Below are 70,680 nucleotides of genomic sequence, written 5' to 3'. Positions count from 1 at the left end.
AGAAGAGTACGTATTTCTTAATTAATATTGAGTTTCTTTTTGTATGCTATTCACACATTCATTTTTATTTTTCATACATTCTTTGTTATTTATGTCATTTAATATTTTTCAATTCATTCGATCCGATGACTGAAAATTAAGAAGGGTGGATAGGAACTAGTGTGGGAATATCACACCCATTTTTATTTTTATTTTTTTTGAAAAATCATGCCGTACAAGGGGGATTTTTATTAAATAAACAAAGAAAGCCACACATAACTAAACCTATTGATACAAAAGTTCATTTCATATAAAATGAAAAGAATGTGTATAATATTCCTCGTCAATAGCCAATTGGTTTTATGGTGAAATCTCAACTTTTTTCGTGATATCAGAGCAGATTGTCTTATGTGTAAAGCCTAATGGCCTCACGTGTTTCACGTCACCCGACTTATGTTGCTTATGTTTTTTATTTGAAAATTCCCCACACGTGAGGGGACGTGTTGAGAGTATTAATCCCACATCGGAGAAAGAAGGGACCTTGTATGTGTTTATAAGTAATTGAGTTACTTCTCATATTATCAATTAGTTTGATAGTGGAATCTCAACTGTCCTCAAATTTTGAATCATTGTTTCAACTTTCTTCAAATATGAATCATTGTTTGCTATTAGAGTAATGTTACGAGTACTAAATTTATAGACAAAATTTGTAAACTAGTTTTGTAAACTAAATGACATGGAAGTTAATGATTGGATTATTACTTAAGCATTGATAAATGTGCTCGTTTTCTATTAGTGACACATTATTTAGTTTACAAATTTTGTCTACAAATTTAGTCTTTGTACCCCCTAGTATTATTTTTTCTATTATGCCCTGTAATTCACTCACAATTATTGTGCTATCTATAGTTAATCAAAAAGTAAAAATGCACATGAAATGGAAGTTTATAAAAATAAAGGACCAACAGCAACAGGTACATGAACTCTCGTGATAATTAAAAGCCTAAAATGGCACCAAAAAGAGACCTAAAAACACTACGTAAACATGTGCAAAAATCACATGCACTAAACACATAGAAAATGACCGATATACGTACATTGCACATGCTGCTCATCCCCTCCTCTCCTAATGCGCTTTTCCATCTGTAAATGAACAAGATTTCAGTGAGACCAAAAACGCAAAGTCTTTGCTTCATCTGAATTTGGTAAAAGTGCATGAGTGACACACCAATTTTAGTTTTATTTTCCTTTTAGGCTTACAAGATTGGTTTCCATCAAAAGATACAATTTCTTGTGCAATCTATGGCCTCATTTGGCTTGCCATATTGCACACCAAACTGTACTTTTAGAAAGAATTCGGTGTTTGACGCCTTATGTATAATTTTAATATCGGTATTAATTAGGAGACATATGTGTCGTCATATCATAGTGTCTTTTAGTAGAATTTTTCCAAAGCCCTAGTTATTATTTAGCCTTTTTCAGTGTTTATAGGTCCCCCTATATTAGTTACTTGTTATTGTCAAGATCATGGCCCATGATATGCAAGTAATCTATGCCCGTGACATGGCAAAAAATATGTGCCGACTTGGAGCCTACACTTATCATTATATAAATCAACAATATTGTATTCTAAGTTGCACCAAGTTTTTAAAGCTCCTCTTCTCATGCTTTTTTCTATTGTTCTTCAATTTGTCCATTTTTCTTCAGCTCCCTTTTTATATTATACATATATGGCCTCTGCTATTTCAGAAAGCAAGCAGTTTGTTCTTGGGACAGATGAGTTCGAAGATTTTGAGGTCACAGAAGTTGATGGAGCCCTTCTCTGGGATTTGCTTGAAGAGTTGGAGAAGGAGGAGGAGAAGAATGACAAACTAGGGTTTGTAGTGCAATCACCAGTGGGTGCTGATGAGGCCAATAATGTGACGACAGATGGGCAGATTTCATTGGAGCAGCATGGGATTGAAATCTGCATCCCTGATTCAAAGTGGGAAGATATAGACATGGTAGAGACTGACCCATCGTATGAAATGGGAGCTTGGTTCAGAGATGATGACATGGTGGGGATGGTTGATTTTGGTTCTAGTATTGGAGATTATCCACAATTGCAGCACAATGAAATAACTTACCATTGCTTGTGGGAAGGATAGTTGAATATATATACATGGATGTAGGGGGAACTAATCAGAAATGAAAAAGCATTGATATTATATGTATGGACCACCAAATTAACCAGTCCATGTATGCCAAGCCTGGTTAATATATGCATGTCACCAGTTATTAGATTAGTTTACCGCCATCTTTAAATAAGTATAGCGACCCAATGGTATTGTTGTCCAATTAATCCACTTGATTCTAAGGATACCTAATATTAATTTCTTGATATGGGAGGTTTTTTTTTTTTTTTTTTTATTTTAAAAAAAAACGTCTATATAAATAAAACTGGTTACAAAAGTTGAATGAAAAAATAAAATCTCGAGTGTACCTTCATTTTTGTCAATTTTATCTATGATTAAGATTTGTATCTGGTCTATAAAGTGTGTATTTCCTCTTTCTTCTCCCTTTTTATGTCAAGAAATCATAACTTATGTCCCTTTACAGCTGTGAGCTGGACGAAAACATAATAGGGGTCAAGTATGTTTCTTCCCATAATATGCACAGTTGAAGCAATCCTTTGCTTGTGAGCTTTGCGGAGGACTTTGGTCTGGGGATTAGTAGAAGGAGAGAGAAAGAAAGTCTTAGAGGCTTGGGGTTTAAGTTTAATAAAGAGGATGATGAGGACAACATCATACCATACCCAAATGACGGTGATCGGTTGCTTACCACAGAACAAAGTAATTTTTGTAATATGCACAATATTGATAAATATTAATGTGTATTGGTGAATATCCATGATAATGGTGTCTGCTATCGAGAATTTGAAAGGGTGGGAACTGGGAAGAACAAACCCATCAGTATTCTAGATAGTGGATTTTATGTTGGGGCGGGTAAGTGCATGCATATACGAGGGATAGAGAGAAAAATGAGGTCTGGCCTAAAATAGAAAAGAGTTTGGATTGACAATGCTGTTATGGTCCCTTAGTGGCTCCGCTCATGATTCTAGATAGAGGCGGAGCCATGAAAAGACCAGGATGGTCTCAGCCCCATCCCGACATTTTTCACGCATAGAAGTTTAGTGTCATACTTATGATTTTCAAGATTTTTCCGTAAGCTCAAGACCCCAATCTGACGTTTTTACTTTAATTTTGTTCGTCCGTTTGAGGTTGATGGCTCCTACGGAGTTGAGGCAATCCATTGCTTATGAGCTTTGAGGAGGACTTTGGCCTGGGGATCAGTGGAAGGAAAGAGAAAGAAAGTCAGAGAGGCTTGAGATTTAAGTTTAACAAAGAGGATGATGAGGTCAACATCATACCATACCCAAACGATGGTAATCAGTTGCTCACCACACGACAGAGTAATTTTTGTAAAATCAGGAAAGTGTTTTAGATTGATACTTTTGTGCCCCTTCTAAACTAAAATCCTGACTCCGCCACTGATTCTAGAGCCCCGATTTGACTCACCAAGAAAAAATAACTCTATTAGCACTACGGTATACTAGTCTGTTATCTACGCTTAGTAAGTCACAGGTTTAAAGGTTTTTCAACACCCATAAAATCTCAGGTTCAATACATAATTTCACTAGCTTATTGTCTGACTTATCGTTGTTTGAAATATGAAAAAAATCAAAACAGTATAAATTCGGGGAATCCATCCAATGAGGATATCTATTAGTTTCGACTGCATGAGTTTAGTAACCGAACACAATTATTATTAAGATTATGCACCGTTTAGTTGGGTAAATCCTAACTACCGCATCTGTAAGGAAACAACAGTGAATTCAATAGATACGTATGAATATTGTGTGCAAAAATACATTTAAATTGGTCAAGTAGCATGTCTTTCACGCCATATTTCCCAAGATTTTGAGCACTTTTTCATCATTTATATGAACTATCAAAGATATTGGTATGTAAGTATTCATCAATATTTCCGTGGATACCTCATACAAATATTTTCTTACTGCCTGTGGGGTGAAGAAAGAACATTTAAAGCATAGTTGTGATTCGTCGGTCTTCTTCTCTAGTGTATGAAAATATATAACTAGTTAATCACGACCCCTGCCTGAGTATTCGGGCTGGAAACAAATCTATCAGGTGAATTCTGAGTTTGAGTTACACTACTGGTGGTATTTGTGTGCGGGTGAACTTTGAATTTGAGATGAGATTATTTGTTGTGGTATGCTTACGCTCAAGGTCTGATCTTGTCAAGATGCGGAGTTTTGTAAGTCGGCCTTGTTTGATCCAACAGAAAACTTGGCTATGAAAAACCCTATTGTATCAAGCGAGGACGATGGATCAAACCTCTGAACGAGTTCTTCCTCCCCGGGTCTCAGCCACTCCCTGTGAGGTCAATCAGATCAACTGGTTAGTTAAGGTTTGGGAAGGAGTTTAAACAATTACATAGGACTGAGAAATGAACTCACTCAGTATATCCATCGGGAAATTCAAAACGGCCAACAAGACCAGGTCCTCCAATCCTTGGGTGCTGAAAATCAAAGTAAATAGGAAATGAAAAATTAGCTGGCTGAGATATAGTTAATTCCTCATTGTTAAGGAACTAAATTGCATAGACCTCCAAGAAACTATCTGAACCAAACCTGCGGTGCCAAGGAGAGGAATTTATATGTATCCAAAGCATATCGAACAACGGCTTCATTCTCTCCAGGATTTATGGTACATCTGCAGGCGAGAACAATGTAGAAAGTTCAGTTCAATGGTAGGACGATGCCTGTACAAGAATTTAGTTTCTTCTATGGACACTAAATGTACTGAATATGCCATTGACATGTTGCTGTTTAAATTTTTTGCTAAGGGTTAAAAGCAAAAGGTTAGACTTTCATTTGTATATGACCAACTTGACTGAAGCTGCATAAGCAATCAAAGCCACAAATTGTTAAGCAAATTGAATGACTACTCTGGAGAGATTTTGTTTCATATCATGTAAAATCCATAAACGAGAAAGAGATAAGACCAGAGAAATAAAGGGAAGTGAAGGCAATGAACATGGTGATACAGTTTAAAAAGATGGCACTGGTGATGTAACCATCTTTTTCTTGAAAATGAACCAACGATGTAACTTATGATCGAAGTCAAGAAACCTTGCATACTTGAATACTTATCATGTAATGCTCAATAACACTATGAACAAGAGGAGGCGTATCTACTAACGTTGAATACACAAGAACTCCACCCGGGCGAACCAACTGAACAGCCTGATCAAGCATTCTTCTTTGATATGTCGCATGCTTTCTCATGGATTCAATTGTTTCCTGGAATAAGCAACCAACTTAATCAAAACTTAAAAATGTTAATGAACCTACTTTTAAACAAAACATCTTGTAGATACATCCATAAGACATCAACAAGACAACAAGGCATTAAAAGTACAAAGACCAATGAACAAACAAAAAAACTACTCCTGTAAACATGTATTAAAAGTAGAACAATATTTGATAGGATTATGGTACCTCTCCAGCAAATAGTCGTGGTCTTAAACCAAGGGCAGAGCAGGGTGCATCAAGAAGAACTCGATCAAAGCTCTTAGGAGCAAATCCTTTTGACTTCTCAACCCTACCACCCACGCTCTGATTTCTTCCAGGACCATTCCGTTTTCTTCGCATTTCCTTCCTGATGGCAGCTTTGCTAGTGTATGTTGTCTCATTCGCTTTTTCATTGCTAACTAAAACATTGATTTGATTAGATTCAACTCTAGTTTCCAAAGAAGCCTTTACCATGCACATAATAAAATCAAAATGACAACTGTAGCATCAGTATGAAAAAGAACAATAACATGTAGAAGATATCATAGAATCCACAAGGTCACAAATTATTGCAAGTATATTTAATGACCTTGTTCACAAATTAAAAACATTATGAACATACATACTGATTCCAACAAGTTCCTGTTCCTAACTATCAGAACCAGAAGTCAGTGCAGAACCATGAAAATTGTTCTCGTGTACACATATGAGAAAAGTTTACCTACCACTTTTCTTGAAATCCGTCTCAGCATTCAACCTTTCAAAAGTAATCAATTTAGAATTCTCCAATTCTGACTTTATCAAGTCAGAACCTTGAACGTTTCCACCATGATGATCCTTAATGCAAGAGTGATTAGAAAAATCATTGGACTCGTTTGTTGTACAAACAGATTTTAGAGCGTCTAGTTTATATGGGGTTATACAACTCAGGCCCATTTCAGCAGCCAATTTGTGAATACCCTGCACCTGCAAAAGTATTGCGAGTGTAAGTAGCACAAGAAACCGGAAGCCTTAAAGCTAAAAAACCAAGAAGGGGGAATATTCATTATGGGACATTAAAATTCCAAGATCAGTGGAATTATCTTTCCACAATTTGATATAAATAAGGAACCCAGAATCTAACCACCTATGAGAACCACAGCAATTCTGTTGGACAGACCTTATATAAAGAACTAAAATCCACAACATGACTTAAATAGGATACCGAAATCATAAACCAAGGCAAAGGGAGACACTGTTTCTTCTACCACATCTCAGGTTAGGAAATTTACCTTATTGTGAGATCTATCAGCGGCAACAATTTCTCCTTCATCCTTCATAAGAAGTGCAATTGCAGTTGTCTTCCCTCCCGGTGCAGCACACATGTCTAATATGCGCTCACCTTTTTGAGGATCTAAGAAACACAAGAGAAATAACAAAATCACCGATTAAAAACTTTCATTAAATATTCCAAAAATGATAGCAGTAAAGCAACAGCCAGCTAATTCCTATGGAAGTAAGCATCCATCACAAATATAATACATCATATAAATAATATAAATAAAGGAAAACCATGACACAGATCACTACTTTGTGCAGAAACCCAAAAGATTATGTAGTTATTCTGGTTTTGGCACACTGTGACAAAATCCTAAAGAACCAATGATAATTAGGAAACAGTAACATATGTAGATTGCTTTAGGTAATCATAACAATGTGATAGGTACCTAGTGCGTGAGCAGCAACAATGCTTGGCAGATTTTGAAGAAATATTTCCCCCTCAAGCACGTCTGGAAGCCATGAAAAAAGACATTGGAATTATAGCCGATTGAAAAACCAAGAATACACACCATATCAGAGAGAACAAGCAATTGCTCATCAATTAGGTAAAAAACAAAAAGACAGACCATAGATAAAAGAAAAATCAAAGTTCCCTCATTAATGACCCATGTCAACTACTAAGGAGAATATCCTTCAATCTATAAAGTAAAAATCTATAACTAGATTATCAATGCAATACTATATGAAACAAAAATGGAGCAAAAAGCATGAATTAAAGCTCATTGAAACACTTAATATGCTAGAGGAAGAGCCATGCAACAGCTTCAGACAGCATGAAATACATTAGCAGAGAGCTAGGCTTCTACTCTCGTATGAACCATACCATGTAACGAAGGGAGATTAAATACTCTGTCACTCATATCCACAGCAAGCCCTTCCATAACACGGAAAATCCCAGCCCTTGACAGCATTGCTTTTCCTTGGCCGATATACAGTCCACTTCGTTCAATATGATAAGGATCTAAAACATCATTTAAAAGTAACATCTATTAACCCAGAGTCACTTAAACAAACTCACAACCCTTGTAACCTATTCTTCAATCCCCATACATGAACAAATACACTATTTACCTGTCTCTGAACCTTGCAGCACAGTCCCTCGGGTGATCCCAACGACCCATCCACCATCGGCACCAGGCTGCTCAACTGCCACTGAAACCGCCACAACATCCCCTTTCTCGACATGAGCAGTGCAACCCAATACACCAGGAACATACACCTACATATCAAAAACCCCAAAAACATCCTCTTTCAGCTACAACTGAATAAGCAAACCAAATTCAAAGCAAAAGGAACCGAAAAAATGCTAACCTGGGCACCTCGAAGAACTGCCTCGGCGCATTTCCGGCTCACAAGAACCTCTTTCGGAAGCTTCCCATCTGCAGCACAGCCATAATCAATGGCGTGAGGACCCGAACCCCTCACAAACAGCACATAGTCCATCCCTTCCACTTCACACTTGGAAATGTCAGCTCCATTTTCTTTCAGAACCGCCTTCAGCTTCTCAATGGCGGCATCCGGCGTCGACTTCAGCGTGTTCACGCGTATACAGGAGTAGCAAGACGGCCGCCTGAGCAAACCCAATGAACAAAAAGACAGAAAATATAAGAAAAATGAAATGCACCACTGCAATTGTAGAGAGAGAGAAAGAGAGAGAGGTACGTTAGGGCTTGGGAGATGCGGGAGAAATGGTGGGGTCCGTATGCGTTGGAGAAGTAGCTTTCGAGGTCGGCGTTCCAGCGGAGAGTTGGGTTGTAAGAGTAGCGCTCTGGTAAATCTTCCATGGCTTTATGGTGCTTGGTGAAGAGGGAGGCGATGGTTTTGAGCAAGTTCCGAGCTTTCTTCTTCATTCAAGGAGGCGGAAGCAGCAGCACCACCACCATTTTTGAATGAGTTGCTGAAGCTCGGGGTTTCCGGCAATCGGACTTTGGGGTTTTTGGTGGGAAACTGGGCCGGGATAAACCTCTTCTGCAAGCGAGAGTTTTGGGCTTTGGGTTGTTTGGGCCTGTCTGGCGCCGAAAGCGAAGGTTGTGAGGGCTGGACAATGTGGCACCACTATGAAGATGAGTGTTGTCATTGTATTACGATGTGAGTTCAAACTCTGTCAACTCTCTAATCTAACATCTAATCTAACAAATATATTGTTTGACCCAAAAAAAAAAAAAAAAAAAAAAAAAAAAAAAAAAAAAAAAAAAAAAAACTTTACAAAAAGAAAAGATGGGCACTTGTAGCACAAAGTTGCAATACTTTGACACATTTCTGTAGGGGTGGATTCAATTCCCAAAAATCCCAAACCAAACCAAAAAAATACCGATTTTTCCAAAATTTCGGTATGGGAATCGGGATTGTCTTCCCAATATTTCGGTATTCCCATACCGAAACAAAAATATATATTTTTAATTATTATATATATATATATATATTTACATAGATAATAATATATATATATATTTTTTTTTTTAATTATAGTTAGAGTTAATTTGAACCGTTGGATTGTTTCAAATTAATCTATGTCGTCCATCCATTCCTTGTTAGGCTTTCAACTTTCTCCCCATCGAGGACTCCACTCCAGTTTCGAACTTTCATTTCATTTCTCAGTTCTCACTCACTCAAACTCAGTCTTTCAGCTCAGTCTCACTCAAATCCAACTCCGGCCAGCCATTCACCGGCCCACCACCACACGGATCATCCACCGTTGTCTCTCTCTGACGGTGGACCTTTCCTTCACGACACAGAGCTACAGCCACCACTGGTCTCTCTCTCGCTATTCTCTCTCTCAAGAGCCTCTGACTCTCTCACGTGATTCTCTCTTTCAGATTCAGACATAGGTAAATAAATATGGGAATTAATTTAGGGTTTGTGAAATTTAATTTACGAATTCTACATTAGGGTTTGTAATTTTAGGTTTTTTGAAATTAAATTTTTGAATTCTAGATTAGGGTTTGTTTGGTTTCACATATCAGATTCTATTTAATTGATCTAATGGTTTAGGTTCTTGGGTTTTTGCAGATTGGTGAAGGCCCAAGGAATTGGGCTCTTTTGCTTTGCTACTGCAGCTTCTGTGCTGGAGTTTTATTTACCAATAGGTAAATATCTCAGAAGAGTTCTATTTAATTGTATGCTCTCTTGAATTGTATGCTCCTTTGATTTAATTGTTGTTGCTTTTAAAAGTGTAATGTGGGACATATTTGTATTCAAGTCTTGGAAGTATTTAGTCTTTAAGGAATCTAAGCTGTTGGAGCTTTGGTATATTTACATTAGTCATTGGTTGACCTTTGTAATAGGTTGTGGCTTATTATCTGGTTTAATACTCTCTCGATGCAAACTGTTTCTTTCTTTTGAAGCCTTCGTTCTTCAACTTATTTAGTTGAATTGCTTTCTTAAGTGAAGTTCATTATTATATCTCACTAAATGCAATCACTGCATGTCTGACCAGTTCAAGGATTGAGTGAATGAGTCCATTTTTCCTTACCTTTTTTCCTTATCTGTTTTGGATTTATGCAACGCAAGGATTTTGGTTTGATTTTATTTCTACACATAATGATTTGATGATCACTTTATAGCCCAGCCAAGTTATTAAATTTATAGCCAGCCAAATTTTGATCACTGCACATTGCACAGCCAAGATATGCAGTGCAGATTGGCTATTCTGCACACTGCACAGCCAAATATTATAGCCCAAAAGTCCAAAATCTTAAAAGCTCAAAAATATTTCGGGATTCCAAAAATTTGGTTTAGGATCAGTCTTGAAATTTAGAATACCAAAAATTTTTGTTTGGGAATCGGGACTAAGGTTTTAGTTCGGTATCCATACCGAACCATCCCTAGTTTACACTACTAAATTAGTTTAGGTCCATTTGGGACATCTGATAAATTTGGAATGATGCTAAATTAATTTTGTCTCCTAAACAATTGAGTGGAAAATCAAAACTAAGACTTTGAAAATATAAAGATATGATTTTAATTACTTGAGCTACAAGTTCAATACGAGTGAGAAACCTCACACTTAAACATCATGTGCAATATTAACCAAGTGCAAGGTTCTAAAAAAACGTTAGGCGCTAGTTGGGCGGCGGGCAGGGGCCTAGCGCCTAGGCGGCTAGGCGGACACCTACGCAGCCTAGATGGATTTATGTAAATTTATTATATATCTTGTAAATATGTGTTTATTTACACCTAAAAAACTATATTTCTATGAATAATAAAAGAATAATAAAATGCAAAAATAAAAGTAGAAGACTACACAAAGTATATACATCCAAAAAGACATAACCCAAAAAAGACCTTGTATGTTTAGCTATTTACAAAGAAAACCCTAACCTAAAGATGATAAAGGATTCGACAACAACTTCTAGATATATTGTTTAATTTATTATATATTCTCAATCCATTATTTTACTAAACAAGTCTTTTTCTTTGTTCATTGAACCATTTCTGACACCCAACTCTCATCTTCTTTTTTCTTTATGCTGTCAATTCCAAAGTCTCCATACATTATCTTCACTTCTCCATCAAACCGCATATCCCTTGGTTTAAACAACCCAGTTACCTTCTTTATGCAGTGTCGTCCTGTCATCAAGCAAACAAGCCCTCATCTTCATCAAACCGCAGATCCCGACCAACCCAACCCAAAAATCAACTAAATTGTGTGGGTTAGTGTAGTTGTGATCCCCGACGGCGATGGTTTCAAGAAGTTCCAGACGGCTCTCCCTATCTTCTTTCAACAACAAAATTGCAGATCTCTTTGTCCTTCCGCAACAGATCACTCTCTTGTCGTCAGTACAAAGAGTTTTATTTTTATTTTTGTTACAAAACCAAGTGGCCACCTAGCCCACGTTGCCTGCCCATCGGCCGCCTAGACACCGGTTAGTAGCCCTTCTGATTTGTTGAACGATTTCATAATAATCGCGGCGGAGACTAGCCATCCAGCGCCTAAGCGGCCGCCTAACCCGCATTTTAGAATACTGACCAAGTGTAATAGTAGTTTGGGTATACAACAATTGAATTCTAGGTTTCTTTTTGTTTCAAAATAGTGTTGTAAGTATATTTCGATATGGTCTTCTTATCCTAAATAGAATCACTAAGCAAATTGTTCATTATAAGCCTTGTAGGGTGGTTAATATTGATTGATAGATTTTTTTTTTTTTTCAAGAAGCGATAGAGGTGCACTCCATCAATCATCAAAAATAACTATAAGATTGTTATTGGAGTACATTACTCCAGTGACCAATAAACAAAAGATGCAACAAAGTTATATTGATCTACCACAATAAACAATAGATGCAACAAAGTTATGCTCTAGTGACCAACAAACACACAATCGCCAAGTGCACAATCACCACTAGTACTGTTATGCCACAATAAATGATATACGCAACAGTGTCAACCACACTAGTCATCGTTGAATAGCAAGGCCACCTAATGTCATGTTAGTAGAGTGAGGCCACATCAATTCATTGTTGGCATATTTTATTTGTTTAGAGAATTAATTATTTAGTTTAATGTGTTAGTGGAGTCTTCACGACAGCTGACAAACGAGGAAATGTAGAATTCAAGGGAATATATTTAGTCACTGTCTTCACGTGATGGTGATTGTAATATCCCACATCATCCAGGAAAATGGATGTTGTAAGCCTTATATGTATATTCTCATATCTACCTAGCACGAGACCTTTTGGGAACTCACTAGCTTCGGGTTTTATCGGAACTCCGAAATTAAGAGAGTTCGTGCGAGAGCAATCCCAGGATGGGTGACTCACCAGGAAGTTCTTGTGTGAGTTCCCAGAAACAACCCGTGAGGGTGTAGTCGGGGCCCAAAATGGACAATATCGTGCTACGGTGGAGTTGAGCCCGGGATGTGGTGGGGGCTCAGGGCAGGATGTGATAATGATGCTTACTCTATTTATCATTATTGTATGAACTTAAGTTTCGAAATCTGTATAGTGGATTGATACAAATCTCAAAATTTAAACTAATGCAATGGTAAGAAATGAATGTATTTTGCTCACCACTCTCAAGTGGTAGTAATGTCACCATCTTATCATTGTATGCATTTAAATTTTGAGATTGTATATATTCATTACACAAATTTTGAAATTTAAATTTATCTAATGGTGATAAATAAGGCAGTAAACATCACCATCACTTGAGAACAATGAGCAAAATTATTTTCGATAATAAATAAGATAGTGAATATTACCATCACTTAAAAATGTCGAAAATCCATGCATCAAAACAAATCTCAAATGTCCCGACGATTCCAATAAGCTCAATATGAATTAACTGAATCACAAGATGACTCAATCAGCACACCCTTCAACCAGATAAAGGTTCATTAGATTTTTTTTTTTTTTTTTAAAGATATTATTTACAGGATACAAAAGGAAGTTAAATCTTACAATGGGTCGTGTAGTTCAAATTTATCTTTGAAGATAATCAAATGTAAGAGCCCTCAGTTACAGCGGCAGAAGATACAATGATCCAATGATTAGAAATTTAGAAACCTCGAATGTCGTGTCCACTAGCCGAGTAGGACACAGCACAGCTCGGTCATCACTCGCAAGCTGTCTCTTTCATCTCCCTTAGGCCTCATCTGATTTGGCGGGCACAAACAATCGTAATGCTTGCTGATCTCACCGCCCCGCCCCGCCCCCCGCCCCCACACACAATAAGCAAATTGCTCAATCGATTTCATCGCTGCGTCCACCAGCTAACAACACAAATAAAGCAAAACAAGGCAAATGCTTCGAATCGGCGTCCTCAGATTTGTCGCTCTCCCTCGTTCTTCTTCCTTTTTCTTCAGTAGCTCTTCTCCCAAATTCCTCAATCCTCCTACGATTCGCGCCAAGTTCGCTTCCCATTCCCGAACGATGGCTTATACGACGTCGTCGGGTTCTTCCTCCAAGCTCCTCTTCCGGCAGCTCTTCGAGAAGGAGTCCTCCACCTACACTTACTTGCTCGCCGACGTCTCTCACCCCGACAAACCCGCTCTGGTCAGCTTTTTTCTATTAAGTGTTTAATTATTTAAGTAGTGATTTTGGTTTTAATTATGATTAGGATGATGATGAATCGATGATGCAAATTTTGGGTCTTTAATTCGTTGGTTGAATTTGCAGTTGATTGACCCGGTGGACAAGACGGTGGATAGGGATATCTTACTTGTCAAAGAGTTGGGGTTGAAGTTGATCTACGTCATGAACACTCATGTTCATGCTGATCACGTGACCGGTACCGGTCTTATCAAGGTTCCAACTTTCGATTTTTTTCTAGAAATTTTTTTTACTCTTTTTGTTAATGTTGCTGAATTTGTATTATTCATGAATGACGAAATGAAGAATTGCTTTCGAATGATGCTATTTGGGGAAAAAGTTGCGTTCTTTGATGGAATTCTGTAATCAATGATTTACCAATGTGTGGTTGCCTTTTTATTGATATGCAAATATTTGTTGTGGCAGACTAAGCTTCCTGGTGTGAAATCTGTCATTTCGAAGGCGAGCAAATCAAAAGCAGACCTTCTGATAGAATCCGGCGATAAATTATATTTTGGCGATCTGTTTTTGGAGGTATGCCAACACTTGGGTTTATTTTCCCTTATGTTTGAAGTTTCTTGCACAATGTAACATGCAAATCGGAATGTTCTGATGGTTTCTGGAGGAGTAATATGACAAAAATTAGTGAAAAAGTCTGAGTATCATTTGAGGTGTAAGTAGAGTGGGGATAGTTCAAAATGTGTCTCTTTGCTTCCCAGTGGTTATTATATATGAATACCTGACAACTATACTACAGTGTAGTTTTTCTTCTCTAGAGTTGATGATTCTGTCTTCAGTTATTGTGTGAGATCAACGTTTCTATCAAATAGAATGTTGAACAATTACTAAGAAGATTGGATGACAATGTGCTAACTGCTACGTGGAGGTAAAAAACTTGATTGATTAATTTGGAGTGTTCGGCCTAAACCTGTAGCAGTTCGGAATCTCATAATGAGGTTTGAATACTGAAAACCAGCTTTTCTCAAACTAAATGCTTTTGGGCTGACAAAGTAGAAGAAATCCTGCAGTATGTTAGAATGGCACTTCATAAATGTTAAAATTTCAGTATAGTGCTCGGCTTATGTGTACTGGTATAGGTTGTGATCTAGTGCATCCCTTATTCCCTCTTATAGTGAAAAAACTGACCAAAAGAACTAACCTACTGTAACATATTTTGTTGTCTATGCACCAATTTTGAACCTAGTTTTGTGCAGATTCTCTACGTTGGGATGTCTGTGGCTGGGTATGAATGTGTTGTGCATGTGTTTGCATGTATGCTTGTATATGTATGCATATGTATCTTATGTTCGTATGTTGTGGTCTGCTGCATCCAATTTCTGGTCTAATGGCAAGATAGGTCGGCACAAAGAAACAACCTGCTGGAACAAAATCTGTCTTGTACTTACCGATTATTGACTTGTTACTTTTCTGTGGTTTTGTCTGGTATTCACTGATGGTGTGTGTGTGCGCACGCGTGCACACTTTGTATCCGACCATTTGACATGTTCTTTTGTACGTTTATATTTACGTTTCAGGTTAGAGCTACTCCTGGGCATACATTAGGTTGTGTTACCTATGTTACAGGAGATGGGCCTGATCAACCCCAACCAAGGATGGCTTTTACTGGAGATGCAGTACTCATTCGTGGATGTGGGAGAACTGATTTTCAGGTATGTCTATAGTATCATAAACTTCTAAAAAAATTTAAGATGTCTGTGACAGTTCCGCTGCTCTTTATCAAATGAAAGGAAAACGAAAAAGTAGTGGCAGTGTGCCAGTGGAAGTTAACTTGTTTTTTAAAACGGGATTGTGAAGGGCATTTGTCAAGTTTGTTGTTTTGATTTCTCTAATCTGCTTGCAGGGTGGCAGTTCACAACAACTCTACAAGTCAGTTCATTCACAGGCAAGCACATGACAAGATAGTATACTTTGGCTTTCAGTACCATGAGAAATGAATGAGGTTGATTCATGACATTATATATTGAGAAAACGCTAATACTTTTGTTCTTACAAATCCAGATTTTCACATTGCCAAAGGATACACGTATCTATCCTGCTCATGATTACAAGGGATTCACTGTAAGGAACCATCTACTGTTTATTTCTTCTGTACCAAGTGAACCTATGCAGCTACTTATGCCGCATGTTTGCTTGAGATGCAGGTTAGTACTGTGGGGGAGGAGATGCTCTATAATCCCCGGCTCACAAAAGATGAGGTATATAGTTGTTTTTCGCCAAAATCTTATGCCCCTTGCAGTTGCTAAATTTTGATTTTCGTCAAAAAGATGTTGCTACTACTATCTGGTTAACGAGCAGATAATGATTTTCCTTTTTACTGTAATGAATTTGATTGTTGATTCTTTTTTATTTATCTGCATATCCTGGGTCAATATTTAGCCAGGATGTCTTAGCATAATATTCACGAGGGGAGATATTAATGTGACGGAGCTTCTGCCTAAAAGAAATCGCTTAGTTTTAGTAAGAATGGTTGATACTAATGTTGCTCAGATATTGTAAGAAGAATTTTGGAAAAAATTATAGGGTAATGAGAAAAACTTTTTCTACCGTGTGAAGATTATTTGCTGAATAAGTAGCATCCGGTGTAGGGAAGTTTGCATGTTTTTAACTATATGCGCATTATTAAAATTTCACTTTTATCTTTCATTGATGACAAGGATATGTTTGATGCTTTTTACCTTTGTAATAACTTTTTATTTTTGAACTGTTTTGTGCAGGAGGAGTTTCAAAGTATCATGGAAAGTAAGTAAACGTATTTAGCATCTAAGCTTGTAGCCGTTTACCGAACCGTTTTAGGTTAATTAAGACAAATTTTATGTTTTTTGACAGATCTAAAACTGGCATATCCAAAAATGATTGACATAGCTGTACCTGCAAATATGGTTTGTGGATTGCAAGACTTGTCTGAAAGACCTGCCGAGCCCGTGGCCAACTAGATACAGTTGCTGCTATGATTTGTACTTCGGACAAGAACTTCTAAAAGGAGCTGGCGCGTTACCACATAACTCGGTGAAATTCTACAACTACCAGACTTATATTGCCGAAAAGGCAGCTCTATATCCTATGAGGTAATGTCAGGGAGACTAAATTTGGAGACTAAATCTTCTAATTAAATACTGTGTCACCAATAAGAATAAGCACGTTTATCAACGTTTAAGTAATAAACCAATCATCAACTTCCATGTCTCTTAGTTTTCAAAACTTTCTTTACAAATTTAGTCTCCCTAGCATTACCCTATCCTATGATACCTCTCGTGTTCGTTTCAAGAGATAATTGTATGAGTTATTTTGTTGTGCAGAAAAATAATAAGAAAACGGAACGAAAAAGGAAAAAAATGTGTGGATGAATGAAAGAGCCAGCTACCTGCTGCTGTTGCATTGGATTTACTACGTTAAACCTTTTACTATTTTTTTACTATTTTCCATGCAACATCTTCTGCATAACATCTTTGTTGTTGAAGTTCTACCTTTCGGCAGTTTTGAAATCTAGATTTCATTCAAATTTGCTCAGAAACTGAATACTTGGACCTCTCAGAGACCAGAGAACATCCATCCATAATTTCTGTTTTATAGTATCTTTATCTACCTCAATTACCTCATCCATTTGGACATCGTTTGGACTTTTGACTTTTTAATCCATGCTTTCATTTAGGCATTTGGATAAGGGATTTCGAAGGCAACTAGAACAAGTTATTGAGAATTGGACAACATAATGTTAGATAGGGGATCGGGAATGCTCCCATGAGTATTACAAAGGCATGTGAGAGCGATGTGCAAATCCCTACTTTAAATGTGTCATTTGCAATTTCTTCCCACATGTCTTTGTAATGCTCATGGAGGGCATTCATAATCCTCTCTATTAAACATTTTGGGTCATTTCTCGATAACTCGGTCTGAATCTGTCTAGGACCTGAAAATTCTTTATCCAAACATGGTCAAATAGCTTCAGTTTTACCCAAGAGCTCATTTCCATCCTTCTAAATGTTTTACGGTAGTTATTTTGAACTCATGTTTTAGTCGTATATGCTTCAAATTGGATACTTTGGATATTTTTTAATGAATTAGATAGGAAATGAGGTTTCTAATTTCACCCCGAATAAAAATTTAAAATCAAATTTTCTTTCTATTTGGAATTGTGAACACGAAAAATTCCTGAAAACAAGAGACAAGAATAACGTGTACAAAGTAATATTTTTGTGTTTAATGATTTTAGGGTTACGATCTCTCAAATTTGGTCCTCTGATTCTATCTTCGTAGGGGGTAGGTTTGTGGATGAGTTGTTTATCCAAAGAGTCGTCGGGGCTTGATCTAAGGATGAACAGTTGATGAATGAATCTTCAAGGGGCGTTGGGCTTGATCTTGAAGAATGGGTATATGGGTTTGTTGAGGTTGTTGATCCAAAGGGCCGACTTGATCTTAGGATGAACGGATGATGAATGATGAACACTTTCTTCAAGGGGCTGTCGGGGCTTGATCTTGAGTTGGTGGGAGTTCTTCAAAGGCCGTTGGGGCTTGATCTTGAAGGAGGATTTGACGAAGAACGAAGAGTGCTTTCTTGATCCTTCGGGATTTTCTTAAGAGCTTTAGAACTTTAAGGCTTCAAGGTTTTGGTGTGTGTTCTCTTCCAATTTGGGAGTAGAGAAATGTATTTGTGAATTGGTGTCTAGAGAAATGTATTTGTGAATTGGTGTTTTTTCCTCTTGATGGAGAAGCCTATTTATAGGTTTTGAGAGTGAATCACCATCATCCATTTTTTTGGTGAATTGAGTGGATGTTGTAGGTGAAGTAAATGGAGTTGGTAGGGTGAAGTAAATGGAGTTGGTAGGGTAAAATAAGTGTGTGAGGTAGGTGAAATAAATAAATGTTGTAATTTTAATACCTTGGTTAACATTTATTTCACTGAAATTTCGATGTCTACAGGAATATTTCAAAATATTAAAATTTTCCCAACTTTCAAATCAATGTTATCTTGGAATTCTCAGAGCATAACTAAAAAAATCCTACATTTTACAATTTTGGGAATTTTTGAAACTTTTTGTATATGCAAATCAAGGTTCTTTCTTGAGTTTTGATTTTTGGTGTGTATTTGTAAATTCATTTTGTTGTATATTAGTATGTTGGGTAAATCTCAGTTTACTACCCTCAAGTTTCGTGGTTTTCAACATTTAGTACATGAAGTTTTTTTCGTCCCAGAGTCATACCTAAAGTGTTAATTTTGGGACAATCTTATACATCTGTTAGTATAGTTGTTAAGTCTCCCGGTAACTAATGATGTAGTGCCCATGTGGACAATAATTGAACGCCACGTGTCAATAAGGGGTCCACGTGGAAATTAAAAATTAAAAAACGAAAAAATTTTTGGTCGTCTTCTACCTCCCTGCCGCCAATCTTCTAGATCCCAAAACTACAACCCCTACCTCTTTTGCCTCTTCTCGGCCCGCCACCTCTGAAATTCATAAGGCTCTAATTTCGATTGCCTGCGCTTTCTCGCAGACCACGCCATAAACCCTAAAATAATCAACTGAAAGCAAACCCTAGAAGAAAAATTCACGACTGACTTCGCTCAATGTTCACCTTCTTGAACGAAAAACCAAAACCTATATCACAAAACCTAAAACCCAGAAAGAAAAATCAATCAAAATCATATTCCAAAATTCATGAGTGGCTTTGCTAGATCGTTACATGTTTTGAATGAAAAACCAAAAACCCATAAGTCCTTTAATTACTCGCACAGTCGTCGTTGTGATTGCAAAGAGATAGAGGGATGCCTCAACCTTACTAGCCTTGCCGCATCAGCCCGAATAATCTCCAAAAGCCCATCTTCTGCCGCCTTGGTCAATCCGGCGTGCAGGCGCGCTTCCGACATAGCCTTCTTATCCAAAACCCAGACACAGACGGTAGGGTATTGGTGCGCACACGTGGAATCGTGAGCCTCCTTGGCCGAGTAGAGCTTCTAGACTAGGGTCGGTCCGGCTGACCCAATTTGAGAGAGAGAGATGGAGGAAAGTGAAATCGTTTCACACAAAGAGGAGGGTTTGGTGGGTGGGTGGATGGGTGGAGTCAAAGATGCAGGGGGGAGGGTGGATGTATGACGAGTCGAAGAAGAGAGGAGATAATGGAGGGATATGGGAGGAAGGGAAAGTCGGGGGAGGTAGAAGACGACCAATTTTTTTTTTTTTTTTTGAATTTTTAATTTTCACGTGGACCCCTTAATGACACGTGGTGCCCAGTCATTGTCCACATGGGTACCACGTCATTAGTTAATGGGAGACTTAACAACCAGACTAACGAATGTATGAGACTGTCCCCAAATTAACATTTTAGGTATGACTCTGGGACGAAAAAAACTTCATGTATCAAATGTTGAAAACCACGAAACTTGAGGGTAGTAAACTGAGATTTACTCTAATATGTTTTATTTGTACATAACATGGATATATATAATCATATAGAGACACGCATTTTTATACTCATAATGGTATACTCATTATTTTTAATTGAGTATTGTTAAATATCATTAACAATAAATAAAACATATTCAAAATAAGAGAAATGCTATAGAGACCCTCTATGAACTCTCTGCCGCCTAATTTTTTGGCACAATTGCCGTGCTAACATTATAAAACATCATGTAAAAACATGAGGTGCCGAAAATTCCATAGAGAGTACCACTTTAAGAGAATGTGCTTAACATTTCTCTCCAAATAAACAAAGAACACGAATGAATATTAATTAGCTCACACTAGGAGTAAAGGAATCACTATTCACTAGCCGCGTGTTTTATTAAAGAGATCACTTTGACCTAATCTACATTATTCAAGGATGAAGGGATCTTGAATAATGTAAATCAAATTTCAATGGCACGGATTCGCTGATTTGATGGATTATGAGGAAGGGATTTGAAGATGATTCATTTCCATTATTCAAGACATAAAGTATCCACATTTTCAGGTAAATATTGTAGTTAGGCTGCTAATGTGAATTAAATTAGAGGACTTAAGTGGAAGATATGGTCTAATGACTGAGATGCAAGCAAGTCTAATTAGGACTTGTTCTTGAGGGATTAAAAGACTTAACCTAATTACTTAACTTCAAATTTTCAAAGGGGGGAATAAATAATGGGAAATTACAAAAGAACAAGAATACCGCAGGCTAAGCAAAATAATCTCCAAGAAAAAGAGGAGGAATAATAAAATCATAAGAGTCCAAGTCAAGCAATTCGAAAATGTTGATGAGGTCTAGATTTTCACATGAGGAGAAATTTTTTAGTGTACTCAGATTACAAGTCGGTACATTATGTATCATAATAATATATGATGTATCGATTGGTGTTTCTAATAAATATAAAAAAAGAAATGTTAAGAAGACTCTTAAAAGTGGGACACCTTGTTGGAGTAGGATTCTCTCCCCTCTTGATCTCTCTCTCCTTCCCTCTTCTCCTATTTAACGGTTACAATTAAGCCACATCAATTTTTGTATAGAGAAGACAAAAAGGAAGGTGTGAGAGGAGGGAAGAGAAGGAGATAGTAATAGGAGGGGAAAAAATCTTACTCCCTCTCTGCCACCTCATGTTTTATAATATTGGTACGAGAATTGACATTAAATTGTGATTTGTCAGAAAGTTCGTAAAGTGTCTCACTTTTGAAAATTTTCTTAACATTTCTCATGGAAAAATTTCTCCGATTAAGGAGAAGGATGTGCATGGTGGCATGCATATTTTGATTCACATCCAAATGCTAGAGGACAGATTTTGAGGTTGAGATTCTCGTCAAGTTTCCCAACCTTCAAGATGTTTAATTTACTTGCTCCAAGAAACAAGCACTAGTTGTTATTAGTGGCTCTTAAACTTTGGTTATTGTTAAACTCGAACTTGAGGAAAACCTAAAATGTGATTGCGTGTTGAAAATGGGACTGCCGCAACACGCACCTACTTTTGTGTGTCAAACCACAACTCCTCTCCACATTCCAACAACAATTTTCCTTGTATTAAGATATGCACTTTTTCTAGGGAAAGAAAAATGACATTGCCAAAATAATGCAGTTCAACTTCTATACGTTATAAGTATATTGTTTAGTAGTTTATTAAAGAACAAAGCAAGGAGTGTATTTGACTATTTTGAAGTGCTTAATATAATATCAAATATCCAAAGTATTTTCATTTTTTTAGGGATCATTACATCCTTGTTTAAGATAAAAGACAAATATTAGGAGCATTTTATTATATCTAAATAGCTAGCTCATAACAAGATAAAGCAAACCTCGCAAGCGCATTCATCGCATGGTAACAAATGTGGTCTATATTGTTACTCACTGCTATTAAAATGACTCAAAAGAGGTCATATTAGACACTCTGATATATTAGGTTGTAAATATTTAATTTACTTATTGTATATTTAAGTATGATTTTATGAATTTCGTAGTCTTGCCTGGTAAAAAAACATATTACTCTTTGCAACACAAAACTAATGACTTTATTATAATTGTAGTTAAAGATCATGAAGATGTACATAGAGAATTTCGAAGGAGGAAAAATTATTTTTGATTTTTGACACTAATTACATAATTTTATGTCGATGCTAAATAAGCTCTGAAGTCCAACAAAAGTTAAGAAACTAAAGAGATAAATAAATAAATAAAATCATGGGATGGTTCATGACCAATTTCAGGTTCGTATTCCACATGCACATCATGAGTTCGATTCTAGTATTGGTGAATCACACAATGGTGGCCACGTGAAAGCTAAAATGCCTATGTGCATCTTCTTGATTCTTGAAAATATAGGACTGCCATGACGAAACCACCAACTAGTTATCTTTTAATGAAAAAACAGAAAGAGAGAAAAAAGAGGCCATTTATGAGAAGAAAAAAACTACATTTAAAAAAATAAAAAAATAAAAAAATAAAAGTCTCATAGCATATATAACATCATGCCGAGCATGATTCTCTTTATATGTAACAAGTATGCATCTTACCACAATAAACGTTTTTCATGTGTTGGATACATCATTTCAAACGCTGAGATTTGATTCGAATGTAGTAGTGATTGTTGATCGTTGAAACTTCTGCTAACATTCCCCATCATGTCAAACTTGGGTTTGACATGCCTTATCACCTAATTGCTCAACTATATATGCACTCATACTTTATTAGGAAAATTAATAAAAAGCCCTTCGCAAAACATTTTTTTATTTAAAAACTCTTAAACAACTCTTTTTATCATTAAGAGTACAATTTTTATTATTAAGTACATTTTCTTTTAATTCAAAAACTGATGAAGTGATTTCCTTTTTGTTTTCTTGTCTTTAAAATATAATTAATTTCTTTAATAATAAGTAAAATTGTCCAAGCATTTCTACTTAAACTATACTAGCATATGGGCACACACAAAGTGCCTATATATTTAATGGGAATATCACACTCCTATATTTAATGGGAAACAAAAAGGTTTCTACCTTGACATGATCTTGCCTCTAAATTTCACAAAGAGAAATGCTAAGGAGATTTTCAGAAGTGGATCTCTACATGGACTTTATATCATTTTATTTTTTGGCATAATGTTTTATAATATTGCGATGAAAATTGACGTTAAACTGTGAGATTATAAAGAGTCCATGGATAGTCCAACTTTGAGAAAATCTCTTTTGGAAGAATCTCCTTGACATTTCTCATTCAGAAAAAGAACTTATATACATTAAACAGGTACATAATCATGTGACGTTCAAATTTAATAATAAATTGGAACGTTATGATAACAGTAAACCTATGTAATGTAAGTTACTTCACGTATTTAGAGTTTTTATTTTTCTAATACTTTATTCATTTTCCTTCTTCCAAATGAAGCGTACCTAAGAAACTGAATGCCAAAAATCTCGTTTGGAAAAATACTTTGACTTTTTGACTAAAATAAACGTTGATTATACATTCAAAACTTGGAGTTGGATAAAGACTCGACATATACAGAGGACATCGCAAGGGGGCAGAGACAAATTGTACAGTAGCACGATTTAGCACACCAATTTTCCAATTTCAAAGCCTTGGTTCAAAATCCAGTGGTCAAAATGCAACACAAGACCCGCTCTCATGCAATTTTTGATAATATCAAAATCAATATATAATAAAATAATGGCGGCAACTGCATGCATGTCTGCTCCAAATTCTAACGGCTACCCTCGTTTCTCTCTGTTTCTACACCTTATGTGTTTTATTGTGTTCATATTTAATTACGTAGTGTCTCGTTGAGCAATATTCCATGGAGATTAATGGCAGACATTCCCCTGTCTAATTACGCCAAGAATATCATATGCATATATATATGTATGTATGTATGTATGTATGTATGTATGTAGTTGGTCCATCGTGAGGAAATTAAATGTGGCAGTCCGATTGATTGGTTCCTCTAGCTATTTAGCGTGCTTGAGTTTTGATAATCGTTTTCACAAATAAAACCCTAATTAAGTTGTTTTCCAAAACGAATATGTAATTTTTTCTGTCAAACCCAAACATTGTAATTAAATGTAAAATTAAGAGCTTGTTTGACTGTCTAAGGAATCCTAATCCGTGAAGCCCAAGGCTTGTAATGTATGTAATATCATGTAGAATCTCTAGCTACATGATATTACAGCGCAGTTGAAAATTACTAGAAATGAAGTCGAACAATTTATATCACACTCGAATTTAGGTGATTCCTAGTGCCTTGAAAACTAATTAACATCATTCTTAATTTTCGTTCGTCAGAACAAGTGAATTGAAAATGATAAAAAGATAGAAAGTAACATAGAATGTGTAGAAGGTAAAAATATGTGTATGGATAGTACCAGCCTTTCTTAAAATATATGAAAACAAACCAAAGTTAAAACCAAGACCATACAGTTTTACCAAGTAAACTAAACACTCGTGAGAGACAGCGAGCTGCAAGGGTAAAAGTATAAGTTGTGCAACGGCATATATGAATAATATGAGAGTGGCATGAGGCAATGAAGCAGGAAAGCGGGAGGAAAGAAGCAGAAAGATGATGAAGACCAGGTAAGCACTTTAGTTAAATAATAAATCACAATTCACACCCTCCTCTTTGAGAAATTTTTAGTTGTGATGAGAACACGGATAATACATTACATGTTTTTATGCAAGTAATGAAAAATTTTAATTTTTAAATTATTAACCTTTTAACCTACGTAACGTAATATTTATATAAAGATACGTGATGTGGTGTACCAACTCCTCTCTTCTCTTCTCCTCTTGGTTTCTTTTCTTTTATTTTTCGTCGAAACCGCGTTTTCAACTTTGAATAATAAATCAACACATTCAAAGTCTAACATTGATTCTAAGCTCAGCACACTCAGACCTCCCCCCCTTCTCTCTCTCTCTCTCTCTCTCTCTCTCTCTCTCTCTCTCTCTCCCTCTCCAACCAACCCCCAAGAGTCCCTTTTTTAGAGCTTTAAATTGAAGTTTTTTGTTTCTGGGTTCCCGTGCTCGTTTTCATTCATTTTCCAATTTTCCTACTCTTTCCGTTGGAAATTCAAATCTCATCTGATTTTTCCGTTTCTGGGTTTTTTCAAATTATCATCCAAAACCTTGAAGTTTCGATCTTTCTGGGGTTTTCTCCAATTTTATTTTCTTCCTTCTCAAGTTTTATTCATGCAGGATTTTGAAACGAGAAGAGGCGATCAGAATGGCTGTTAGGGGTTCAATCCTAGTGGTTCTCCTTGTAATCTTCTCCTCCACTTTAGCAGCGATTGCCGGACTTCACAGCCACGACAATCACAACCCAAATGCCTCCACTCTCGCCGGCATACAACTGCCGGAGCACATGAGCTTCAACGCCATCTCATCCTCCTCCTCATCCCACACTGGCTGCAGCCTCAGCAGCTCTAAAAGAACAAACCAATCAGATTCAGCCATGGAAGATGTTGGCGACTCTGACGACGACGAAGCCGCACCCGAATTGAACCCTCATAAACAAACTATGAAGCTCCATCTACGGCACAGATCACAGAACAAACAATCCGAAAGAAAAAGCTCCGTGATCGAGTCCACAGTCCGAGACCTCATCAGAATTCAAACCCTCCACACAAGAATCGTCGAGAAAAAGAACCAGAACACAATTTCAAGGCTGCAGAAAGACAAGAAGTCGAAGCCCTACGAATCAAATCCGGTTGTGGCCCCTGCAGCCTCACCGGAGTCTTACACCAACGAGCTTTCAGGGCAGCTTCAGGCCACGTTGAAGTCTGGTGTCAGCCTCGGCTCCGGCGAGTACTTCATGGATGTTTTCATCGGTACACCCCCTAAACACTTCTCTTTAATTCTCGACACTGGCAGTGACCTTAACTGGGTCCAATGCGCGCCGTGCCACGACTGTTTCGAGCAGCAGGGCCCGCATTACGACCCGAAAGACTCAACTTCTTTTCTTGACATTAGCTGCAAGGATCCGCGGTGTCGATTGGTTTCGTCCCCGGATCCTGCACAGCCCTGCAAGTCCGAAAATCAAACGTGCCCGTATTTCTACTGGTACGGAGACAGCTCCAACACTACCGGCGATTTCTCCCTCGAAACCTTTACTGTGAACCTCACGTCACCGAACAAGGCGGGGTTCAAGAGGGTGGAGAATGTGATGTTCGGATGCGGACATTGGAACAGAGGACTATTTCATGGGGCTGCAGGGTTGCTAGGGCTTGGCAGAGGCCCTCTTTCCTTTGCATCTCAGCTCCAATCGCTGTACGGACATTCGTTTTCCTACTGCCTTGTGGATCGAAACAGCGACGCGAATGTCAGCAGCAAGTTGATTTTCGGGGAGGACAAGAACCTCTTGAGCCACCCGAAACTGAGCTACACTTCCTTGGTGGGAGGGAAAGAAAACCCTGCTGATACATTCTACTATGTCGAGATAAAATCCGTCATGGTCGGCGGAGAAGCGGTGGACATACCGGCTGAGACTTGGAAATTGGCGCCGGAGGGTGCCGGCGGGACAATCATTGATTCCGGCACCACGTTGAGTTACTTTGCCGATCCTGCTTACCAAATGATCAAGGAGGCATTTGAGAAAAAGGTTAAAGGGTATCCAGTTGTGAACGACTTTCCAATTTTGAAACCTTGTTACAATGTGTCAGGTGTTGAGAAAATAGAGCTGCCGGAGTTCGCAATTGTATTTGCGGATGGAGCTGTGTGGGATTTCCCAGTAGAGAACTACTTCATCCAGATCGAACCGCAGGAAATGGTCTGCCTGGCGGTGTTGGGGACTCCAAAATCCAGCCTTTCGATCATCGGAAACTATCAGCAGCAGAATTTTCATATCCTCTATGACACAAAGAAGTCCAGGCTAGGATATGCACCCATGAAATGTGCTGATGTTTAGAAGCTGGAGAAAAATTGTACACATTTTTTTTCCTTCTTTTTTTGAGTTTTTCCTTCTGAAAAGGGTCAGAGGTGACATACAGAAATTAGATTAATTGTTTTTTCTTTCTTTTCATTTTTCATTTTTTTTGAAGTTTCAAGTGATTACATATTGATAGCCACAAAGGGTCATAATCTTTACTCAAAAAACAAGAAATATTAATGCTTTTTTTGCATATTTTTATACTGGTTATTGGTCTTGTTGCCTTCTGATGTGTTTATTTTAATTAAATGAATCATTCTTTGATGGTTTTAGACTAGAATTCTTTGCTTATTGTTGCCGATTTAGAAAATACGTTGTTGTAATCAGCTTAAATATTTCAAAATCTGTTGACTGTAATTTGATATGGAATCCTGAATGTTTCTTAGCCTTTTATTTTTCTATATTATTTTTGTTATCCCGAAGCCTAACACTATTTGGAATTACTATGACGTATTCCTGGTCAATTATTAGGTGTATGAAACTTTAATATATAGGTGTGTATAAGACAAAGAACGGGTCAACCGTTTGACAGTCACAGCTTCTATTGATTTCAACATCTGTATTTGGATCCCATTCAGATCCTTTTTGTGGAAATATGAATTCTCACATTTTATTCTTTCATTGTATATAGTATGGCAAAAAATTATGTTGATTTTTTTATTTAAAATTAAATACAAACAATACCTAATGATATATAGCCGCACTATGTACGATATTGAACGGAGATGATCCTTATCCACACAATTCAAAGGCCGTTCAGATTAGCCCCCTAAAGTTGCTCTGATAAAATATTTGTATATCAACACTCAATCAGTTTGGGCACCCTTTGGCAATTTTCTTATGGGATTATTCCGTCCTTGTCATGTTGTTCATCTGGCAAATCCTAGTGACATGCGAATCCCTTGTCATAGAATGACTTTCATCCAACTGAAATGTTATTTAGATGGTATTTTGATTCAATCACGCATTGTTATGTGTAAAAGTTCAAATACGTAACAGCAATGTGATTGACTTAAAGTAACGTTACAATAGCATGCGTGCATTTTCACGTAACAATTTGCGAGAATGCTTTAGAGTTATTTCTTGCTGTAGAAGAAATGAATGGCTTTTATCATAAGGGCTAATCAGCCTTGTTATGTAGAGAGATCGAGTGGCTTACCGGGGAAGACCATCAGAAACCAAAGCTGATCGTGTGCCCAATTCAGTTCATTTTCCTTCATTCATCTACACATTTAATGCTAAGTCATAGTTTTGTTGTTTAGGAGCTTGCAAGAAACAAATTTGATATGCCTTCTCCTTTCTCTCAAAACTATCTGACTAGTATTAGTGGCTCCATCGCTGGCGGCGGGGCTAGCTTTTGTTAGCCTCTCGTTGTATTGGTGTTATCTTCAACTTAATTGTTTGAAAAGTGTGACAAGTCTAACCTTGGATGAGGAACAAGCAATTGGGATGTGATCCTAAATACTGGAATTGGATCCCATCTGGATCCACTTTGTGAGGATCTTAGGGATCCCCACATCTTAATCATTAATCGTGTATCATACGATCAGGAATCATTTGACTTTTTTATTTAAAATTAAACACAAATAGTATCTGACGAAAACTGGCCGCACGATATACAATGAACGACTAAGATGTGGAGATCCTTAGGATCCCCACAAAGTGGATCCGAAAAGGATCCTCTTCCCTGAATACTAATGAAAAAATGTTATGCTTCAAGGCTTCAAGCAAATGAACTCTCTTCCAAATGAATTGATTTGATGACTGAAGTGTTTCAATCAATCTGATTAAGTTGATACATAATAGGCCAGAGGATTGGATCCTTTTTGTGAGAATCCTTCAATCACAGTCATTCATCTTACATCGTGCGGTCATAAATCATTGTAAATTTTTTTATTTAAAATTGAATATAAACAATATTTGACAAAAATTAGCCGCACAATATATGATGAATGGATATGATTAGAGGATTCCCGAAATCCTTACAAAGAGGATCCAGCGAGGATCCTCTCTCCATAATAGGTGTCCAATCTCTTAATAAATTGGGCATTAGGAATTTGAACTTTCTCACTATCATTTAATAATAAGTTGGACTTGGGCATGTGGAATGGGAATTGAGGCTTGGGCCTTGTGTGGATCACGCTTGTGCTAATTAATATTAATTAATCAAGGCCTTGTGTGGATTAGGCTTGTGTTAATTAAATCTTAATATTAATTTACTATTAATTAAAGGAAGTGTTATTGGCACTCTAAAAATCTCATTCTACACTCCTCACAAATGTATTTTTCTTTCTAAATATAGAAAATTTGGATTGTAGAATGAGAAATTTGGAGTGCCAATAACAATTTCCTTAATTAATCAAGGCCTCTAATATTAACTTAATAGGATAGGATCAAGGGACAAATATTTTTACACTTCTTTTCAACCTTTAGATTTTATATCATTCAATGGTCCTAATTAAAAGTGATGTGGAGGATTTGAATCAATAAATAACATGAATGATGACATGAATTATAAACCATCATAAATAATTAAAATCTACAAAACGTGGGAGGGAGGGATGAAGAACTCCAATGATTTCGTGATTGCCCAGAACAACCAAATTTGGTAGGTCTTCTTGACAATTTGACCAAAAGAAATAAAGAGTAATAATTACAACCCAAAGAACCATCCAAATTTTAAGATATCAAAGTTTTGCCACAACCCAATTCTCACCAAAGATACTAAGACTAGGGTTTAGTTTTGTTTATTTAACAAAAGATTCAAGAGATCGAGTGATAGTTTGATATGCTTTGTGTGCTCCGGAATATTGTACAAATCGAATTAAAGTACCTTGTAATGAAGGCATTGTAAACTTGTTTATCATGACATTGGAATTAGGGTTTTGATGAACAAGTTTTATCCATAGTAATTTTTGGACGGTGCTCTTGCAATTCAAGAGTTAAAACCATAAGCACTTCAATAATTAAATTCTACTCTTACGTTTTCTTAAAAAAAATCTATTGGTTTCATTGCGCATATATATATTAATCAAATATAATCTACATACGGCATAGAGGGTTTCAGAAAAATGGAGATTGAAATATTCATTTACACAAATATCTTGTAATATTCCACCAAAAATCCACCTAGGGCCGGCCCACTTCCTCATTTTCTCCTATAAATACACCATTTATCTCCAAAATTTAGGAGACATTTTGCTACCCACAAAAACTCAAACACATTCTTTCTAGAATTCTAACTTTGGCATTGGAGATTTTTCGGCCAAAGCCCCTCTATTCATCGTGGGCTCATGAGGCTTTTGGCCTTAATCTTAGATGTTATTATTTTGCAGGTGCATTTTTGTCAAAGGAAGAGACGACGGAAATTTGTATCCACAAATTTGTGCTTTCATTAAGAACTCTAATTTGAAGACTTGAAGAAGACTCTCGCTTTCAACTTTCTTCATTCATAGATCCACGACTATGATGGCAGGAAATTCAAAAACTACAACCAATGGGACCCCTTATGTTGAAGGACATGGATTAACTGATGTAGATCGTGACATGGCTCCACGCCGTTGCTCTGCGAGGCTTACCACGGAAAAGATCGTTCATTTGCCACCACGAAGTATTGTGGCCATGCCAGTAGTGGCAACCATCACTGTAGTGGCCCACGAGGCAACTTCTACTCATCGCAAGAAAACCCTAGGGCAGGAGGCTCACGGCTTAATCAGCTAACAGGTATAGAACCAAGCAATTACTCGCCCTCGACAGCAGCCCTTGGTGCCTACCACCTTCACTTGGACGCGAGCTGCTCATATCGAGGCAGTCTAAGTAGTGTCAACCACGACGCAAGTGGCAACTCAACGCAAGCCCAACGCGTCTCCAACTCGAGGCCAAGCAAGACAAACCGAGGCGGCCTAGCGGCCATATGTCTGACTTGTTCTTGTAGCCCTTTAGACGGTCCAGCATGGTCCTAGACCAATTCAACCAGCCCAGATCCAGATTCCAAGGCTAACGGTTGAACCAAGGGTATTTTCACCCCACCTTACTGCAAATCTGACCCATCCTAGCTCAAGCTTTGCACTCGGAGTCCATTACACTTCCACTACTCAAGTAGATGTCTACCATACTAGTTTTCCACTTTAAGTGGTGAACAACACCTATCCCGACAGATAGTCAAATTGATAAGCACCTTTGCGCATCAGACTACCTTGGTAAATCAGCTCATGCAGCATGCCCCAGACGAAGTGTCCTAAAATAGGACAAGGGCAGAAAATGACGTTTCTTTCCAGCACCGTCCCGGCAAGCAGCCCATCGACCAACCACGAACGGAACGTTCTGGTAATGTACATTTTCGTCTTAGCACGGGGAAGAAAATGCACTCTTGGTTAGGCCCTAGACGAGCATACATTCACGGTTGGGGCCACACTTCGAAAAACATGGACAATCTTCCAAGCAAATCGTTCATTTGCAGCTAGGCCCACAAAGAGCACATTCATCCTCACATTGGGAGTAGGCAGCATGATGGACGGAGAGAAGCAATCGTTCAATCTAGCTCAAGTTCAACCGGTAATCTATGAGTAATTTGTTTGCTTACCAGGAATGTTCCACGTGCACCGCATCCGCGACATAGACTGACTGAACATAAGGAAGAGCAGCCGAGACCAGCAGGTCATGACCGAGGATATTCGAACGCCCCGCTGCCCTGGCAGAGGCAAATTCAGGAAGAAGTAAAGAGGCTCTTGACCAAACGATTGTGCAGATTCCAGTGCATCGAAACCACAGACGAGGCCTTTCGCATAGACGTGGTACACATGAGATGATCATTTTTTACGGACAAGATCAAGGAGACGGAGACCTGGAAAGGCACTTGAAGCATTATCGTAGTGAGATGATCCTCTACAGGGCTAACAACTCTTTAATGTGTAAGATATTTGCTACAACTTTGCAAGGCGAAGCGCTTGATTGGTTTTATACCCTGCCTTTACAGTTCATCCAGAGTTTCGACAAGCTTTCTGTAGTTTTCACTAATGAATACTCATCACACCTTTCGATCAAGAAGAAGTCTGATCATATCTTTAACATCACGAAAAATTTGAATGAGTCGCTCCGCGACTATATGAAAATGTTCAAGGCGGAGAAAGCGAAAATAATCGGTTGTAACGACTCAACTGCCAACGCAACCTTTCAAAAAGGACTCCCAATAGATTATCCACTATCAGATAATTGATCATAAAGGAAGATCTGACTCTAGCAGATTCATTCACTCTAGTAGAGAAGTATGCGCTTTGGGATGAAGCTCGATGAGCAAACAAAGCACCTGAGCAACCTCAGAATGAGTCTAAGGTAGCCCAGAAAAAGGTGGACAAGAGGCAGTCTAACGACTGAAGCAGGCAGGGGGCCAAGCGTAAAGACCGATCCCTGGCAAGAGGAGGTCAAGCTACCAAAAACTATACCAAGTTTTCAATCCTGATCAACCAAATCTTTCGCGACCTCAAAAGTGAGCCTTGGTTCAAGCTACCAAGACGATCAGAATGAAACACCTCAAAGTTGGATCAACTATTGCGTGTTCAATCGAGATCCTGGTCACACGATCGATAATACATGGAGGGACTACTTAGAGAAGCTGGTAAATGAGAGTAAATGCGACAAATACTTGACAAGCCAGTTAAGCAGCCTAGAAGGAACGTAGAAGTAGACACGGAGCCATATACTAAGACCATCAGAATCAACGGCATCTTCGCTGAGTCGGAATACTTGGGGGCCACAAACAACTCTGAGAAGAGGAAGATTCATCATGATATAACAATCTCCCAGTTTCAGGCAACTAAGGCCCACATGGACCCATCGTTGGTTTCACCGAGCAGGATGCTGAGGGAGTTGACTTCCCACATGATGATTCTCTGGTAGTGTGCATTCAACTGGCATATGCTATAGTCGACAGAATGATGATGGACTAAGGCAGTTCAGTAAATTTACTTTAGCTATCCGTCATTTAAAAGACAAGCCTGGAAAGCACGATAATACGCCGAGCAGAAGTACTCACAAGATGCAATGAATACACCTCAACTACTATTGGTAGCATAACATTCGATGTGAGAACACCACTAGTAGTCTTAAAGCAGACGTTCATTATAGTTAGTGACCCATCTCCTTATAACGCGATTCTAAGAAGGTTCTAGCTAGTGAAACTTCGTTGAGTACTAAAAAAATTTGATTCTGCATCCTGGGAGAATGAGTTAAAGAGATCAAGTAGGCCGTATCTCGACGATGCACAATACAAATGCTAAAGGAGTCAAAGAAGAAGTTATTCGTCCACATAGGAGCTACTGAGATTCATAAGGACAAGCCTGCTACAAAATAGCAACCACATCAGGCAGATCAAGATGATGGCCTTTAAAAGGACACGTCGACAAAAGAAAAATGATGGAAGACAAAAGAGGACAAAGATGAAATAAAGCGAATAAAAATAGTTTATTAATTTCTATCAATTTGGTAAACTGGCACAAAGGCCAACAGAGTTCAAGTAAAGGAAAAAGCAAAGCAGGAAAGGAAAAGAAAGTAAACCCTAAAGTTTATCTAAAAAGACTGCTCAGCAGCTTGGACATCTTCGGCAGCCGGAATACTACCACCAGCATCAACCTCTCGTGCTTCAGCTACAGCTGCCCCATCTTGAGCAGCACTATCACTAACCATCCCTGCTTGGGCGGTACCACCTTTGGTAGCACTTACCTAGGCAACTTAATCTTCAGCTGCTCCACCAAAGGTGTTCTCGAAAGAAAACTTAAGTAGATCATTGGAAATAATAAAAAGCTCGACGTCCTTATCAAATGAGACGTAGTTAGACGGCATGCCAAAGAAATGATCTATGTTGCCAAGTTGTAGAAGCCAGCTTGAGCTTGGGCAAGGACAACCTCAAGACTAGACTTCTCGCTCTTCAACTACTTATTTTCCTCAATCAGGTCAATACGAGCATTCTGCAACTTATCTAGTTCCTTTTTCAAGTTCTCGTTGGTAGACAACGTTCTTTGCAGCTCTACTTCCTTGAACTCAAGTCTACTAATGAACTTCTTGAGTAAAAAATTTCATTATGCATGACGAACAACTTTACAACCTTGGCATCACGAGCATATCGAAATTCTGAAATGGCAAACTGAAGGTCATGCACTAGCAACGCTTGGACTTCAATCTCTTTCTTTGCAATGCCATACTTCCCCTGGATCACATTAAGCTGAGCTTTTAAGTCACTGATCTCTTGGTGAGCGGTCTCAAGCTACGGAGCAATGGGGGCAGATGAAGGAAGATTTGTGAAACACATGTTCATTTAAGCAACATCAATAGCATGCAATTAACAATTAAAGGCGGAATCATGCTTGTATGCACTTAAAACAAAACATTTACCCATGAAATTCAAAGCTTAGTAGATAGGTGAACCAAGACTCAACTCAAAACAAAGTGAGTTGAGAAATCAATACCTTTGTAGATTCCTCTTTGCATAAGCAAAGGCTAATCACCCAAAGAGAGGGCCTTCATTCCTTGCATCTTAGATCCATGGATTTGGATGGATGAAAAGGTTTCTCCAAGTTCCCAAAATTGAGAACCTCTAATGATTCATCACCAAGGCATAATCAAGAAGAAATGAGTGACCTTGGAGGAGTTTGATTACTAGATGATCCCTCCAAGGTGGCCTAAATTTTAGAGAGAAAGGAGAGCTTGTGTTCTCATCCTTTCCCCAAAAATTACCATATGTAAATTTTTAGGCTATAAAGTCCTTTATATAGTCCCTTCAAATAAGTGACCTAATGGACCAAAAGCCCTATTCTTCTAACATGGCAAGCCTATAGGGTTTATTGGGCTTTCAAGCCTTTTGTTTATTCAAGTTGTCATACAACTTGAGTTAATGGGCTTGACATTCAAATCCCATTGGGCCTTGCGGCCCAAAACTAACCCGAGGTCTTTAACGAACTTATTCGTTTGATTAATTAACATATTAATTAATCCTAGCCTTAGATAAATAATTAAACCATTTAATTATTCTTACTCATCTCCGTTGTTTCTTCAAACTCTACCTTACTCGGTGAACGATCCATTAGGTTCCTTTTAGCGAGGCAATGGGCGATTAAAACTCTTTCTAATCGATTGTGAATTGAAACTTACTTTCAATTCTCCCGTTAGTGATAATACACTTTTAGGGCTTCCACAAACCATGGTTGACGCCTAGCAGCATGTCATGGTTACCCAAGCTAATCAAAAGAGGTGGAGAACCTATTCAGTTTTAGGATTACAAATGCAATACGGTCTTTCTCTAATACAATACTCTTGACCACATTGTTTGGTTTGATAGTTTATTCATGTCTACTATCCAATGTGAGTCTTGTACTTATATGATTACCTTGAATGTGATTTGGAACACATTCCTAAATCTCATTCATACTTTGGCCAAAGATTCTTAATCATATCATAGAGTATTCTCCCTCAAACAGTTTGAAGGTTAGAGATCCCTTGTTGCGCATTCACTTGCCTCCATGGCTAAGTGGCTTAACCCCAACGATGCCATGGACACCCTCCTGATGGAGTGACTTTGACATAATCAAAGATTAAGGACCTAACCACAAGACAACTGTGATGCCTCAGGTCAAAAGACTAATTTGCATTATCCCAACCATGAGTTCTCATGTGACATGAATATGAGAACTCTTCGTTGATCGTGTTCAGTGAACTCATTCTCTATTGAGCACCTACGTACTTGTCTTGATGTCACACACACCAATGACTCGAGACTAGTCACTCTCCCTGAGAGAAGACATAGCACGTACTGATCTTAACGGACTGTCAATGCCCAATTGACAATCCTATGATCAGGAACGTTTAGGATGTATCAACGAAAGAATGGTCTCATGAATCTAACTTCTTTAGATCACATTCTTCCAATCACATATTCCTTGGACTTATCGTTTAAGCATATAACATTTATATGAAACGGCTCAAACAATAATGTTTGCCCTTAATATTAAACTAGATTAGTTTAACATGTGAAATGTCCATAAAGTATCATCATATGATTGGTTTTAGGGCACATTTCCAACAGCAGATGCATCAAATCCCTTCAAAAAGGTAAGTTCAGACTTCAACTATTTAATTTTCTCAGCAGCCGAGCAAGCTTCTGCTACCATGGCTGTCACTATCTTTCTACAAGCCTTGGCATCATCCTGCTCTATACACGTGTACTCGACCGCTAAGATCACAGATTTCTACATCATAACAAGCACGAAACCCCTTCGTGACTGAACCTTACGCCTCGCAAAAAAACTGGAGTCGATAACCTTGCTTACACCATTAACAAACTTAGCACATACTTCTGTGTCCTCAATCAGATCGGGATTTAACAGTGTATAGATCTCCAAAAACTCCCCCAAGGTTGGTTTAGCAAGTTGTTCACGGTTGCTCATGTGGGCAAGCGATTCCTTCTCAACAGGAAGACCTGTTCTGGCACCGCCTTGGCAGTAGAATTGTCATCCTCGCTTTTCACCGCTACACACACCTCCGAAATCAGATCAGACTTGGGCACGGAAGGTTGTCTTGGAATAAAACCAAACATAACAGGCACGGCAAAACTCCTCCACTGCGTAATCTTGTCAACAACTGTTTTAGCAATCCTCATAGCAGCAGACTTTATGGGCTCAAATCCAGTAGCCTTTTTCTTCCCCTTGGAAGAAGTCAAGTCAATCATGAGCCCCCTAACAGTGGATAGACCCTTGTGAGTAGTAGAAGAAGTCTTTGGCTTTTTCTCCATCAATAGCTCTCAAGTAGGCGACGAAGATCTCTTTCTTCCACCTCCACTAGGAACATGCTCCATGATGGCTATTGGATGAGCGAGTGCCTCACCCTTAATCTTTCTAATCTCCTTCTACAGAGACAACCCACTTTTCTCCCTGCGAAGAGGACTAAGCAACCACTTTTCTCCCTGCACACTTTTCATGTTTAGAGAAGTCTTAGGAGTTGAACCAAATTCCGAATTGACATAAATAGAGGAGAACAAATCAAAAGACATCTAAACAAGAAGTATAAAGAAGTTTAGAGACTAAGCAACCCAATTCATAAGATAAGCGAGGCACGCGCCTCAACCTTGCCTCTCTTCCTTCCTCCATCACTACATGGGCCTAAGCCTAGCAGCTTAGGATTGGTGCCCCAGCGCCAAGGTCTATGCGCACAGGCCTGAGCCTAGCGCACCTGGCCCACCCCAGCTACACACAAAGTACGTTCAGTTTCATCACTTGAGCTAGACCGAAAACGGAAGCCTAGCACTAAGTTCAATCTCCAACAACAACGCAGCTCGTGTTACTAGCCTTCAGCCCAAGCCGAGCCCTTTTCGTGCCATGCCGACCATAGCAGTAGCAGCACAATAGCCCCACGGTTGCACAATTCCCCGCGTCCTTGACCTTCGTCAAGCCAATATTTAAGCCCCAAGGCTCTAAAAAAATCATGAAGAAAGAGAAATTTAATTTTTTTTTCTTACCTTGGAGAAGAAGAAAAACAACAGAACACAATTCTTTGCATGGGCAAACGAAGAAGATTGCTAGGGAGGAGGAACAAATATCCTCTGGCTTTCTCTCTTTCTTGCGGGGATTTAATTGCACTCTAAATTTATGTAACCCCCTGCTTGGCGCAGACTTAAATAGGTTTTGGTGGCAATTACATTCCTTTTCCTAGAAGAATTTAAATTCCAAATCAAAAAGGGAATCTACATTAAATTGGGACACAAACTCCATGGCAGCTTTGGATTCCTACACCTCATGCCTTTTCCTGCGAGTAGGTGAGCATATGTGGGGGCATTTGTGGAGCCAAAAATAAACCCAAAAATCATGGAGCTGACACGTGGATTATTTTCCAAGAAAGAAAAGACTACCCCTATTAAATAAGCAAGAAGCAGTCTCATTCACCACGCGCAGCTGAGGTTGAGCATGCAGAGATCAATGACTACTCAAGGTACTCTGTCTGTAGGAAAAGTCAAAGATATTTATGAAAGGATAATTCCTTATTCTTATCTTAAATACATTCATAATCAGAGAAGACCTATTTCAAGTAAGTTATCCTAATTCCATTTATTTAGGATATTTACCTAATTACTCCAAGATATTTATTTACACAAATATCTTGGAATATTCCACCCAAAATCCACCTTAGGGCTAGCCACCCCTAAACCTTAGAGGGCCGGCCCACTTCCTCATTTTCTCCTATAAATACACCCTTTATCTCCAAAATTCAGGAGGTTTTTTGCTACCCACAAATACTCAAACACATTCTTTCTAGAATTCTAACTTTAGCATCAAAGATTCTTCGCCCAAAGCACCCCCCCATTTATCGTAGGCGCGTAAGGTTTTTGGCCTTAATTTTAGGTGTTATTATTTTGCAGGTGCATTTTTGTCAAAGGAAAAAAAGGCGAAAATTTGCATCCACACTTGATGTTCACACTCTATTTATTACTATTACATTGGAACTACATTTATGCACATCCACAAACGGAGGTAAAATTTAATCGAACTTGCCCATGATCTTTAGCGAGGAGTGAGAATGAGAATTGAGGGGTGTGGTTGAATTCGAATAGAACTTTCTACATATCTCCGAAAAGGAGAATTAAACCATGGGTGTAATTATAGGAAAGAATGGTGTGATGTGCGATACATCGTGAACCATCTTTAACGAATAGCTTATGGCGAGGTGTTAAGGAAATGAGTTCTTTATGGACGTGTCTATGCGTAGACGACAATGTATATGCAGGATGAGCTTCTGTTAGGATTATAGAGAATATGTGTACCTTTCATTGTGATTGATTAGAGAATCCAGAGTTAAGTCTTGAGTCTTAAAAGACTTAGCTGAGTATTTATAGAAATCTAGATAGTCCTTACAGGGAAAGTGATCCCAATTAAATCAGGAGACTATTTAGGAGGAAATCTAGGATAAGATACCCAATCTTCTCTAGAATCATGTTTACATTGCCTAATTCCTAAGATGTCCTAATTTGACTTAAATTAGGGTTTCCTTACTTGGGAGACAAGTAGTTCTTTAATAGAATTTTGTCTAACCACATTTGTCTAACTTCACTTGGTATTATGACTTTGTCTGACTTGTCTAATCTGACTAAGGCTAGTCCGACTTAACTAAGGTAGTTCAGTAGTCCAACCTGACTAAGGTAATCCGGAAGTCCGGTAGTCCGACCTGACTAAGGGGCCTATAATACTAAGGGCCTATAAGTGCAACATGTTTTGATCCACATCAGGCCTCTTAGTTTGTTTACTTGCTCGTCAAGTGCTATGGGCATTTCGGTCATTCTCGCCGCCCAAGGTACCACATATTAAATATGTTTAAGTTTCAAGTTCTATATAATGTATAGACACAAATCTCAAAATTTAAACATATTTAATCGTAGTTAATAGGATGACAAGCATTAGCACCACTCGAGTTGTTAGCAAAAATGCACCCTACAAAATTTTTAACGAGAACTATCAAAATATTACTTTAGGAGCTCTATAAAAGAATACTCCATTACTTCAAAGAATCATAATGACTATTAGTCAATAATTCATAATGATTATGACTCAGTTAGCCAATATAAATTAAATATTTACTTAAAACAATTAGCATTAATTATAGAGAACCATTAGGTGCTCCTTTTTCCTTTCCTATATTACAGTTGATTTTTTAAAAATCCTTTCTAAATTTGAGTTAAGAGCTCATTTTAGAAGCCTATTGGAAAGGGTAATGCTAAGGTAATCCTCTCTAAATTCTAGTTAAGTTTTCATTTAAAAACCTCTCGGACAGTACTATAGACAACTTGTAAGCATATGTGATGAGCAAATAAATCATATGAAAACATGCCGTGGATAATTCTTACAAATAAAAGTTTTTTTTTTTTTTTTCCTCCGGCTAAAAGCAATCAAATCAAGTTTAATTACATATATGCATTCCTTGGTACTCAATTTCAAGTCTTACATAACCATATAAAACTCATAATTTATCACTCTCCAAAACTCATGTCGCTTTAAACTCAACTTGTGTCTCAATTTGCCCCATACTACCAAAAAAAAAAAAAACGTATATAAATCAGTTAAAACCGTATACGTGTTACAAATAAGATCCATTGTTGCTTCAGATGTAAACCACATAAGTGCTGTGTGGTTGAAAATTTATTTAAAAAAAGTAAAACTCTAACAAAACCGAATCTATTTGTGCAACTTAAACAGTTTTAATATAGATTCATTAACGGAGTTTGACTATAAGGGGCAAATTTAAGACACGTGAGAGTTAAGTGAGGCTTGAGTTTTGTTTTCAGGGTGTTGTTGTTTGTTTCCGAATTTAGAAAAACAGTTACCACAAATAAGTCATTAAACTTTATTTATTTATTTTTTTTAAAAGGGAACAACTGGTGGCAAGTCACAGTTATCCTTTTTTTTTTTGAGACCCAGAAAACTTAGCCTCTCTTGGCCACAAGTCTAGCTTCCCCACTAACAGCACGTTTCGAACCCAAGATCTCCAGTTTTTAATTTTAAGGAAGCCTCGTAATCTGCCATTTACCACTAGATCACCAGCTTGTGGTTAAATAAGTCATCAAACTTAAAACTCGATAGATGTGGTGAACCTGCACTTCAAGAATTTAAATAATAATTCAAAAAAAAAAGTACATCCAAGTCATTAAGTCCATGAGAGCATGCCCATTAAGACCATATGGATTTTTTATGCGCATTTGAGAAATGTAAAGTTCTTCTGTCACTTAATAATACTGTTTAATAATATTTTTCTTAATTTGTAATTGCAAGATTTTAAATTTTAATATTATGATTAATTAGTTTCATATATTTTTATTTTTTCACCTACAATGATTACGTAGTTAATTTGAATATGAAATATATTCCTGAAAAGACAACATCCCACGTTTTTTTGCCACCCAAGGCTTCGGTACATTTTGAAATAGAGATCTTTCTACTAGAGCAGGTGCTATCCGAGAACAATTAACCGATTTGGATTTACAAATTATAGCGTTATATCAAAAAAGAAAATAAAGTTTTTATTCCATCACTGTAAATTTACATTTGGGCCATTATGGAGTGAAATTAAAAAACTTCTTAATCCCAATAAGTTGGGCTTTACTTAAGACTTTTGAGGGCCCAGGTACACCGATCAGGGGAGGTAGGGTTTTTTAACCTTCACTTGTCATAGAGTTCTGGAAGACAAAGTGCTTTTGCAGCCAGCAACACTCAGCAGCCAGAGCAGCGGCGCCTCTCCCTCATCGCAAAATGGGTGTTTTCAGGGTGAGCCGCGATGATCTTACTATGTCGATCTTATTTATAACAACCCAGTTTTTTGTTTTCAGAAATCATTTTCTGTGATTTTATTTCGTTTTTCAGTCAGTTTTTAGCTTTTTGTTTTCCGATAGCATGGATTTAGAGAGATTAAAATGGTGGGTTTTGTTTTGTTGAAACAGTTTCACCAGTACCAGGTGGTGGGGAGAGCCCTACCGACTGAGAAGGATGAGCACCCCAAGATCTACCGGATGAAGCTCTGGGCCACCAATGAGGTCCGTGCCAAATCCAAGTTCTGGTAAGTTCTTTTACATCTTTATCTATTTTGCTCTATGCCTTGTATTTGGTTCATGAAAATTGTTGGGAATGGAAAAAGATATAACTTTTAATATTAGATTTTTTGGTAATTTATGGTTTATAATACCAGATAAACTGAACCCACACTTACCGTTGGTGCTAATCTAACTAATTTGTATTTTATATATTTGTTTTTATTTTTGAATGGTGTAAATCAAAGTAAAATAAGCATAATTTTATAGTTCCGTGAAAGGGCAAAACTTGTCTGCACTTGTGAGATGAACCAACTGATTGCGTTTTGAATTTGCTCTAGGATGATAGTAGGGGCCAGGAAGTTGAGTCCTAGAATGGTTGTCGTCGTGGTTGTTTTGGTCTTGGCCTCCCTGTAAACCGAAAAGCGAGAGAAATTTAATTCTGTATAAGATTAATCAACTTTTCATTATTGTTCACGAATGCTTCATCTTTTGCTGTGTTTTTTTGGGTTTTCAATCTCATTCGGATGTTGTTCTCTTGATGTGTATTTTTATCATTAGGTACTTCTTGAGGAAGTTGAAGAAAGTGAAGAAAAGCAATGGACAAGTTTTGGCCATCAATGAGGTATGCATCTTACATTTTCGTCATCTCTCTCGTACTCTATGAACCAACATGAAGTTCTTTTACCGAATGTCTGTTGGCTTCTTAAGCTGGGCCATGATTCAGATAAAAATTCGTTCTAGTTTGATTGTTTATGCTTAACCTAGAGCTTAATTGACTGTGAACTCAGTTTCTGATAACGTTTCATATATTGTTTTGATAAAAGTTCCGGGGTTTTTTATTCCTTAGATATACGCTTATATTATGTGGTAGCAGCTTCTGGAATAGGGTTGTCATTTAAGTTTTAACTTTTAAGGTTCTTTTTGGTGTAACGTTGGACGACACTAAGTTGAACATGTTGAGACTGAGAGGAACTGTATTGCTAGTGTTCTTTACCGTTTAGTATTCAGGGTATTTGGGTTGAAAAGAATAATTCTGATATTGTTGATTGCAGATTTTTGAGAAATATCCTACTACCATCAAGAACTATGGGATTTGGCTTCGATATCAGAGCCGAACTGGTTATCACAACATGTACAAGGAGTACCGAGACACAACTCTCAACGGTGCTGTTGAAGCCATGTACACTGAGTTGGCATCTCGTCACAGGGTGAGGTTTCCGTGCATCCAAATCATCAAGACAGCTACCATCCCAGCAAAACTCTGCAAGAGGGAGAGCACCAAGCAGTTCCATAACTCCAAGATCAAGTTCCCGTTGGTGTTCAGGAAGGTTAGGCCCCCAAGCAGGAAGCTCAAGACGACATACAAGGCGTCCAGGCCCAACCTCTTTATGTAATCTCGTTATGTCCTAAGGGTTCCCTTCATCCGAAGGCTTTGCATTTTAATTAGTTAAACTAGTTACCGGATTTTTGCTTCGTGGGAGTATGAACATCTTTTTTTCTATTATCTGGATTGTTTCAGTTTTGAAGATTGCACACTTTACAAGTTCAGAATGAATTTAATGAGCTTGGTACTTTCGCTTATGCTTTTCATTTGATACCTTTTCAAGTATGAGCATCATTACTTTTGATAAGGAATTTTGTCTCGGATGCCCGGCTTTCGGCCTGATTTCGTTGGTCTCTTTTTTGCGTATGCTGTGCTGCATGTAATCTGTATCTGCAGATGAGTATCTGGTGAGATTTCCCGGTAACTAGGCGGAGCAATACGGTGAACATTTGCCCTCAACGTCTTGAGTTCGATTTTCTGCCTTCACCGATGTCGTTTGATCGAATAACAAGTACATATATGATGAGTCGATGACCAAGGCTTCCTCAGGGAGAAAAATGAATCATGTCATGTACCTCCCAAATGAAAATGGATTAGAATCACAATTTTGCTAGGGTTACACTCAATAGTAACTAATAAGATTTCTTCAGCTACCCTTCTCATAAACGAGAGACTACTTTTCTCCAAATTATCATATGAAAATCAGACAATGTGTTAATATTACAAAGAAAAGAAACGTATCAAACTGTGATTTATCTTGAACAGTAATTCCTTAAATGTAAATAATCAAGTTTTAACCCAAACCAAAACATCCCCTTGGCTTTGTTTTTGGGCTGAAGGCCGAGGTATCCCACTCTCCCAAGAATAGGGGTAATTCCAATGATGCCCATAAAGGATAAAAGCATATCGGTCTACCTCACGCCAGTCAAATAACATACGTCATCCTGAAACTTTCAATAAGAGAATTACCGATGTTTTTATCAATTTCGTGACTAAAAGCAAACCTGACTTGAAATTCTACCGCATTTATATTGTACCATTTTGCCGTGGATCCCCTCGCTTGCAATGACGATGGGTTTGGTGGCCGTAACACAAATATAACTAAACCACGTGTCGTGAAAACCATGGGTGTAGTTGGAGGTGGTGGTTGGTAGATGGAAACCATACATAAATGGAAGTGGAAACACAAGTACAGACATTTGCCTTGTCTCTCTACCAGACCAGTGACTTGGGTTGCTATCAACAACTCCATTGTTAACGTAAGTTGTCCTTCGTTGTTTGATCAATTGTTTCTGTTCCAGCTTCCATACTAGGATTATTCATAAACATTTGGAACTAATTATCTGGGATTACACAATCCATCTTTTGCTTTCTTTCTGATAAATTCGTTTCTGCAGTTTGTTAGATTATAACCCACAAGTTAACCATTCGTTGAAATGGTACAGGAAGTTGTAAATACAGATGAGGTAAATCTTCTTATGCATTTATAATTGAATGAATCGACCGAACGCAGTGGCATTCTAGGATTTATATAGCCGACCCCATTTAGTGAATAAGGCTTTGCTGCTGCTGTTGTTGTTGTTGTTGTTTGTACTTCTGCTGAAATTACTGTTTGTGAATTACTTGATGGGTGTTTGCGTGAGTGATGTTTAAGTTTCTTGTTGGAGAAGAAATAGAGCATGTGAGGTTGATCACTTTGAACAGGCCTCGTCAGTTGAATGTCATCTCATCAAAAGTGGTATGCTCAATCGATTTTGCGTCTATTTGTTGTTTCGTTCGAGTTCTTGATATCATTTCCTTTTCGTTCGTAATTTAATTGTTTTTACTTCAATAGGTTTCTTTGGTAGCTGAAATTAGAAAATGAAATTACTCATAATTCTCTTTTGGCAGAGGATTCTTGCCTTGAAGTTGTTTACAGAATGTATTGGCTCTGCTACCACATTCATACTTACAAGAAAACCCAGGCAATGTTTCGAGAAAAGTAGCTTTCTGTGATGCATTTATTCCAAGTTTATGTCATTGTTGAAGGTATCACAGAGGAAATCGTGTTAATTAGGTGGCTCTGGTTCATGGAATTTCAATGGGTGGAGGCAGATCTTTGATGGTCCCAATGAAGTTCTCAGTACTCACAGAAAAAACTCTGAGTAACATCTCTATCCTTGGTGTTCACCGGCTTGATATTTACTTCTGCATAAGTGAAAATCAAATTTTTCTGTGGTATATTTCTTGATAACTTTTTGCCACTCCGGAAGCTAGCATTTCATACTGACTGTGGTTTCTCATATATGCTTTCCCATCTTCCTGGGCATCTCGGTAAGCATGCTGATAAAAAGGAAAAGAAGTTTCCACGATTTTTCTGAGACTGATTGATATCATGTGGAGAATGCAGGGGAGTTCTTGGCCCTAACAGGAGCAAGGCTGAATGGTAAGGAATTGGTTGCAGCTGGACAAGCAACCCATTTTTTCCCTCTTGAGGTAACTTTCTCACTCTTCGCTATAATTTTCTTCCACCGTAAACCAAGTATTGGAAGCATTGGTGCACAAGATTTTCCGTAACAATCTAGAAGACTGCATTGTAGGCTTCTCGTTTTGTGAGCGTTGTTATAGATCCACTGATAAACTCTTAATAGCTTTTATATGAAACTGAAATTTGTTATTGAACTGTGTTTTTGCATCAGAAAATCTCTGATCTAGAGAAGCGTTTGATAAGCTTAAACTCTGGAAATGAGAATGCAGTCAAAGCTGTGATTGAAGAATTTTCTGTGGCAGTCAAGCCTGATGAAGAAAGTGTTTTAAACAAGAAATAAATCTTAGTTGCCGATGTTTATTGCTAATTCCACTTCGATCCTTGGAGTCAGCACACAAATCTCTGTAGGTGATATCATTAAGCTTTCCTTACCTTTTTCAGGAAGTCAGTAATTGATGGGTGCTTCTCCAAAGATACAGTGGCTGAGATTATACAATCCCTTGTAAGTTACTTTTTCTCTTTTCATCAGAAAAATGCAGATTACGGTCTTTTCTCGGGAATAAATTCTACAAATATGTGTTTACTTTTCAGGAAGCAGAAGCAAACAAAGAAGGAAATGGATGGATAGGTCCAGTTCTTAAGGGCTTAAAGAGGTCATCGCCTACAGGATTGAGAATAACTCTAAGATCGGTACGGTTTCTTACAGTTTGATAATGCATATTGGGTTTTGAGTCCTACTGCTTAGTAGGATGGTTTTGTGTCATTTCTAGTCAATGGAAGCCCGAAAACTTGAATATCCATGGGAATGGAACCCCTTCACAATTCCTTGTGCCTTCGATCGATACATTTCATGTTTAAGTTGCCTCTTGACCTATTATTCTTCAGATTCGCGAAGGCAGGAAGCAAACATTGTCTGAATCTCTGACGAAGGAATTTGGATTCACAATCAATATATTAAGATCCACAATTTCTGAGGATGTTTATGAGGTAATTGTCGGATAACGATATTACTAACTAGAACATGTACTATGGTCATTCCCATGCGGAAAATTTCATCTCTCTGTTGGAGCAAAATTTCTTACGGGAAGAAATACCTCCACAGGTTGGTTGACCGCAATCCTCACGTTCACCAAATCCCTCGTAAGAGGCATCTCCGAACAATCTTTCTCCGTAGCTTGTCAGTCCATTGAGTTTCTATTCTCTGGTTTCTCTCGGTCTCCTTGCTCCTTGGCTCCTCTCCATATTTATAGGACTACATGTTTGGAGAACAAGTACCACGATCTGTCTTCCTCTCCCTCTTCCTTAGTGGCCCTCCGTAGTGGAGGTAGTTATCTAGACATGGCATACATCCTTGGGAAATCAGTACCACGACTTGTCTTCCTCTCCCTCTTCCTTAGTGGTCCTCCGTAATGGAGGTAGTTATGTATACTCGTTTCCCTTCTCTTGCGTGTGTATATTTCTTGTGGGCTTTCCTCACAGTTTATCTTGCATAAAATCATCTCTTTGGATGTCTGGTATTGGCCCATGAGTCGAAACCGGATTTTATCCTCCCACAATGCCTCCATTTTCCCTTTTTTACGATGCAAAATAAGGGAAAACTGAGTCTTTCAATTGCATGAGGCCTTTAAACTATATTCTTTAAGCCAAGCTAAAACTTCAAGCATTTCTTTCTAAAGCCCAATTTGTGGAAGCCACTTTTTCTAAGGCCTAATTTACTACAGCCTTTGCCTAACTCTCGAATGCTCTGACATCTTCGCAAAATTTAGGAACTATCATCTTAGCATATCTTTGATTTTGACGACGATTTCGAACAAACTTCGGCCTGATTTCGTTGGTTTCGTTTTTGCGTATGCTGTGCTGCATGTGATCTGCATCTGCAGATGAGTATCTGGTGAGATTTCCCGGTAACTAAGCGGAGCAATACGGTGAACATTTGCCCTCAACGTCTTGAGTTCGATTTTCTGCCTTCACCGATGTCGTTTGATCGAATGACAAGTACATATATGATGAGTCGATGACCAAGGCTTCCTCAGGGAGAAAAATGAATCATGTCATGTACCTCCCAAATGAAAATGGATTAGAATCACAATTTTGCTAGGGTTACACTCAATGGTAACTAATAAGATTTCTTCAGCTACCCTTCTCATAAACCAGAGACTACTTTTCTCCAAATTATACTATGAAAATCAGACAATGTGTTAATATCACAAAGAAAAGAAACGTATCAAATTGTGATTTGTCTTGAACAATAATTCCTTAAATGTAAATAATCAAGTTTTAACCCAAACCAAAACATCCCTTAGGCTTTGTTTTTGGGCTGAAGGCTGAGGTATCCCACTCTCCCAAGATCAGTCTACCTCGCAACACAGTCAAATAATATACGTCATCCCAAAACTTTCAATAAGAGAATTACCGATGTTTTTGTCAATTTCGTGACTCAAACCAGGTACCAAAAGCAAACCTGACTTGAAATTCTACCACATTTCTATTGTACCATTTTGCCGTGGGTCCCCTCGCTTGTAATGACGATGGGTTTGGTGGCAGTAACACAAATATAACTAAACCACGTGTCGTGAAAACCATGGGTGTAGTTGGAGGTGGTGGTTGGTAGATGGAAACCATACATAAATGGAAGTGGAAACACAAGTAGACATTTGCTTTATCTCTCTACCAGACCAGTTACTTGGGTTGCTATCAACAACTCCATTGCTAACGTAAGTTGTCCTTCGTTGTTTGATGAATTGTTTCTGTTCCAGCTTCCATACTAGGATTATTCATAAACATTTGGAACTAATTATCTGGGATTACACAATCCATCTTTTGCTTTCTTTCTGATAAATTCGTTTATGCAGTTTGTTAGATTATAACCCACAAGTTAACCATTCATTGAAATGGCACAAGAAGTTGTAAATACAGATGAGGTAAATCTTCTTATGCATTTATAATTGAATGAATCAACCGAGCGCAGTGGCATTATAGGATTCATATAGCCGACCCCACTTAGTGAATAAGGCTTTGCTGTTGTTGTTGTTGTTGTTTGTACTTGTGCTGAAATTACTGCATGTGAATTACTTGATGGGTGTTTGCGTGAGTGATGTTTAAGGTTCTTGTTGGAGAAGAAATAGAGCATGTGAGGTTGATCACTTTGAACAGGCGTCGTCAGTTGAATGTCATCTCATCAAAAGTGGTATGCTCAATCGATTTTGCGTCTATTTGTTGTTTCGTTCGAGTTCTTGATATCATTTCCTTTTCGTTCCTAATTTAATTGTTTTTACTTCAATAGGTTTCTTTGTCCAACTCCTTCATATTGTTGTGCATTCAAGGCTCGATTTGCAATTAAAGTCTTGGCATCAATTGGTGTTTTGTCAACCAAAGCACCACCTGTCGAAGCATCTAGCATTTATCTTTCAATTGAAAGGAGTCATTCGCAGAAATATTGAATTAGAAGCTCTTCTTTCATTTGGTGTTGAGGGCATGATGCAACTGAAGTCTTGAAATGCTCATAATATGCTGGAAAGGATTCTCCTTGGTTTTGTTGAATGCCACTAATCTTCTTCCTCAAAAAAATGACTCTTAAAGTTGGGAAAAATTTCTCTAAGAATGCTCTCTTCTTATTTTCCCAAGAGGTGACGGTTCCAGGTGCCAATTCATACAACCAATCCTTAACTTTTTCCAAAAGAGAGAATGGAAAAGCTTTCATCTTCAAAATGTTGCCATCCATGTTGATTGGGGTCATGCTTGAACATATCACTTCAAATTTCTTCAAGTGCTTGTTTGGATCTTCCATGGATAGCCCATGGTATTTGGGAATATGATGCAGCAAGCTAGACTTCAATTCGAACTCATCGGTCTTGTCTTGAGCTACCCTAGGATATTGAATGCATAGGGGTACGGCATTGTACAATCCTGAGGCTGAAAGTTCCTTAATTGTTCAATTATCCGCAGCCATAAGTTGTTCTTCCTCTTCCTCTTCTTCAAACTCAGATTCAGAGCTAGAACTAGGTGGATTAGGTTCTGGCTCCTTCCTCTTTCTTCTCAAAGTTCGTTCAAAATTGTCGTCAAAATCAAAGATATGCTCACGAACCGGTTGAGAACTTTGAGTTATAAACTAGTACCCAAAAACAAGAAAACAAAACAAAGTCAGAAACTAAAACAAAATACACAAAAAAAAAAACAAGGGGGATTAGCAAAGTTGCTAATCCCCAGCAACGGCGTCAAAAATTTGATGTGTTATAAACTAGCGCTCAAATTTAACCCTCTTTTTGACAATTGTAGTGAAGGGAAAATATGAGATTTATGTGGGATTTCTAGTGACTAGCATGCATATACAATTCAAAATTTATATACGAAAGCAACGGAAGCATGTCATACATTTTATCAAAGCTATAGTCATGCAAATCCCCTTCAAGATGCATAGGTTTATATATGATGCATCAAAAACAATTTATTGAAGAACAAAGTTTAGGAGTAGTATTATACCTCTTGATCTAGATCTAAGACCAAGGATTGACCACCTCCAAGCTCTTTGCTCCTTGAACTCCTTGAGCCTAGCCTCCCTCCTTGCCTCCTCCACTTTGTTGAGAATGAGTGCTCCTAGGTCCTCTTCAAGTTTCCAAAGATATGAAAACCTCTAAAGATCCTCACCCACTTTGTAATGAGAAAGATGAAGGAATAACCAAAAGGGTGATAAGATGATTAGCTAATTCATCCCTATGGTGGCCGGCCTTTGAAGTTAGAGAGAGATTGATTTTCTTTTCTTTTGTGTTTTATGAACCACCTAACACACTCACACACACTTTCATTATTATGTTCCTTTTATTACATAAAGAAACAAGTCAACAATTGACCCACTCTCTCCCTTCTCTTTGGCCGGCCCTTTGTGTTTAGTTTGGGCTTTGGGCTTTTAATTATTTCAAGTCATCCAATGCTTGAATAAAAGCCCAATGGGTTTTGGCCCAATGGGCCCAATTAAACCCGAACGTTTCTTTAAGCCCAAAACGATCTTTATCGCTTTTATGATTTCTTTAGACTTTCTAAATTAATCAAAACACTTAATTAATCCAATTAATTATTTCCTTCATCCATTAGTTACTCACTACAAGAGTGTATTGGTGAACAATCTTTTAGGTTCTAATTAGCAAGGCAGTGAGGTGATTGGCACCAATCCAATTGATTATCCAATCACTTAGTGAATTAAAACTTACTTTTAATTCACCTTCCTTTTAATGACTATATTTAATCATCTAGAAGAACTCACAAGCCATGAGTGACATCTAACCATATATCATGGCTACCCAAGCTAATGTAGAAGTTATTCGGAGAACCTATTCAGTTGGAATTACAATGTAATTCGATCCTTCTCTAAAACAATACTCTCAATCACATTACTAGGGTATGGATTTATAATGTCAAACCCCTAATGTGATTATTCCTTCTTATATGATTCATTTGAGACGTATAGGAACGCTTTCCTTTATTACGCTCGATACTTCGGCCGAAGATTCCCGAATCATATCTTAGAGTATTCATCCTCTCTTATCGAGGATTAGAGATTCCTTGTTGCGCATTCACTTGCCTTCATGGCTAAGTGGCTTAACCCCAACGATGCCTTGGACACTCGCGAATGGAATGACTTTAACATAATCAAAGATTAAGTACTTAACCACAAGACAACGACGATGCCTCAGGTCAAAGGATTACTTACATTATTCCAACCATTAGAGTTACTTGCTTGACATGTGAGTAGACCTCCATGCAAGTACTCTCGTTCGATTGTGTTCAGTGAACTCATTCCCTTAATGAGCACCTACATGCTTGTCTTAGTGTCGCTACACGAATGGGATGAGACTTTCCATCCTTCCAATTGAAGCGGACATAGTATGTACCAGTCTATGGATTGTCAGTATCCCTCCGACAATCCTTATGACCAGGAACCTTTTTGGACATGATGGTTATGAGAAGAAGGTCTCTGTAATCTAACATCATTAGGTTACTTCTTCCATCGATCCATTGTCCATGGATTCACTATTTAGGACATATTTCGTTCATTGAGATAGTCCTAATTAGTATCTTTGCCTTCCGATGTATAAGAGTCATATATACATCAATTCATTGTCCTGAAAGGTTTCTTCCAAAGATTGACTTTCAGGGCATATTTCCAACATGTAGTATGGATAAGTAGGGATCGTTCTAGGCCGGGGATTAGGAGGGATCACTAATCTACTCAAATTAGACTCAATTACACTAACCTAGACTCAAAAACAGAAAACTAGACTCTAATAACTCAAAACAAACTAGAATGACTCAAAACAGCACAAAACAAGCAAATTGACTCAAAACAGAAACTAAGATTGATTTTGGATGAATTCTAACTTAACTTTGACTCAAAACACTAAAGGAAACAAATCTAAACAGGTTCTAACTAAGTAAACACGAAATATTAAAAGGGGGGATTGGTTTTGACGAATTTAAAGTAAAAGCAAACAAATTGCAGAAACAAAGTAAACTGACACGAATTTGGGTGAATTGATGGGTGATAAGCTAGCTAAAGGGTTCTTCTCCACACATGACACATATGCATACAAATCGATTTCCAATTATTATTCCAATAAACCATGAACCTCAACGCCCTAGATTAACTGTGAACAACACTAATTAACCCTCAGATTTTCTTTAAGTCATTGAATTGGATGGAATATGCATCAGCAACCAAATAATTCTTCAATAGTTCCCTACATGAACATCATAATAGAGATACAACCAACGATCATTAAGCTTTGTGAAAATCATAAGCATTGACAAGGCATTCGTAAATATGAAAAGCATGATACTCCTGCCAGGAATTTTATTTAATACAATTATGACTAGCAACCTCCATTACTTGCAAATATAAGTTCATAACGATTAGGTGAAAGTCCCTTATATTTTAGCATCAAATTCATGCATGCAAACTAAGTAGGCCTCCTTAATCAACATACAAGAATAAGTTATCAATCAAGCAGTTAAGCAAATTGCATTCACGATTTATGAAACAATAATTGGATGAAATCAATTCATATCACATATATGCTCATGACTTTGAATTCTCCTCTAGCCAAAATGAAATTAGTTTCTGATGCGTGAATTATACGCACACAAATTAAACCCTCTTTTTGACAATTGTAGTATAGATATGTAAGTAGGGATCGTTCTGGACCGGGGATTAGGAGGGATTGTTAATCACTTGGATTTGACTCAAAAACGTAAAAACACAATATAAAACACTATACTAGACTCAAAGAATGCAAAACTAAACTTTAAAACACTAAAACAAATCAAAAGACTCAAAACAACACCAAAACACTCAAAACTGCCTTAAAAACACTTTCTGGGCAGTTTTGAGCACTTTTGAGTACTTTGGACGAATTTGGGTAATAACTTGAATCAAAACACTTAGAAACACAAACTAAGACACTTTCTAACTATATTGGACACTAAAGTAAAGGGGGATTGAGTTTTTGACGAAATTAACTAAAATGCACAAATTGTATTTAAAAACAGATTGTAAAGATGAATGTGATGGAATTGAGTGGATGGGATGGCTAGCTAAGGGGTTCATCTCCATACATGTTACACTTGCATAATAAAAAGATTTCCAATTGCATTTCAATAAACCATGAATTCTCAACACCCCAAGTTAACCGTGATGCACTAATTAACCTTCAAATCTTCCTAACGTTATTGAATTGGATGATTGCATACGACAACCCAAAACATTCCCCACAAGTCCCCTACATGATTGCATAATAGAGATACAAGCAAGAATCATTACGCTCTATGAAAATTGTAAGTGTTGACGAGGCATTCGTTACTATGATTGCATGAAACTTATGCCAAGAACTCGTTTAATGCGATTGTTTATAAGCAACCTCCACTACTTGTGAATATAAGTTCGTAACTATTAGGTGAAACTCACTTATATTCTAGCGTCATATTCATGCATGAAAATTAAGCGTGTACTCTCAATAAACATACATAAATAAGTTATCAATCAAACAGTTAAACAAATTGAATCCACAACTTATGAAACGCAATTAGAAGTAATCAAATCAAAATGCAAGCATAAACATATATTTCGAATCCCCCCCTAACCAGGGGGGGTTTAGTTCCTCATGATACAAAACAAAGAGAATCAAAGAAACACCTAAACATTCCAACAACTCAAACTTGAATTGTATGAACGTTTAGGCCCTCTTCTCTTCCATTCCTCATTCGTACAAAACAAAGGGTATTGAAATTAAACATTGAAATCAAAGAAACACCTAAACATTCCAACAACTCAAACTTGAATTGTATGAACGTTTAGGCCCTCTTATCTTCCTCTTCGTTGTAGCACAAGGTCTAAGGATAGTTTGATGGTGTGAATGGTTTGGGGAGTGGTGAAAATGGAAGGAAGAGGCCACGGCAATGGGATGATTTCTGGTGTGGTGTTTGGATGATTAGGGAGAGAGCACGGCACAAGGGAATGGTTGGTGTTTGTGACTGAAATGTGTATGGAAGAATGAATGAGAATTTAGGTGTAATGGATGCTTATTTATAGGCGAAATAGGGGGAACATGACAGCTAGGAGGGAATGTGGCTGCATGTTTGAATGATTAAAGGATGCATGTGGGTTGGAAATGCATGTGCAATGAATATGTGGCTGCAATGCAAGGGGACAACCTGGAAATGAACGTGAATGTGCACGACAATGATTCTTTGGTGCTGAAAATGCATGTGTTAGCATGTGTTGGCTGAATTAAAGAATGTGAGGGAATGATGAAAGGGGAAACATGACAACTAGGTTGGAAATGCATGTGTAATGGCTGGAAATGCAATGAGTAATGCACGGCAAGGATGGGCTGTTTTGTGTTGTTGGTGTGTGAATGGGAATGTAATCTGAAATGGGAGAGCATGTGGGTGGAAATGCATGTGGGTTAAAGTGGAATGATGATGGGAGATGCATGTGGCTGATTTATGCATGTGATTAAAGGGAGTGCATGTTTGAATGATTAAAGGGACATGTGGGGGTGGAAATGATGAATGAAATGCATGTGAATGACAGCTAGATATGTTGATGAATGCATGTGACTTGTTTGTGGTGAGTGATTGTGCACGGCAAAGGGGGGAAGAAATGGGCTGGAATATGTGGTGGATGATTAAAGGTATGTTGCTAATGGTTTATGATAAGTGATAAGTGGTGATGATAAGTGTATGATATGTGATTATGATAAGTGATAAGTGGCGATGATAAGTAATGATATGTGGGAGTGTGGCTGAAATGAAGGAGTGGAATGTTGGAATGTTATGCACGGCTAAGGATATAGGAAAGGTTTAAATGTCCTAAAACTAAAGGGAACAAGGTTCCAACACTTTGATCTTCAATTAAGTCTTCAATTTCGTCCAACACTTTGGATCCAAGCATAAGCTATCCATCCTTAGCCCAAAAGTGCTCCAAAAGTCTCCAAAATGCATCTTTTTGCTCCTTTAGCCTTTTGGACCTACAAACACACGAAAATAGCTTAAAGTACTAAAATAACTAAAGAAACATAACGTAAATGCACGAGAACAAGCCATTTAAGTCGCATGAATATGCTCCTATCAGTTTCTCATGTTCGCACTTAAACAAAAAAAACTTAAATTAAACATTGAAAACAGAAGATAGAATACACCTAAGAACGTTCCAACAATCCAAAACTTGAATGGCAAGCACGGCTCCATGGGTCTTTTCTCCTTTCTCCTTGAAAAGTTGCGGTACAAGGTGTGTGTGTATGTATGAAATTGGGTGATGGTGTGAGATGGATAAATGGTGTGGTTTGTGTGTGTGAGGGATGAATGGCTGAATGAATCCCTCCCCTTTGTGCGGCAGATTGTATATATTTTAGGGAGAAAAGCATGGCATTAATTAAATATTTTGGGAAAGATTTGGACCCCCAAATCCTCAAGGAAAAAGGGTAAATAAATCAGAATCCAAGAGAGAAAAGGGGTAAGTGATATGCGGCAAGCCTAGAAAGAATGGGGAATGTGACTTCCTTGCACGGCAAGGAAGGATTCGTTGCAGATTTGATGTGGCAACCTATTTTGACTGGGATTAACCTTCTAGAATCTTGTAATTAAGTGTCCTAATATCTTTAGGAAGCCTCTTTGTAGCTAGAACATAAGTGAGAAAAGATTAGGATTGACTAAGTCAAAATAAGGAAGTTTGACTCATGTTTCCTTCTTTCTTGCTAATTCCTTGTCTTTCAAGTCTTGAATTAATTTCTTCAACTCTTTAGCACATTCCTAGCCCTTCTTGAGCTTCAATTTCATCCATCCACCTTGCTCCATGCATGTGCTATCTATTCCAAGCCCAAAACTGCTTTATAATGCTCCAAATTGCACTTTCTTGCTACTTTAGCCCTTTGGACCTACAAACACACAAAAATAGCTTAAAATACTAAAATAACTAGGAACTAACAAGATAAATGCAAGAAAACAAGCTAACTAAGTTGCATAAATATGCTCCTATCACTAAAACACAATCAGATATAATAAGTAAAAGTGCGATGACGTAAATACAAACACAAATGGGGTTTTAGGCTATGAGAACAGATCACGTGATTGCATGAGCTACTGAGCACCAAAACGAGGCCCAGACTGAAAGCCTCCAAAGCATAAACCCGAAATGGGTCTGGAATTAATAACAAACCCGCTGCTTAGGATAAGATCAAAAAAAGCAAGTTCGTTTAAGAGTTTCTGATCCTTAAGATTTATCCCCTCATACCGCTTATATCCACCAGGCTCAATCCCCATATGATGACCGTACACGTCAAGATCATCTACAAATCAATGATCCAGACATTGCTAGCTTTACACCCAACCAAATTTGAAGATGGAGGCCATCTCTTTGCATATCTATTGCATTTTCATCTCGCGCTCAGTGGTCATCGCTTGCTTGACCTCGGCCAATTCTTCCTTCATGTGGCGTACTTCAGACGTCGTAGCATTGCGAGCTCCCTTCAAATCTGTGATCTTTTCCTCATATCTGTGAAGTCTAGCTTGGCACTCTCTAACCTGCTGCTAATTAAGGCTAAGGGATTCCAAACTGACAACTAGTCTATCTGATTTTTCCTTTTGGAGTAGAGCCATCTGAAAACAATTGTAAGGTTAAACCTTACAGAAATGATAAGATAGGTAGAGAATGAGATAATACCTTCATAAGACAATAAGATTCATAGGAGTCAAGATCGTCATCGAGCATTGCCTCAAAGTGACCGGCGCCATTAGGATGAGTCAAGCCTATCGCCACAGTAACAGCGCTTGCATTGCCCCATAGATTATCGCCAAGGGTGATGAAACTCCTATCTCTTTTTGTGAATTCAAGTCTCCAAGCTTAAAATGAATTATTGGAACTATCGCCACTAACTGAGCCGAATGGAGGATGAGCTGACTAGCATTGCATGGGTTTAGGGGTTGTGCTGAAGATACTCGACGAACGTAGACTTTTTGGGCCTATCCACCAGAGGATATTTATCCGACTTGCCTGCAATTCTGGGCACTAGAAGATCATGAGGAAACAATGCAACACAACTGGGCGGGGGAAGGTTAAAAGGTGGTGAAGCCATAATAGGAGAATAATTCGAGTCAGAATTCGTGTTCGTTTACCCTGTCTCCTCATCTTCTTCTCTTTCGTCTCCTTTTTTGAGCCCTTCGTTCGGGAGTTTGTCACAAGTACGAGAGAGTCTACGTTGCGGAGATAGATGATTTAGGTAAGAGTGTCAGCTACTTCTCTAGAGCTCTATATCTTCCTCGTCACAAACTTCTTTAGCTAACACTTTCGTCTTTTGGAGATTATTTGTTTTGGACCATCCAATAAAGCTATGAAAAAAACTCATGGTAAGTTCTATTTACATATTATGGAAAAGTTGATAGCAAAAGTAAATTTATATACTAGGTTTAGACCAAAAGTAGAAGGGATAGATAGTTGAGATAGCTCGGGAGCCTTCCAATTCCTCTAAATCAGAAGAGGGCGGTTCTTCCAATCTTTGGCTCTCAAGGGATCCTGTGACAAGAATTTCTTGCGATATCTAGGTTTAAAATTAAAAACTAGTTTCACCCTTAATGGTAATCAAATCGAAGAGATAGAGGAAATCTCTAAAACCTAAGGATACGCCTAGCTTCAGACCCAATGCCAGGAAGGTCGACATAACCAAGTAAGAGTTCGGGTTTAGTTGCATAGGGTGAGTATTTGTGAAGAATAAGATGGGATGAATCATGGGGTGGAACGGGAAATTAATGGCCTTTAAGTAGTCTGGAGACAAAACGGTAGACCAGGTTGAGATACCGAAACCCGAATACATGTCGGCTCCGACAAGATGTGGGCTGAGGTGCACGTCATCTGGAACGTGACATTGGTCACGAGCCTTGACGATTTCAAAGTGTGGTGGAGTACCATCCTATTTAGACCAATGTGTACGTCTCAACATGAGGAACGGGATAGGAGACTTGCCGGCCGAAATTGATTCGAGAAGATAAGAAGAGGAATTTTGACCCGTAAACGTAAATGGAATGTTTGAAATATTCCCACATGAGGAGTTCGAAATGGAACAATTACCTATAAGCTAAGAGGCCACTCTGAAACGAGAAATCACAAGCTTGGTGGAGAACTAAGCGGAGGAAGTGAAAAAAAAAAAAAACAGGGAAAGGAGAAACTTAATTTATAAAAAGAGAAATGAGTGCATAAGGAGTTTGGACGTAAATCTTTAACCCTATGGAGGATGGATGAAACTCTAATTAAGGGGATGGGGGCTATAGACAATATGGTGGATAGGACAAGACATGTAAGAAAATTATTCTTTTCTCATGTGTATTTCAGTGTGTAGTCACAATCTAGGTGATGAGAGACGACGATTTGACAAGAAGAGCAAGAGAAGAGAGCTTGTTTCGAAGCACATGTTCAAAGGTGGAAAAGCGTACCTGACAACAGAATTTAGTTAGGCATGAAATTATGAAACATGTTGAACCCAAGGTAATGACACATAAATATGTATATATGTGTGTGCATAGAGATATATATAAATATATGAAAAGTGCGTGTAGAGATTCGCATGTCGGTACGCAGATATATGCACATATATGTTGCGTGTAAGTATATCGGTGTGCCTATATATACCTATATATCCCCACACACACACACACACGTGCATATATTATGTATAAACCTAAACAAAATGCACCCTAGACGTACAGAATAGGAACTAGGTGTGCAGAGATAACTTTGTCAGTCCACTTTCGTAAGTTATGCGAAGGTGTCAGTCAACTTTTGTAAACCATGCGAAGGTGTCAACCCACTTTCGTAAATTATGTGTCCGTCCACCATGTCCGTAAATTGTGTGAAAGTGTTTCACGTTCATAAGTTCCACATTCGTAAACTACGTGAAGGTGCTCCAAGTTCGTAATTTATGATGTGATGTTTGTAAATTATGCGAAGGAATCAGTTGACATTCGCAAGTTACGGAAAGAGTCAGTCCACTTTCGTAAGTCATGTAAAGATAGACCACATTCGTAAAGTTACGGAAAATGTCAGTCCATTTTCGTAAGTCATGAATCAGTCCACTTTCGTAAGTCATGAGAAGATAGTCCACGTTCGTAAAGTTACGGAAAGAGTCAGTCCACTTTCATAAGTCATGCGAAGATAGTCCACGTTCGTAAACTATGCGAAGGTGTTCCAAGTTCGTAAATTAAGCTGTTATGTTTGTAAATTATACGAAGGAGTCAGCTAACTATCGCAAGTTACGCGACAGTCAACTTTTGTGAATTATGGTTTAGGTGTCAGTTTACACCCATAAATTATGCTAACATGATAGTTACTAAATTTAGCGAAGATGTCAGAGCATTCGAGAGTTAGGCAAAGGCTATAGTAAATTAGGCCTTAGAAAAAGTGGCTTCCACAAATTGGGCTTTAGAAAGAAATGCTTGAAGTTTTAGCTTGGCTTAAAGAATATAGTTTCAAGGCCTCATGCGATCGAAAAACTCAGTTTTCCCCTATTTTGCTTACATAAAAAAGGGGAAAATGGGGTATTGTGGGAGGATAAAATCCAATGTTGACTCATGGGCCAATATCAATCATCCAAAGAGATGATGGTGTGCAAGATAAACTATGAGGAAAGCCCACAAGAAATATACAGACACAAGAGAAGATAAAAGTGTCTAGATAACTACCTCCACTACGGAGGATCACTAAGGAAGAGGGAGAGGAAGACATGTCGTGGTACTTGTTCGCCAAACATGTAGTTCTATAAATATGGAGAGGAGCCAAGGAGCAAGGTACGCAATCAGACCCCGAGAGAAACCAGAGAATAGAAAATCAATCAATTGACTTGAGCGTCGGAGTATCTCTTGCAGGTACCCCACCCAGACAAGCTACGGAGAAAGATTGTTCGGGGACACCTCTTACGAGGGATTCAGCGAACGTGAGGATTACGGTCAACAAATCTGTGGAGGTATTTCTTTCCGTAAGAAATTTCGCTCCAATACGCTCCCTCTTTCAAAGTTTACTAATCATCGGTTTTGATAGAGGGTATTAGAGCTCTCACCATTGACAAGGATAATGCTCCCAAGGTAATCCCTCTATTTCCGTAAACGTTTTCCAATTCTTTCTGCTATGACTTAAAGATCAAATCATCTAAAGATTACATGGTCATCTCTAAAGACATGAAAATCTAATGCGTATTGTTGTTGATTGTAGTGGAACCCGCTGTCTCTTGACAATGTGGGTGATGAGAAGGTCGACCTGGTCTTTCAGCCGTTCGCAGAAGATTTGGAGCTCGAGATTAAAGAAGGGAAAGCAAACAGGTAAATGCGGCTTCGTATGTATTGTATCTGAACAATATTGTGGCTAAACGGGAGTTGAACGGAAAAGAAAGAATCCTGAGTACGCTTTTATTTTACTCAATTGCAGGTGGGACGGCAAATATGAGAATGCAGCTTATGCCTCCTTCAAGGTGACTGAGAAACAAGATACATTTCTGGTCAGGGTTCAGGGCTGAGCTTCTTCCTCGAAGTTTTTGCTTTCGTCATTAGCACAAGTATCGTGTTACATTCCTTCAAGCTTGTTTTCTGAGTTGTTTGCCTTGATGGATACCGTTGTAATGAACTTCGGACTATCGATTATCAATGTATGCAATCATTTACTTCCAAGTATTGTCAATCTGAGACTCTGAAAACCCAATGTAATAAGGTCGAAGATTTACCTCTGCTAATAGGAATGATTCGACCATAACCATTTTCCTTTCGATCAGAAAATATAAAAAGTTATGGGTAAGCCGAAACCAATCATGGAATACAAAAGCTCGAGTACAGCATATAGTGTCAAAATGGAAGGAGAGGTTTAAAGCACCCTAGGTAATGCGATATTACCGAAAAAAGGACGGGCAATATCAGTAAAAATGACCAAAATCCATGGAATCACGTTTGTTACAAAGTAAACTAGGCTCCCATGACACACAAACTGATGGCCACAATTCACAAATGTTTACAATACATCATGCATGAAAACGAAACTCATCTGCCTTTACACATTCATCATGTCATGTACAATGTCAAGAATATGCACACAATACACACGATCGACAAGAATAAATTAAAAATAAAGGGAGAGGAAGGAGGCAGATAAACTATGACACAAATCGGTCCCTAAGAGTATCAAAAATTGATGAAGCAGCAGCATTTTGTGAGAAGGTCATTTTGAGTCGACCAAGCAATTCACCATCTTTCGCCTGAGAGGCAGCATCAGCAGCTTCCTTGGCCATGCCAATCCGAGCATAAGACTGTATAGATAATAAATGTGGGCTTAGTTAAAGAGATGACAAGAAGATTTGAGCGATTGCTAAATAGCAAGACTAAGGTTTCTGTTACCTCCGCTCTTTCCCGAGGATCTGTGAGTTTTGGGATATATTTCAAAGCCTCTCCTTTCTCATCTGCATCAACACACGCCTCCACAAATGGCCTGTAACCTATAATACAAACAAAAGAACAGAGGTAGACTTAGCATGGTTGCCACCTTGCCATGGAATGTCCCTGAAAAGAGAGGAAAAGAAAAACAAAGGTACATTCTAAATGTTGCATTTTATTTTCCTTCCCGCACTTCCATACTTAAATGAACGCCTTACCAATTGGCGGTCTCTTTTCCTTTGAGAACTTCTCCAAGGCATCCCAATCTCTGATTGTAGCCAAAGCAAAAACTTTTAGCCAATACCATCTCTTCTCAGAAACCTGAGACAAGATCAAAACATTGCCATCAAGGACTATATTGCTGCGGATGTGAAACGCCAAATACAAGATTATGTTAATCACACAAGACGCCAACTACTTTGTTTTGCATCTCCCATGAGAATAGTACCAAGTTCCTATTTTGTTAAAAAAAAGGAAATGAGGGACAAGGGAAGAAAGGCTACGAAGGAGAACTGAGCTTCCGTCACAAACCTTGAATTCTGTTTTCACTTTCATTGCAGCTCGATGATTTCCCAGAACAATACAAGTTCTAATTGTATCACTGATACTCGAGTCAACAAAAATGGCCTGCTTTGTTGAGACTTCTAACTCATGCTGCATCCTGAAGAAATAAATATTTTCAGGAAAAAAATGTGGATTTAAAACAGCAAAACAAATGTAGAACTAAAGCAATCTATCGTTACTAATAGAGAAAAAGGAAAACATATTGCATATATAATAATTTCAAACATTAATCTGTGGTTAATAGGTAGTTGGAATAATCTATTACAATACACTCCTGTAAACTACATTAGCATGCCATTTCTTGAAGCCTAGTTAATGGAATGAATGGCATGCCCAGAATTCATAGTTCACGCAATAAATAGTGCAGGTAACTAAAAAACTCAAATCTAACCTTATAAGTTTTGCATGTTCTTCAGCAGCCTTCGACTCAAAGGTATATTCCTTAGTTTCTACGAAAAGATTATGGGCCTTCTCAATTAGTTTTATGCGTGGACCATGAAGGGGAGATCCTCTGCTTGCCATTGGATTTTTTCCGATCTCCCAAGATTCTTTCCACAGAAGGAAAGCCACCTCCTACAAGATATGAATTTTATATTGACTGTGAATTATCCATAAGAGATATTGATATTCATGCAGTGGCACATCAGAATTAAACAACTGATTACGAACACTTTCACATGGTGGCAACTCGATCATGGAATTGCGGTTTTCTAGAAAATAAGAATACGAGTTCCCCCGTGAAATCCCTTGAAGGTTTTAAATAAGATACTTTTCTGTAAGTTAAAACACCACAGAAAAGACAGACTTGCTTTTATGTTGCACCCCTCTCCACATTTTAAAATTTTTTTCAAACCTACCAATTTCAATGTCTATATATAATGCCATCATATGCGACCAAATTATGTTCGTAAATATCAATATAAGCATGTATTTAGTGTGTATGATATAGCTTTTATGCATGTCTTTTGTTCTCCTCTAAGAAAATGTATGTCTATAGTCTAAACACGTGTTACGTATGTGATCTATACATGTAAAACAAAAGCAAAACCGGAACCTACTTGAAGTTGTCCTGTTGATAGAAAAAAGTCCTTCAAGAATTCATGCTTGTAGCACCTGATACAGACCAGAAAGAGCTTGTTATGTATGCAATATACATATCACGTGTACATGTACACATGCACCTGAAACAGAAGCTTAAATTTTGACCATAGTTAAAGCAAACATCGTTTTGTTTTCATTATCATATCTCCCCGTTACTCCTCATATTCATCATTCTAGAGTACGTAGAAAACCATTATTTGAATGGCAATGTAATGAAAATATTTAGACTAGTGCGCCTCACCTACCGTGCATAAATTATAAACAAATCGCGTGCCAGAGCTCTAGCTTGTATCATTCCAAAGAACTCCAATGGTTGTCGCTGCATCCAGTAGAGATTTTTTGTTTGTTAGATGAATAATATAACTTGTTCCACTGTGTAAACTTGTAACAGACACTGGAATAAATGTTGAGTTCTCTAGATGTCTTACCTTTTGCCAGATATGAAAGAGAACAAGATAAACAAGGTCTGTATCACCACTTTCAATTGCTTTCATTAAAGCTGTATCTTCTTCTCCTATGCTCAACAATAGAGGAACCTGGAGTCAAAGAATCAGAATTAATATAATGCATCTGTCACTTTACATAATAGGAAAAATAAAAACACGACAAAAAAGATAGTTTTATTTATTTATTAATAACCTGTTTGGAGGAGCGTGGTTCATGTTCAACAAGCATGGCAGCTAGCTTCCGGCGGCCATTCTTATCTGCATGAGCAGCAACTGCTGCATAGGATATTCCTTTGCATAGTTTCAACTGAAAATATAAAATAAAATTCAATAAGATGGTTTGTTTGCACAAAATAGAATGAGAAAACACAACACAGTAACAAATGAAGATAAAAAATCAACCTTATCAAGCAAAATATCAAGGAGATTGGTATCAGAAATTGCTAAGGACGCTGTTATTTTGGAACATGCCCAGTGCATAATCACCATCTCCTACACAAAGCCAATAAGAGGAGATAAGTTCATGTAAAAGTGGACTAATTCTAGTTTCCAAATAGAAAACAGAAACTATATTGAGCTTTAGAAGTAAGCTAGTACTCAATCTAAAACAAGCATACATAATCCATTTTAATATGACATTCCAAAACATTTTTCCCGCCTCAATTGCATCCTTGCTTTTAAATTTAGTCAAAGTGTGACATCACATTCCGATTTATAGATCAAAGGATAATCGCAAAGAACCCAATAGGAAATGAGCAAAACAAATACCCAGTGAAGTAAACACTGAAAACAAATAGACTTACTTGGTTCATTCCAAGGTACTCTGATATCCGTAGTGCCAGAAAGTGTTTGTAGGCATTGATCAAACGACTGATCAGAACTGCTGGTGTAAGTAACTGAAAGCAATAACTTTATTCAGTATTATGTAAAGAAAACAGCATGCATAGTCAGCAAATTGAAAAAATGAGATCAATCAGCTTTGAAACCTTGTATTGTTGAATACTTAGAGGCATTCCAACGTCAGGATGCCGAACAGCATTTAATACCCGCAAAGTTTTACACATCTCTTGAATATGATCACGTTGAAAATTGCTGCCAAAGCCAACTGGATATCATTACCGAGAGTAGAAATCAGAAAGAATGCTCTTTCAAGACCATGGAATTGGAAACTATGAACTACGCAGTTTGTATGATTGAAGGAGGATATGGATAATCAAAAGGAATTACAAATACTGCATCAAGATACATGTCAAATTTAAGTAACGGTTTACAACTCTACGGGGACATCCAGTGAGACTGAATAATGGAGAAAAGAAGATTATAGAAATTTTGTTGTGCCAAATGGACAACATAAACTCAACAAAGCCTCAAAATAACCCTACTGTCTCTCCAGTCTGCATTCATATCGTACGGAAAGGTTGGATCTCCCAAACTCTATGCATTCACATAAATACAAAATGGTAGCAAAAGTCCCTTTCAGTTATTGTAACTAGGTTTGAGGTTCTATATGACCAGATAACGATGCAACACAATATCCACAACAAAAAATTTATTAGCAAGAGCTCAACTTTATTAGAAATGGAAAACTAATCAAAATATCAGCAAAGACAGGGCAAAAGAGTTAAGACAATTGATAAAGGAAAATGTTACCTTCTTTTGGTAACAACTAATACAACTAATAACTTCTGGTAAGTTCAAATTTTACGTTAATATTGAGCCAAACAAACCTGCAAAAGGCTTGGCCATAGCTTGCAGCTCTTAGGAGCGTTCGTTGGCGTAGAACATCAAATTCATGACCAGCAGCATCAATACATGCTTCAACGGCCTCCGTCAAGGATGGGCGTATTAGTCGCAAATTCTCATCTGCCTGGTGAAACATGAAATTAAAACTTTACCGCTACTTAACTGTAGCACTATGCACAAGGCATTTATCAATCATCCTTTTCCCCAAGACCATCAATCATGTAGTTTGGTGAACATTTTGGAGGGAAAGACATAGGTTTGCTTTTTAGGAGAAATAGCACTCTGTTGTGCAACTCAATAACCATGTTCTTAGTCTTCTACTGGGTGATTACAAGCTAGGAATGTATGTAAGGTTGAGTTGCAAATTTAATAGAATTAATACACTTGTAAGTTTAGAGCATGCTTACTTGTATCTTTAATTAAGAGAATTGACTTGCTTGATTAAGGAAATCAGGAACCATGAAGAGAAAAAGACTAAATATTTATTCGTTTCTATTTAACTTTGTCATTTAAATCGTGAATTTTGCTGATACACAAAGCTGGGGCGTTGACCTTGGTTTCAAAGCAGCAAGGATTATCTATAGATTGCCCAAAGGGTGCTTGCAGTTAGCACTTTGTTTTGATTAGTGGGGAATATCTATTTCTGTTTGATTACAAAACAACATAAGAGTGACCTACCTTGGCACTTCGTCTGTCGAAATGGTCCAAAGCATCATACAACAAAGCTGCAGGCGATGTACTTCCAATCTTGAAGATGGATTCAGTGGAGTCAGGCACCCGTTGTAGAAACTCCATGCTCGAGTTAGATAATATCCTCACTCCATCACACTCGGGAATAAGAATTATCGGTTCATCATAAAAATAGCGTACTGGATCACCTCTAGGACCCATCATCAAAAGCATATCATCCCAATAAAGAAGCACAGTGTCCATTCCACACCAAGATAGCTGTTCCGGAGGAAGAGCCGACTGCGTCACACAATACAAATACACACATTACAATCTGCAACAATGCCATAATAAACACGAAATCAAAGAAGCAATTTTTACTGAGAAACATAAACAAATTGTAACGAAAGACATCAAATTTATACAAATTGAATAACAAAATTGCAGATAGAAGCAGAAAAAAGCCGGAAAAATCTGACCTCACATTCCTGCTCAATGAGAATATCGTTCAAATTCGAAGTCATCACCAACAAACGACCGTCGTGCGTGAAGGAAGCAAGCCACTGCCCATCTCTCGAAACCGCCATCTTCTGAATCGGCCCGCGGAGCACCTCCAGCCCTAGCTGCTGAACCCCGTCTTCCTCCACAGCCAAAACGCAAGCATCTCCGATACCGAGCAGAACCTCCACGTTTCCCGACATCGTGTACTGCGGCTCGATCACCGCCATACAGAGAGGCGGGTCCTCGATCGCCGGGTCGGCAAGCTTAATCGGGTTCGGGTTCTTGAAATCGGAAATGCAGAACAGCTGATTCGTCTCGGTGATGCAAACGACGCCGTTTCCCCAGAAAACGCAGTCCACGACGTTTCGCTCGAAGCACTCTTTCCCCATGGAGATACTTGGCTCGACGAGCTCCGCATGTATGGTGTAGCGGAAAACGGTGCCATCTTGGACGAGGCAGACTAGGTTCTGGTCGTCGGTCCAGGCCATGCCGATTAATCGGCCGCCCGGGTGTTTCCAGATTGTCTCGCCGAGGAGATGGCCAGCGGAACTGAAGATGCGGAGCTTCCGCTGGGCCGATTCGCCGCCGAGTTGGACGATCTTGGAATCGTCTCGGATGACGGCGATGGGGCCGCCAAAGGGTGCGCAGGCGACCTTGTTGCGGTTGAGCTCTACGTGCTTCCAGCTCATTCGGTAGATTTCGGGCTTACGGTAGTAGCGGTTGTAGAGGAGCTGCCACTCCGCGGCAACCGAGACGTTCGCCATGGTTTGATCGATCGAAAGTTACAGTCTTTGTTAAATTCTGAGCATTATCAATGGATTACCAGCGGAGATGATTTGAACTCACCGTCTGGAACTTTGACGGGAACAAGGGAACATGGTAAGAGAGAAAATTAAGCCCATCAAAATTTTAAAAAATAAAATACTGAGAAATAACAATCTCTAAGCCCAATGCATTAGATGGAACTAGTGAGGTACGCTAATGGGCCAAATCATGCAGACCAGAAAGTACTATTTATGAATCGATCGAACATAAAAACTTAAAAAAAGAGACACAATCATTAATTTAAAGTTAATTCTCATTTTACTATCGTAAGTTTTGCCAAAATCTCACTTTAGCACCACTTTGATACTTCTATTAGCCTAGCCATTAACTTTATGTTAGCTAATGACGTGGCAAAATTTTGGCCTACTAATTCTCACTTTATTACTCCTAAATATCATGAAATTTTCATTTTGTTGCCCTTAGTTTTTTTTTTCTCACTTTTATAACAAAAGTTACATTTGTTCCCAGATTCATACTTTCTATAGCCTAGGTGTCAGGAACTCCATTAAAACATGACGTGACGCTTGACTAAATAATGACTGTGCAGAAACGTGACAATGTGGCCCAAGGTTCTAAAAAACGCTAGACGGTAGTCAGGCGGAAGGCAGGGGCCCAGCGCCTAGGCGGCCTAGGTGGATTTATGTAAAAGATGCAAAAATAGAAGTAGAAGAATACACAAAGTACATCCACCCAACAAGTTCAACATTTAAAAAAAACAGTAAGCATATAATTATAATGATGAGTATTCGTGGATAATAGACTAAATTCTTCTTGTTCGTGATCCTTGTATTAGATTGGACATAGACTAAATTATTTAACCTTATTGTTTCTAGTTTATTTCCTTTCTTTGTATGGATCCCCTCAAAAGTGCTCCAATTCATTTCACAATTGGATGAACTTGTAGTCAATACATCCTTTGCAAATTAGGTACACCATTTCCATAAGTATACCACCATGAAACTAAAAAAGAAAAAAGCACACAAATAATAAAAATAAAATAAATCAAACTGCCTACGGGCCGCCTAGGACCTGCCTAGCTCTAGACCGATTTTTCGAAACGATTTGCACTAAATTGTTGCGGGCCTTCACCGCCTAGGCCAATTTTTAGAACACTGGTGTGGCCCCATGTGAACATATGAAACAATTGAAACTTGTTTTTGGCAAAAGATAAAAATACTAACTTTTTTTTTTTTGCTAGAATTTGGTTTTGTCCACGAGGCAGCATATGTTGCTCTTACATTTTAATTTGACAGAAACTTATTTCAAAATCTTCACTTGAACCATCTTGTACAACTCGCGGGACTCACAATAATACGTTTTTGCATAGTCATTATCTAGTCAAAGCACGATGTGGCGCTTGGTCCACGGTGCCACATCTTTGCAAAGTCATTGTCCAATCAAGAGTTACATGCCAATTTAATGGAGCCCTTGATGCCAGGTGTTGGAACTAAATTTGCTCACCATAGTAGACAGATAAGCTAAGCAAATCTAACTACTTGTAAAAGGACAAGCAATCATGGGTAACCTTGGGTACCGGTGGAGTACTGCCTAAAAGGCTCTTTGACGGTCAAGTTAGTAAGCAATACATTAGACTCAGACGGTGGATAAGAGATTAAGTAGTATGCGATAATTGTGTTACCATAGATGAACCCTAGATGAGGGTATTTATACTAGTCGAGAGAAAGATCTATTAGAATATGGAATCCATACTAAACCAGGAGAATCCAAGATGAGATCTAGGATTAGATATTGTGTCCTCTTAAGAGTGTGAATACTTGCAACGCATGCTAATCCCTAAATTGTAGAAATCTCCAAGAATATAGGAAGCTTATCTAATACCCAATAGGATCATATTTCTATAACTAGTGGAACAAGAATTGTCAATCTCTGAAAGTCGGCAGACTTCACCTACCTTTCCCCATCAAAGCAGGATATGGTAGCACTACTGGTCTGTTTGAACCAACTTAGTCTAATCAGAATTGTTGAGTCTATGACCGAACTTCTGAGGTATACGTATTCCAATTCGTCTTACTTTGGCCTTGGAAAACATGTTGGCTAATGGTAATATTAAGCTGGGAGCAAAACGTGACTTTAGTTATAAAAGTAAAACGAAAAAAAATTAAGGATTGCAAATTAAGAATTTCACTATACTTGAGAGTAATAAAGTGGCGATTAGTGGGCCAAAATCCTGTCACATCATCAATTAATAGAAAAGTTAACAGCTAGGCTAACATAAATATAAAAGCGGCAGAAAAGTCAAACTTAAGGTATGAAAGTGAGATAAAAAAAAGTACGTGTAGTAAAGTGTGATTTTGGTGAAACTTAAGGATAGTAAGTGAAAACTACCCTTTTAATATGGTTTACACGTTGATCCATATACGAGTTTTATGTTTAGTATATCATTAAACTTTGTTTTAGGTGAGTATGTATTAATCTTATGAAGGATTAAAGAGATCTCTAATGGGCTTCCTTTTTTAGCAACTAATGGGCTCCTCATACGGAGCCTCAAACTATAATTTAAAGAGGATTCATAAACAAATAAATAAATCGACTCTAATCATGCTCTCTACCCACCTCTTAAGATAAGGATTCATCTATAAGCTCCTAAATATAAATAGGGAGAAAAGAGCTCCACATGGCTCTCTATAACTAATGGTAACTGTTTTAATATATTTTTTTAAATAGATAATTAATTCTTATTGACTAATTATTGACTCATATTCATTATAACTCTCTAAAGTAGGGAGTATACAACTTTTTCTAGAGAGCTCCTAAAATATCATTTTGATAGTTTTAGCTAAAACTTTGCTATAAAATATAGAGCATGATTGGAGATATTTTAAAAGCATAAATTGATGCAACTTCATTATATGATGTGTAATATGAAAAAATTGAGACTTTGTGGCACATTTTAAAAAGGAGTATTTATCAAATATAGTCAAAAATTAACCTTTCATTTCAAAACTGTCAATTTAAAAAAAAACTCCTAAATATATTCAAAATTTCACTTAAATAAACACAAATATCCTCAAATTTAATAATCAAATAAATTAAAGGCTTTTTAGCCCAAATGGTTTGTGACATTGATATAACTTCGTAATCTGATCCTTAACATTAAAAATCAGTATTGTCCCTGAATTTGTCTATCATGAATCATTTTAGTATTTCTGTGAAAAATTTGTCAATTGCTTTGTTAGTGCGATGACGTGGTACCACGTGGGCACTAATACAATCATATAATGACATGTGGATTAACTTTAAAAACTATTTTTATATTTAAAACTAAAAATGATACTAGTAAGAAATAAAAATTATAAATAAAAAATTAAAGAAGTCGTCTTCTTCATTTGGTGGGTAAATCCAACAGACATGCCTAAATAAAAAACCCTAACCTACCTACCTCTTATTCTCTCACAATCCAAACATCCACCTTCCAATCCAAATTTCTGCACCCTAAGATAAATTTAG

The 70,680-nt window shown here is 37.9% G+C and overlaps 6 protein-coding genes and 1 long non-coding RNA gene across 10 annotated transcripts; 5 read left to right on the top strand and 2 right to left on the bottom strand.

Moving 5' to 3' along the window:
• Nucleotides 1-908: 908 nt before the first annotated feature.
• On the bottom strand, nt 909-8,580 carry LOC103965793 (rRNA (cytosine-C(5))-methyltransferase NOP2C). 3 transcript variants are annotated; one of them, XM_048576923.1, is made up of 13 exons: nt 8,318-8,580; nt 7,967-8,225; nt 7,727-7,874; nt 7,479-7,616; nt 7,042-7,104; nt 6,607-6,728; nt 6,061-6,301; nt 5,543-5,754; nt 5,244-5,344; nt 4,673-4,754; nt 4,499-4,560; nt 4,262-4,415; nt 909-1,122 (listed from the first exon to the last, which is right to left on the bottom strand). In XM_048576923.1, exons 1-12 carry the CDS (start codon nt 8,503-8,505, stop codon nt 4,280-4,282), a joined length of 1,752 nt encoding a protein of 583 aa, XP_048432880.1. In that variant the 5' UTR covers nt 8,506-8,580; the 3' UTR covers nt 909-1,122; nt 4,262-4,279. The 3 variants fall into 3 exon arrangements, with proteins under 3 accessions (XP_048432880.1, XP_048432879.1, XP_009377148.2); XM_048576922.1 differs by lacking the exon at nt 909-1,122 and adding an exon at nt 2,399-3,300; XM_009378873.3 differs by lacking the exon at nt 909-1,122 and having other exon boundaries at nt 3,915-4,415; nt 8,318-8,579.
• Nucleotides 8,581-13,146: 4,566 nt separating this feature from the next.
• On the top strand, nt 13,147-17,088 carry LOC103965783 (persulfide dioxygenase ETHE1 homolog, mitochondrial). The gene is made up of 9 exons (XM_048576866.1): nt 13,147-13,647; nt 13,771-13,899; nt 14,110-14,217; nt 15,219-15,353; nt 15,545-15,586; nt 15,703-15,762; nt 15,846-15,899; nt 16,419-16,443; nt 16,531-17,088. The coding sequence occupies exons 1-9, from the start codon at nt 13,396-13,398 to the stop codon at nt 16,635-16,637; spliced, it is 912 nt and encodes a 303-aa protein (XP_048432823.1). The 5' UTR covers nt 13,147-13,395; the 3' UTR covers nt 16,638-17,088.
• An 8,263-nt stretch (nt 17,089-25,351) lies between these two features.
• On the top strand, nt 25,352-27,265 carry LOC103965826 (aspartyl protease family protein 2-like). Its single transcript, XM_009378920.3, has one exon. It carries the CDS (start codon nt 25,370-25,372, stop codon nt 27,047-27,049), a length of 1,680 nt encoding a protein of 559 aa, XP_009377195.2. The 5' UTR covers nt 25,352-25,369; the 3' UTR covers nt 27,050-27,265.
• Nucleotides 27,266-41,202: 13,937 nt separating this feature from the next.
• LOC103965837 (60S ribosomal protein L18a-2) lies at nt 41,203-43,205 on the top strand. Its single transcript, XM_009378929.2, has 4 exons — nt 41,203-41,361; nt 41,535-41,650; nt 42,183-42,246; nt 42,677-43,205. The coding sequence occupies exons 1-4, from the start codon at nt 41,347-41,349 to the stop codon at nt 43,016-43,018; spliced, it is 537 nt and encodes a 178-aa protein (XP_009377204.1). The 5' UTR covers nt 41,203-41,346; the 3' UTR covers nt 43,019-43,205.
• A 735-nt stretch (nt 43,206-43,940) lies between these two features.
• On the top strand, nt 43,941-60,610 carry LOC103966775 (3-hydroxyisobutyryl-CoA hydrolase-like protein 5). 2 transcript variants are annotated; one of them, XM_048576887.1, is made up of 12 exons: nt 43,941-44,207; nt 44,346-44,686; nt 44,839-44,912; nt 45,005-45,092; nt 45,338-45,423; nt 45,627-45,748; nt 45,857-45,917; nt 46,007-46,105; nt 46,301-46,402; nt 59,990-60,031; nt 60,159-60,265; nt 60,372-60,610. In XM_048576887.1, exons 3-12 carry the CDS (start codon nt 44,868-44,870, stop codon nt 60,457-60,459), a joined length of 840 nt encoding a protein of 279 aa, XP_048432844.1. In that variant the 5' UTR covers nt 43,941-44,207; nt 44,346-44,686; nt 44,839-44,867; the 3' UTR covers nt 60,460-60,610. The 2 variants fall into 2 exon arrangements, with proteins under 2 accessions (XP_048432844.1, XP_048432845.1); XM_048576888.1 differs by lacking the exons at nt 46,301-46,402; nt 59,990-60,031 and having other exon boundaries at nt 43,941-44,686.
• LOC125473691 lies at nt 47,769-48,955 on the top strand. The gene is made up of 2 exons (XR_007255511.1): nt 47,769-48,129; nt 48,268-48,955. It is a non-coding gene; the product is annotated as an uncharacterized LOC125473691 (long non-coding RNA).
• Nucleotides 60,611-60,957: 347 nt separating the features above from the next.
• Nucleotides 60,958-67,166, bottom strand: LOC103965846 (protein VACUOLELESS1). The gene is made up of 15 exons (XM_048576886.1): nt 66,366-67,166; nt 65,896-66,186; nt 65,202-65,341; nt 64,461-64,566; nt 64,278-64,370; nt 63,877-63,966; nt 63,668-63,781; nt 63,457-63,564; nt 63,274-63,347; nt 62,986-63,040; nt 62,319-62,500; nt 61,895-62,024; nt 61,582-61,684; nt 61,328-61,425; nt 60,958-61,239 (listed from the first exon to the last, which is right to left on the bottom strand). Exons 1-15 carry the CDS (start codon nt 67,149-67,151, stop codon nt 61,087-61,089), a joined length of 2,523 nt encoding a protein of 840 aa, XP_048432843.1. The 5' UTR covers nt 67,152-67,166; the 3' UTR covers nt 60,958-61,086.
• Nucleotides 67,167-70,680: the final 3,514 nt, after the last annotated feature.

Source organism: the organism of the source record quoted next, unplaced genomic scaffold (genome assembly GCF_019419815.1).
Source record: "Pyrus x bretschneideri cultivar Hongxiangsu unplaced genomic scaffold, Pyrus_bretschneideri_v1 Contig93, whole genome shotgun sequence".
In the NCBI taxonomy this organism is placed as follows: domain Eukaryota; kingdom Viridiplantae; phylum Streptophyta; class Magnoliopsida; order Rosales; family Rosaceae; genus Pyrus; species Pyrus x bretschneideri.
This window is presented reverse-complemented; position numbering and strand designations above follow the sequence as displayed.

Excerpts from the sequence above, each read along its gene's own strand:
- LOC103965793 (XM_048576923.1), bottom strand. The coding sequence starts at position 8,505 with ATGAAGAAGAAAGCTCGGAACTTGCTCAAAACCATCGCCTCCCTCTTC. Across the intron at positions 5,755-6,060 it reads GACGGATTTCAAGAAAAGTG|TTAGCAATGAAAAAGCGAAT; the intron begins GTAGGTAAACTT and ends TCAATGTTTTAG. Across the intron at positions 4,416-4,498 it reads TTTCCCGATGGATATACTGA|GGAGTGGCTGAGACCCGGGG; the intron begins GTGAGTTCATTT and ends TTGACCTCACAG.
- LOC103965783 (XM_048576866.1), top strand. The coding sequence starts at position 13,396 with ATGCTTCGAATCGGCGTCCTCAGATTTGTCGCTCTCCCTCGTTCTTCT. Across the intron at positions 14,218-15,218 it reads TTGGCGATCTGTTTTTGGAG|GTTAGAGCTACTCCTGGGCA; the intron begins GTATGCCAACAC and ends TTTACGTTTCAG. Across the intron at positions 15,900-16,418 it reads CCCGGCTCACAAAAGATGAG|GAGGAGTTTCAAAGTATCAT; the intron begins GTATATAGTTGT and ends TGTTTTGTGCAG.
- LOC103965826 (XM_009378920.3), top strand. The coding sequence starts at position 25,370 with ATGGCTGTTAGGGGTTCAATCCTAGTGGTTCTCCTTGTAATCTTCTCC.
- LOC103965837 (XM_009378929.2), top strand. Across the intron at positions 41,651-42,182 it reads CGTGCCAAATCCAAGTTCTG|GTACTTCTTGAGGAAGTTGA; the intron begins GTAAGTTCTTTT and ends TTTTATCATTAG. Across the intron at positions 42,247-42,676 it reads AAGTTTTGGCCATCAATGAG|ATTTTTGAGAAATATCCTAC; the intron begins GTATGCATCTTA and ends TGTTGATTGCAG.
- LOC103966775 (XM_048576887.1), top strand. The coding sequence starts at position 44,868 with ATGTATTGGCTCTGCTACCACATTCATACTTACAAGAAAACCCAG. Across the intron at positions 45,424-45,626 it reads CCCATTTTTTCCCTCTTGAG|AAAATCTCTGATCTAGAGAA; the intron begins GTAACTTTCTCA and ends TTTTTGCATCAG. Across the intron at positions 46,403-59,989 it reads TTTCTGAGGATGTTTATGAG|GGTATTAGAGCTCTCACCAT; the intron begins GTAATTGTCGGA and ends GTTTTGATAGAG.
- LOC103965846 (XM_048576886.1), bottom strand. The coding sequence starts at position 67,151 with ATGGCGAACGTCTCGGTTGCCGCGGAGTGGCAGCTCCTCTACAACCGC. Across the intron at positions 63,565-63,667 it reads AACCACGCTCCTCCAAACAG|GTTCCTCTATTGTTGAGCAT; the intron begins GTTATTAATAAA and ends CTTTGACTCCAG. Across the intron at positions 61,240-61,327 it reads ATCCTCGGGAAAGAGCGGAG|TCTTATGCTCGGATTGGCAT; the intron begins GTAACAGAAACC and ends TTATCTATACAG.